The sequence below is a fragment of the Vicia villosa genome, linkage group LG5 (assembly GCF_029867415.1).
Source record: "Vicia villosa cultivar HV-30 ecotype Madison, WI linkage group LG5, Vvil1.0, whole genome shotgun sequence".
In the NCBI taxonomy this organism is placed as follows: Eukaryota; Viridiplantae; Streptophyta; class Magnoliopsida; order Fabales; family Fabaceae; genus Vicia; species Vicia villosa.
Genome location: NC_081184.1, coordinates 87,393,438 through 87,465,526, shown reverse-complemented (window position 1 = coordinate 87,465,526; position 72,089 = coordinate 87,393,438). Strand labels below are relative to the sequence as shown.

Genomic DNA, 72,089 nt, shown 5'->3' with positions numbered 1-72,089 from the left:
GATACTTAGTTTCGAGCATCCTCCATGAATAGTTCAAAGGACTTAGGTCTAATTCTGTCACTACGAACAGTGCTGACACGATCAATCTCCAATAAACTTTCTCTCAAGGCTTCGATGGCATCTTTAAGCCCATCTCCGACAAAAGTCCCTACTTCAGCTAGGGCAAATTTCTGGGTATTCTAGTGTTCAATCATCTTCCACCTTCAGATACCGACTGGTGCACAAACCACTCTACATCTTCAGGTTTAAGATAATTGAACAGGGGCAGCTGTCATACCCCAAAATTTGCCCGCATATATTTTCATATGTCATTTTATTTCAAATAATTGACATAGCCCGGTCGGTAAGGAAGTAAGGTTTGCAAGTGGAAGGTCCCGGGTTCAAATCTCGCGTCTGACATTTTCACTTTATTTGTGTTTTAAATTTTTTTTAAAAAAAAGTTAAATCACAAAATTGCCTTTTTATTTTTTTTATTTTATTTTTTATTTTCGTATTTATTAATTATGTTTTTTTAAAAAAAAACTATTTATTTTCCACTTTTATTTATTTTTATGCACTTTTAAGTAAAAAATCAATCAAAAAATATAATAGTAGTTTTTATTCTTTTAAAACCAAATCAATTAGCATCTAAATATTTGATTCGATTTCTTCTACTTTTAGAAAGAATCAAGAAAATATATTTATGTTAATTTTGAGTTTTCTATTACTATAATTTGATTTAAATTAATTTTCCTATTTTTATTTAACCTAACATTTTGTTATATATACTAACATTTTTTACACTCACAAAAAAAAAAAAGAAGGACTTTGCCGCAGCAAAAAAAAAACGAATTTCTTTTTACGTGAAATCAAGAAGGTGAGAAGACGAGATTCGAAGACGAGATTCGAAGACAAATTCGAGCCAAACAAAGTCTAGTAATTGATTCCTCAAAATTTTCTGGACGCAATTGCATCATCTCTTCCGATCCAGACGCGTCAAAATCTTCTCTGCATTCACGGTTTGCACGTATTTATTTCCATTTAATTCTGCTCATATACTCATCATAAATCACACATGAATATATGTTTGGAATCGTGATGATGTTTATAAGCGATTGGTATCGTTTGATTTGTGTTTAGCTTCGGATTGCAGAGTGTGCCATGGTTAGGTTCTTCGAGTTTGAAATTGGGAACTCGTAATATACACAAAATTGGCCGCAGCTAAGGGTTCTATCGGAATCGTGACGCATCAAATAAGTAATCGGGGCTATTATCTCGTGTTTCTTGTCTGATTGTTGCAGGTTTTCGTGGTGGAATTTCCATGGCCATGGGTTTTGCTTCGACGAAGAAGAAGGCTGGGAACGCTGAGTTTGCGTTTCAATTTTTTGTTGTTGTTTATTTGCTCTGTTTTTTTGTTATATACTAATGGAAAGATTTCATAAACAACATAAGCATGTGGCACAGATGGCAAGGCATTTTCTTGGCAACCAGGATCTTCTGGGTTCGAACCCTCTCAATGATAGTTTATTTTTACAAGGATTTTTCATTAGATTCAGCGTTGCAGCGCCCTGAATGACTACGATGAGTCGTCGCGCGAGAGCCATTGGATCTTCCCTATGCCGGATCCAACGCACCTGATCCTACAAGCACACCATGGACTCTCGGAATCCAGCAGCACTGAATCAAAAGCTGAGTTTTTTATAATTTCTTTTACTTTTAATCATATAACTTGTTTGTTTTATTTTTTTTTATTCATATATTGTTTATTTATTTGATTTTAATATAATTCTTTTTAATATCTTTTTAAAACAAAACTTTATCAAAAACATTAAAAATAAAAAAAACATTTATTTAATTTAATTATTAAATAATTTTATTTGATATAAATGTTTTAATTAATTTAAATTGTTTAATTACTTAATTAATTATAAACCAATAATTAATTACTCTAATTTTATTTATTCTATTAATCACGGTTAACTTGTGCCTAATCAGGGTTTACGAGATCATTCCTACACTGAAAAAATATTTCTTTGTGCATTTTTTCAGGGTTAGCAACAGGGTTTCCTCCGACTACGCGCCACGCCTTTCACAAAGCTAAGTCCCGATTAAATTTCCTCTATTATTTCTTTTTCTTTTCTTTTATATTTAATATAATGTTATTTTTCCTTTTATTCTTTTAATCATTTATTTTGCCTTGTTAATTTAAAAGAACTTCCATACACTCAATTCCTTCTTTTTATTTCCCTGTCAATTCTCAGATGATCAGAGTCAATGCTCAAGGCAACCTCCGACTGTCAACCTTCATCAATCGAAGCTAAGTTCTTTATACATTTTCCTTTTTCTTTATCACTGTTTTATCTTGATTAGGGTTAACCATACCTACTTTTGAACTGATAATGCACTCACCCCGTTGGTTTCCATTTTTCCCACCTTTTCAGGATTTGTTGATTGCCAAAGCTCAAATAGTCGGTAACCCTAAACTCTTTAATACTTTTCTGTTTAATTATCACTTATGTCAAACCCTATTAAGGGATCCGCTGGTTACAATTTCCCTCCCCCATATCTGTTTTGATTATATTATTTAAATGCGTGGTTAGTAATCCTAGGGAGTGTAACTTTTGAATGGAACATAGAATCACTAAATCTATAAGATAATATATTTGAATATAATCACATGATTGGTGCACACACGCACGCTTTTGGGTAACCCCTCTGTTGCCTTGTTGCCTGTTGCCTCGTTGCCTTGTATTTTGTGCAGAATAGCCAGTCCCTCGAATACGAGGATACCTCAGCCATGTTGCCTCGATTAAAGGTCATGGTCCCTAATGATGCTGCCTTCGATACACTAACATGACCTCGACCCTCGAAAGTTTCCTACGGAAAAGGCTGAGGTATCTTCTGGTTGCCTACGAAAGGCTATTCTGATCCTTCCTCTTAGACTACCTGCCTCTCTATGGCATGGGTCAGTCTTTGAGCGAATGATAATTCGATGACCCTTCTACCTCCAAACGAAAGGCTTCCTGCCCTCTTATGGCAAGGATAGACCCTTTCATTCTGAAAGTCTAAAAAGAGACATATCATCTGAGTTTAAGGTAATTGCCCCTAATTGCCTTGCCATGCTCTATTTTCTACATTCTTTCTCAAAATTCTTCAAAAACTGGCTACGCTCATTTTACGAGCTAAAGTCCATTTTTTTTCTCTTTCATCTACATTTTCTGAAAACGAGCAAGCAAAGCAATTAAGAGCCCATGGAAAATCATGGATGCAAAGGGTGCCTTACACCTTCCCTTTGCATAAATTACCCCCCGAACTTAGATTTCTTTTAAAGGTTTTTTTCCTGTTTCTTTTAGCCTTTCTGAATTTGTTTGGATAAAATAAAAGTCGGTGGCGACTCATGCTTAACTGCGACATTTCGATTATAAAAGTCAGTTCACCGTATTACAGAACTGGCGACTCTGCTGGGGACTTTTCGATTAAAAGAGGGGTTACCTTAAAAGTTTAGGATTCACTTAAATGTTTTCTACTGTTTGCTTTGTTTGTTTTATTTTTCAGGGGCGTTTTGGGAATTAACTGAAGGACGAATCCTATCCCCGGATTCAAGAACACTTAAGATTAGGAGTGGCATAGTCATGACGACCTCTTTCACATATGTGGGAGATGAGTCAATATGAAGTTCACACTTGAGTTAGGACTCCATAGCATATGCACACCTTTCTCAAATGAGGGAGGTCTATGTATGTGTCTATGGGTGCGCCGGAGCTCAAGGACCTTTAGTTACCTTTAACCCATCATGGCCTTTAGGAACGTAGTGGGGGGACTACTCTTGGCAAATGTTGAGAACTAGTCGCTACCCGATGCTACAATTCAGATAGGTCCTTTCTCAAAGTATCATTGCATGATGCAAATGTATCATGTCCGAGGGTGCTTTAGCAGGGCTGACAATTCTGGATAACTTTTAGAACCCGTTGCTGAAATCTCCTTATCCATAGAGATACCCTTGGGAAGGACACCTGATCAGACTCCATGCAAGCCTTAAACCAAAAATTGTGTGACTTGTGTGACTTGTTTGTGTTTGCCACTAACCCCCGTTTCCTTGCAGATTTTGTTAAAAAGGACTTGTTTGCCCCTACTATTTCACACTGTTCCCAATGAACTGCATTCGCATAACATTCATGACATCATAACATCATAAGCATAACATGATTTAACTAACCCTTTCAAGGATCTTAGGAATTTAGGGCGCACAATTTCAGGTGCTCTTATCCAGGACTGAATTCCTATCTAGGGGCAAGAGGATTTATTTTCCTCTGGCCACGTACCTTCCAATTCAGAGACTCAGTACCTAATCAAGGGGCAAGAGGATTTATTTTCCTCTAAGCATGTATCTTCAAACTCAGAAATATCCCGAATCAAAGGCGATGACCCACTGGATATGGTGAGCTCGATTCCCATCAAAGAATATCCAAGAATCAGAGTTCTTCGAACTAAGATGCGACGAAATCATTTTCTAATGTTGCTAACTAAATTCCTTAAAGATCCTTGAAAACGTTTCATTTGCATTCATGACATTGCATATTTCTAACTTTGTTTTCAGGTTCCGCCTCGACAATCATACCTCTCAGATATAATCGAGCTAGAGATTCGTTCTGACAAGCCTTTACATTCCAAAACTTCGTCAAATAACTCATCGATTCTAACGAACAAGCATTCTCAATCAGATATGGTATAATGTATGACCCGTTCCGACACCCTCCAACAGATATGGTCTAATGTACGACTCGTTCTGCTATTCCTCTTCAGATATGGTCTAACGTATGGCTCGTTCTGATATTCCTCCTCAGATATGGTCCAATGTATGACTCGTTCTGACACCCTCCAACAGATATGGTCTAATGTACGACTCGTTCTGCTATTCCTCTTCAGACATGGTCTAACGTATGGCTCGTTTTGATATTCCTCCTCAGATATGGTCCAATGTATGACTCGTTTCTCTAATCACGAACAATGTTGTGCACAATCTGAAAGGTCGCAATGGACACAACCAATCTGTGGGGACAATTCTGATCTCTACAATGGTTCCACAACAAAGACGCAAGTCAGATGCACCTAAGCGTCGATTCACCCAGATCAATATGTCACTGGCTCAAGCATTATAACACCTACTGAGGACGGAAAGTGTTGTTTTCAGCTTCTCATCAGAACTTCTATTTATAGGCGTTTGAGAAGATGATTGTTGGGAGCATTTAATGCGTTGCGTGATCCGTACAACATTTCATTTAAAGTTTCACTCTTTTGTCAACTACCTCGAGCCTTGCTTTTCCTGCTTTAACTGACTTTGCCTTTAATAGCTTCTAACGTTCCTTTTGTCAGTCAGCGTAGCCTGCCATCTTGTACTTGCTTCTGATCTGATCTTTGTAGATACAACGTTTGAATGTATCAGAGTTATAGAAGCTTGGTACAGAGCATCTTCTTGTCTTCTGACCTGGAAGAGCTTCTAGCGTGATACCATGAGAACTTCAGTGCTTCTGCTTCTGATCTCAAGTTCTTCTGATGCTTCAATAGACCATGTTCTAATTCTGCTTGACCATCTTCTGATGTCTTGCCAGAGCATGTTCTGATGTTGCATGCTGAACCTTCTGAGTCAGTGCTTCTTACGTTGATTTTGTGCATACTCTTTATATATTTCCTGAAATAGAAATTGCATAGGATTAGAGTACCACATTATCTCAAGCAAAATTCATATACATTGTTATCATCAAAACTAAGAATATTAATCAGAACAAATCTTGTTCTAACAATCTCCCCCTTTTTGATGATGACAAAAACATATATAAATGATATGAATTTGCAATCAGAATAACAGATGGCTAAAGACAATTACACAGTTATAGCATAAGCATATAAACATAGTGTGTGAATATGTCTCCCCCTGAGATTAACCATCTCCCCCTGAGATGAATAATCTCCCCCTGAAATAAATACTGGAAGATATTTATAAATAAAGGACTTCCCTGAGTATTTTCCATTTCAGTTGAGACGATCACATATGCTTAGAACTTCAGAACATTCAGAGCTTCTGCTTCTTGCTTCCATAGGACAGCTTCAGAGCTTTGAATTTCTTCTTGAATCATTGCATGCTAGATTGTATCAGAACATTGTTGAATGTACCAGAGCATCATCAGAGCATCTCTACATCCTGAAATGTTTCAGAACAAACTAAACGACAAAAGTCAGAGCATGAATGAATTAGAACATAATATATGTATCAGAGCATATAGTATGTATCAGAACACATAAAATGCATCAGAACATATAAGGGATAAGAATGTGTTAATCAAGTCATTTATCACATTTTCTCCCCCTTTTTGTCATAACATCAAAAAGCATAAAAGATTCAGATGAAAAACAAACAATATGAGAGAAGAAGATAATATTCATTGATTTTATCAGAAAATTATCAGAAGATACAGAAGGAGATGCAGAGAAAATAGATGCAAGAACAAAGAGACAACTAAGACCAAAGGACTACGACTAGCCTAGTTTGGAAACTATCTTGGCCAGAAGGTCATGATTCCCAGAGGTGCTTTCAGTCTGTTTCTTCATGAAGGTTCTGAACTCCTCATGTGCTTCATCATGCTTATCCAAGCGAGAAGCTAGAACATCTTGATTCTGTTGAAGAGCCTTGATAGCGTTCACCAGAACGGAGGGTTCAGCAGAAGAAGATGCAAAGCTATCATTCAGAGGGATAGCATTACCAGCAGCAGCATCCAATGTGAGAACATCATCTTGATTTTCCTGAACAGGACTTTTCTCAGAAGGATGATTCTCAACATCTTCCATCTCAATATCAGAGTCTGACTCAGAAGTATCTTCAGCATATTCTGGATCAGGGATCTCAGAATCTTCATTCTCCAGAGCTTGAAGAATCTCAGCCAGATTCTTTGGAGGAATGGGAGCAGCAACTTCTGAAGGGTAGACAACTTCAGGGATGACCATGTTAGGTGCCTTCTTAGAAGGATTCACCCTTAGCCAGTTGAATAACCATTGAAAATCTCCAGTCAAAACAGAATATTGAAGGGTATCAATATCAGTTGAAGGATATTTTGGCTTCCAAACGACCATGGTCAGGCATGGTTCATCTTCCAACTTATCCACAAACTTCTCCTCAAGAGATCTCCAATTTCGGATTGGATGATAGTACTTAACATCATTAAGATCCAAGCAGTAACCAGAAGATCCAGATGCTTCAGCAACACATCTCTTCTGGATGTTCAGTGCATCATTCTGAAAATCCTTTCTGAAGCGATTCCATAAGCCTCGAGTAGTAACATGATCCAGCTTGGTGTCATGAGCAGCTCTCAGAATTTCCATCCTATTTCTGAACTTTAAATGGAACAAAGCAAAGTCAATAGGAATGGTGGGTTCAGGAGGGTTAAAAGTGAAGCGATAGTCAGGGTATAGAAGGGAGTAAGGGTTGGATTTTCTAGATGGTAAAGAATTGGATAAAGAAGGTGGAGATTCTGTGGTGAGGGTAGATGAAAATGGAATATCAGAAGGTGTTGGGGGAATGGCATTTAGTGGTTCAGGGTTCAGAATAAGGGTAGAAGGAGGTGGTTGGAAACTATTTGGGATGGTGAGGGAATTTTGAGGTTCAGAAGGAGGAGGCTTTTTCTGAAAGGAACCAGCAGCTCTTAAAGCACGGAAAGATTCCCTGATGCGCTTCTTTTGAAATTGTTTGGAATTTACCTTATAAGGATCATAAGTGATCTTCTGCTTCTTAGCTTGCTTAGCTTCTTCTTCTGAAGCTTTTCTCTTCAATCTTACTCCTTTCTTCTTCTGTTCCTTCTTCTGCAACTCAGCCAGAGAAGGAAGAATTCTTCCTCGAATCCATGCAGGATCATCAGAAGATTGAGCTTTGACAGAGGCCTTCAAATAACGCTTAACAGCCTTGTCAAGCTCTTTGTTGAATAAAGGAGCAAAACCTTCAACAGGAACTCTTCTTGTCAGAATATCTGGAAATACTCTGGGAACAGAAGTTACCTTCTCAATCAAACACATCCTTTGTAGGTCAAAGGCATTCAGAATGTGTCCTTGAATGACACAAAAGAACTTTGGCGTACCAACAGTTCTTAGAAGTTCCAACATGTCACTTTCTATCAGAATGTCTGAAATCATTCTGGCAAGAGGAATGGCATTCTTCTTGAAATCTGGATGCTTCTTGCGTTCTTCATCTCGTGATTCTTCAATATTTGTTTTCAAATGTTGAAAAAGAATACTTGAGATATTAACTTCATTTCCTTTTCCAATGCAGAAAAGAGCAAGCTTCTGATCCTGATTTATATAAGTAGAGGTAAAGGATCGCTTTCTATGATAGAGAGATCCTAGAATAATCTCAGCCCAAACTCTGTAGAACGGCTTCAACGAACCAGTTTGATGAGATGCAAAACCAGAAGCAGTAGATATTTCTCTATCAACTGTTTCCCAATCAACTCTTCCAGGAAGAGTACTAGTGATTCCTTCTTCATCCTCTAGATTGTACAGCTTTCTGATCAACTTCTCAGTTATCATAACCTCATGCCCTAACACAAAAGAGATGATAGATGTTGGGGTAACCGTTGCATGAACCCAGAAATCCTTTACTAATGCAGGATATATTGGTCCAACCAATCTTTCAAGGTAGTTTGACAAAACCTTGTTCCATCATTTCAGCATTTGTATTAAAACCATGTATCCTTAGGTTTTCAAAATCTACCGATGATTCACAAAGAACTTCCAGTTCTGTTGATGGAATAGAACATGTCTTCAAAGGAGTGTAACTGTACTTGCATTGAACAAGATGAGCATATGACATTTTTCTACGATGAGTGCTTGATGAAGAAAGCATGAAGATTCTCTGAGGTTCGGTTAAGAACTAGGGTTTATGCAAACAATGAATGAATGAGAGAGAGATGAATGAAGAGAGAGAATGTAAAAAGATGAAATGAATGTGAAGATGAGTATATAAAGGGACGGATTTGAAGTGAAATGCAATGCAATATGTGTTTGAATGAATATGATTACAGAAAACATGTAATCAAATGCATTTAATGAGAGATGACGTTAGGAGAGATAATGTGAAATTTGAAATGATTTGCACAGTTACCTAGGGCGGCGTCTCCTCAACTGTACGCATGCTTGTCCAAAGAGTGAACACGTGTTCATCTTCTGGAACAACTGGTGACAGCTGTTTTACTTTAAAAGAGATTTTGAATCAACTTAGATAATGAAGCGTTAGTAATAACAGAATCAGAACTTCTAACTGATCACAATCAGAACTTCTGATAAAAAGACAATCCAAACACATTTCAGAACTTTTCCATACGTCAGAACTTCTCATCTTCTCATTCTGGGCATAAATCCATACTAATATTCTTCAGAATGAACTTAAACCTATCTTCAGCAAGGGGTTTTGTAAAGATATCATCCCATTGATGGTCTGTATCCATAAAGTTTAAAGAAAGAACACCCTTCTGAACATAGTCCCTAATGAAATGATGTTTAATCTCAATATGTTTAGCTTTGGAATGTAAGATTGGATTCTTAGATAAACATATAGCAGAAGTATTATCACAGAAGATAGGAATGTTACTCTCATAAATTTGATAATCTTCTAACTGACTCTTCATCCAAAGCATCTGTGTGCTACAACCAGCAGCAGCAACATATTATGCTTCTGTTGTTGAGAGGGAAATGGTAGCTTGCTTCTTGCTGTACCAGGAGATCAGGTGACTTCCAAGAAATTGACAACTTCCAGAAGTGCTTTTCCTTTCAACTCTATCTCCAGCATAGTCAGCATCACAAAATCCTACTAAGTTGTACTCTTTAGATCTTTTGTAGACTAAACCAACATTAGTAGTACCTTTCAGATACCTCAGAATTCTCTTAACAGCTGTTAAGTGAGATTCTCTATGATCTGATTGGAATCTTGCACACAAACAAACACTGAATAAAATGTCAGGTCTAGAAGCAGTCAGATATAGAAGAGATCCAATCATACCTCTATACAACTTCTGATCTACCTTCTTACTTACCTCATCCTTACGTAGGACACACGTTGGATGCATAGGAGTTTTGGCTTCTTTGCTTTCAGAAAGATTAAACTTCTTCAGAAGTTCTTTCACATACTTCGTTTGATGAACATATGTTCCATCAGAAGTTTGACTGATTTGAATCCCAAGGAAGTACTTGAGTTCTCCCATCATACTCATCTCGAACTCAACCTGCATAGACTTAGCAAACTCCTTTCCAAGTGTAGCATTAGATGTTCCAAAGATAATATCATCAACATAAATTTGACAAATTAAAATATCTTTCTTAAATGTTTTACAGAAGAGATTAGTATCCACTTGTCCTCTGGTGAAACCGTTGTTCAGAAGAAAAGAACTTAATCTTTCATACCAAGCTCTAGGAGCTTGCTTCAATCCATACAATGATTTCTTTAGTTTGAAAACATGTTCTGGAGACTTAGAGTCTTCAAAACTAGGAGGTTGGTGGACATAAACTTCTTCTTCTATATAACCATTTAAGAAGGCACTCTTAACATCCATCTGATATAGAGTGATGTTATGTTGAGTGGAAAAAGAAATCAATAAGCGAATAGATTCTAACCTGGCCACTGGTGCAAAGGTTTCTGTATAGTCAATCCCTTCTTGATGACTATAGCCCTGAGCAACCAGTCGGGCTTTGTTTCTTACAACTTCTCCTTTCTTGCTCAGCTTGTTTCTGAAGACCCACTTGGTTCCAATGATGTTGAATCCTTTTGGTCTAGGAACAAGATCCCATACATCATTACTTGTAAATTGATTTAGTTCTTCTTGCATGGAAATTATCCAGTCTGCATCTTCTAGAGCTTGATCAACAGAAGTTGGCTCGATCAAAGAAACAAGACCTAATTGACATTCTGCATTATTCTTGAGGAATGCTCTTGTTCTGATAGGATCATCCTTCTTTCCAAGAATGACATCTTCTGAGTGAGCAGATGTGAGTCTAGAAGATCTTCTGACTGTTGGCTCTTCAGAGATTCTCTAAAGATGCAGCAACTTGATCTTCTAATCCTTTGCTTCTGAAATCTTCAGCTTTTGATACTTTGCTTCTTGGTTCTTCAGCTTCTGATATATCAATATTTAAATCTGCAAAATTCTCAAACTGCTTTGGCTTTTCAAGACCAAGCTTATCATCAAATCTGATATTGATTGATTCTTCTACAACCAATGTTTCAGTATTGTATACTCTGTAGCCTTTAGAGCGTTCAGAATATCCAAGAAGGAAACACTTCTGTTCCTTAGAATCAAACTTACCAAGATGATCTTTAGTATTCAAAATGAAACAAACACATCCAAAAGGATGAAAATATGAAATGTTGGGCTTTCTGTTCTTCCACAATTCATAAGGAGTCTTATTTAGAATAGGTCTTATAGAGATTCTATTCTGAATATAACATGCAGTATTTATTGCTTCTGCCCAGAAATGCTTAGCCATATTGGTTTCATTGATCATGGTTCTGGCCATTTCTTGTAGAGTCCTATTCTTTCGCTCTACAACTCCATTTTGCTGTGGAGTTCTAGGGTAAGAGAAGTCATGGGCATTACCATTTTCTTTGAAGAACTCCTTAAAGAATCTGTTCTCAAATTCGCCACCATGATCACTTCTGACCTTTATGATTTTGCACTCCTTCTCAGATTGAATCTGAGTGCAGAATTCAAAGAACACTGAATGAGACTCTCCAGTGTTTTATTTTATCAACAATGCGATCCACTAGAGGCATATAGTGATGAATAGGAAGTTTCTTACCCGTCACCGGCACGGGCGGCACACCAAGATATCTGAATGGCAGCTGGCCTTCCTGGAAATTAGTAACTTGCATAAGTTTTTCTTTAGTTCCGTTATCCACTCCAGCACAGTAAATCCTACACTTTTGCGGGTTTACTCTTAGGCCTGTTGCCTGCGAAAACTTCGTGAACGTAGTCATCATCATCTTCACAAACCATTCATCACCACGAGAGAACATAAGAAGGTCATATGCGAAACACAAATTGGTTATCTTCAGTTTTTTGCATTTCGAATGATAGTTGAAGTTGCTGTCTTTTTGCATCTTGAAGAGATATCTATTCAAGCATTCCATTACAATTACAAAAAGAAATGGTGATATAGGGTCACCTTGCCGTAGACCTCTTTTTGCCTCCATCACTTCAGACAGATGCCCATTCACATAAATTCAATATCATTAATTAATTACCATTATAAGAGAAATAATTAAATTGAATTTTACTAATTAATATTCACTAATTATTAATACACATTGATTACAGAAAAAATATAATACATAATAAACTCTAAAATAAATTAGGAAAAAAATTATTTTCCATTTGATGGTAGATATGTTAAAAAGTAAATAAAATACAAATAATAATATGATTACCCATTTCCTTAAAAAAAAAACAATTTTTCACAATTACAGACCAATATCTAAGATAGGCTCATGATCTTCATCGTGAAAAATGTGGGAAAACAAAAATTTTAGGGACATCTAATTTTTAGTTTTGCAAGAGGCTTTCTCTAAAAAAATGCAAGAGACAAATACCAAACTTTAGAATTTTTTCCAGGCAAGTACCAATCTTTATTTTTACCACCAAGCTTTATTTTAAGTAGTCTTGGCCCGTAGAATCCAACTAAATTAAAATATATCATAAATATTAAGTTGTATTTTTGTTATAAATTAAAACTCGTTTTAATATGGTTCAATAAAGTTGATTGATATGCAAAACAAAATTAAATTGTTTATAATAATAATAATAATAATAATAATAATAAGTAATAATATTTGTTTTATGTAATAAAATTATAGGGTTAAATAAGTTTTTGGTCCCTATAAATATTACAATTTTTATTTGTAGTCCCTCCCTGCCTTTGCGCAATGGTTTTTACAAAAAAAACCGTTGCCAAAACCAGCTAAAACCGTTGTCAAAACTCAGGAGAGACTAAAAATGAAACTGCAATATTTATACGAACTAAAAACTTATTTAACCCAAAATTATATTATGTCATTCACTAAAACTAAAACTAAAACAAAAAGTTACATATTATTGTCAAACTACGTTAGCCTTTAAAATTATTTACAACCACAATTAATAAATAACTCCTATGATATTTGAAAATAAAAATTGAATGTTAATGAAATATATCAAATTAATTGGTTGATCTTTAAAAAAGACTATAAGTTATGTGTGACTCTTGAGGTTATATATGCATACATAGAAGGAAAATTGAGGTCATATGAATGCATGTTAGGATTTCTAATATGATCAAACCATCACAATCATTAACATGTTAACAACAATATATTCTAAAAAAGCAAAAAAAAAAAAAAGAATAGACAGTAAAAACCTGGAGACACTGACTTTAACAGGTATTATATGTGTTTATGATTTTAACACATAAACATATTCATTTTACATATACACTAACTATAGCAGTTTTAAGTTTGACACCAACCATATTTTATAGCACTCCCATATGCACATGTTTCAACGGGAACCATGATAGTCAAAAGAGTAAAATAGTCCGATGAGAAATAGTGTTAGATATTGGTATCTTGCTCCATCTTCAGATCTTTAAAAATTAAGACAACAATGACCCATCAAAATCAGAGAATCTAAAAGAGGAGAAATGAAAGATTGAAAATGAAAAAATAAACGAAGTCCAACCACCGTAGCAATAGCAGTAACAATAGCTGAATATGAAGACGACATTCCACCATATCCAATCAATTGTTTCGGATCCCATTTGCTTTCCTTATACCTAAAAAAACATTAAAATCAATAAGCAATATATATATATATATATATAGAGAGAGAGAGAGAGAGAGAATTTTTTGTTGTATAACTAAATATTTGATTGGGACATCTTTGCAAAAGTTGGGAGTGGAGCTTTTGGGAAGAAAATGAATGGAACTGAATGTTGATTTTACAAACTTTATGCATATATAATGTTTTGATAAATGGGATGCATAAAAACCTACAGATAGACAACCGAAATATTATAAATCAAATTTACATTACCCTAACTTCTTCACCTTGGTGCATATCTTCATGGGAGAAAACTTCATACTTATGCACAAAGCAATATAGATTAATAGCCTAAAAAACACCACAAATAATTTTTCAATGCCAGCTTCTTTGCAGCCACCTGCAATTCATATTTATAGTTCAAAATCACGAATTGTATGAGTTCATTTTTTAACTCGCTTGGAATAGAGTAATTATCAAATATTGGTTCTTTAGCTTAGAACTTTAACCCTGCATAGAGTTTTAAGTAATTAAATGAAGTATAAGTTTTGCATGGCAGTAACTAATTAACGATTCAAGTTAAATTCACAGTTATGTAAACCAACTACCACAAGACACAAAATAATGAGTATGTTATACCTAAAATTGAATATATCCATCGTCTTGAACTTCTTACTTGTCATTTGTGAAACTCTTGTCCGCAGCAACTTGAGGATCCTACAATCAACTACAAACAACCAAAGGTCAAGATTTCAGCAAATGTTGTTTTAGTTTCCTGCCTACCATATAAATATCCACTTGGGGTTGTATCATACTTCATGATATATACGTCAAACAACATACTAAACATCATTTGTTTCATTTTTATGTCATAGATCTTGTATATATGCATCGACTATTGAGTAAATGTTATGCTCCATAGAGGCAAGAAAGTTTAGACTCTGTACTCTACAAATGTTGACCCTTCCATGGTGTCGAGCGCTTCATACTTCTACAATACAAATAGTTTAACTATCTTTAGAATTGAGAATCTTTTCATAATTGTGAAAAACATTTGTCGAAGCATAAAGAAACATGAATTTATGCATTGAAATTTTTATAGTTGTTCAATCTCTAGTGGTTTTCTCAATTTTGAAGACATAATAAGCAAGATCGTCTTTCATTTACGCATTTAAATTCTTGTACCTGTACATTATAACTAAACAAATCTACCAACTATGAATTTGAGGTAACAATAACTAAACAAATTCCATAATAACTTGGTTTAAAATCATACTCAGAATTATGAAACTAACCAGCTTGGAAGTGCAACATCATCATAATATTTATGGGGATCCTCCAAAATCTACCATATAAGAAATTGCGAAAATGAGAATATTATAACGATATTAGTTTAAATTAGAAAATTAAGGAACTAACTCAAGCACAGTTCAACATAGTATCAATCATCTCAGAAAGCATGTAAAATCAATTTTAGAATTCTTAATTTTTCTCAGTCACAGCTTTGAAACGCCAAACTCTCAACTTGGTCGTCTTTGATTTCGTATCCAAGTTGAAACAACAGATAGTAACTCATAAAATTGAAGAGTTTAAGACCTTTATACGTAAAGACCTTCCAAAAAATCATCACATCATTCCAAAAACAAAAAGACCTTAAATTCAACAACAGTGAGAATGAATTTGATTAAAAAATTTCAATTTTGGGGATTATTAACAAATGATAAATTTTTATAAACCCTATTTTCAAACCACCTTTCCTCAGTAATTGATAGCATAGCATACTGACACATTCACCGTCAGATTTGTCACCACTCATTATGTTTTCAAACCACCTTCACTTGAATAAGACAAAGAACGAATCCTTCTCCCCTTTCCTTAAATCGCACTACATAAACCAAATCTTCAACGTCAACGAGAAATTTAAAAGCATGACACCACAACTACATATTATAACAACATCACAATTAATCGATAATGATAACTTGTTTTAGAAATCTACGGTGAAGTATGTCATTGAACCTAGTGAAAGATTTATTTTCATGATGCTTTGGATTTAATTCCCCTAAATCATTGAACAAATAGCACTTGTGTAGTGATCTTACCGAGCAGATCAGATGGCCAGCAACAATGAAGGCTTGAAGTTTCGAGCGGTTGAGAGGGGAAAAAGGTGTTGTACCTGCAAGGCACTCCGATGCCAAAGTAAGTATGTATTCCACAAGGTATAACGAAGTAAGAGAGTTTTTGGGGTAAGAAAAAGGTTACCTTGCCCTCTGTATGTAGAGGGCTATTTATGGGATGTTTTTGGAACGAATTGGACTCCTCCTTCTAGGGCGGATATTTACGAAACGCGTGGACTGGTTATTTACCGAGCACGAGGGGTCCTCATGGTCGGTTACTTGGCAAGTTTGCCCAGTCTGGTTGGATGGAAACCACCACGTGCGCTCTGAAGTGTATTGGGCCGAAGGCGGGAATGGCCCAATTGATTTGATTGGGTCGGTCCAGAACAGGAGCCCCCCAAGTCGTTGCTTCCGGTCAGAGGAGAGACGACTTATATGAAGTTGACCCAGGGGTTTTTCTAGGATCCGAGCCTAAGATATCCGAGGGAGGTAGGTCGTTCATTTCCGAGGATAGGAAGGGTCAGGTCGGGAGTGGGGAAGCGTGTCGTTTCAGAAAAGTTGGTGAGGGGGAACGTCGCATTTAATGCAAAATGATAGGTAAACAATTACCTAGGCTATAGGGTTAATAATGGCCATCCCTCTGCACAGTACGGCACGTGTGGCGCGTGTGGGGCCTTAGGTAGCCTATAAATATAGAAAAACCCTCATTTTTCCAAAATTTTCAAATCCATTTGCTTAGTTCTCTTTTCGTCGACTCTTCTCTCTCGCAGTGGTGTTTGTTACAGATTATTCAACTCTTCATCAAAATCGTACCTGTAAGTTTAACCTGTAATCCCTACTTTTTGCATTTTCATACTTCGATCCTTATTTAGAACTGATTGCATGTGGTTAGGGTAGGTTTTAGGAAGATTTTTTGATGAACAGAGATGATGAATGTGGTGGCGTATGGCGGAGATATGAGGTTTCTCCGTCGTCCATGATTCCGTTTTGTTGAATTTATCTCTGAATTCTAGCTTTCTGTACCGTTGATAGGCGTTTGATTATGCTTTTTAGTGTTTTTTCTTCGTGCTCTTGTGTCGTAGTTAGAGGTCCTGCGTTTTTGCCCTTTTCCTGGGCGCGAGTTTCTTCTGGCTCGGTATTTGCGGTTATGGGGGGAGGCAAGGATGCAGTTCTTCTGGTCTCTGGGCCGTAGGCGTTCCCTTTCACTCTGGACGATGGTGGAAGGGTGGATTTGATTTAATTGTCGAATTCACTGTTTTCCCTTATGTTTTAGGTGAAAAATGGCCGGAGAGACTCGCCCGACGGCATCGGGCTCGTCGTCTTCAACTCCTCCAGCCCGGCAGGAGGTGCCCCAATCGGCTTGGGTGCACCCAGAGGCGTTTGACGTCGAGAGTTTCTTCGTGGATGACGACTCAGACGTTTTTACGGAGGTCGGGGATGGATGTGTTAGAACAAGATTTGTTCTGATCAATATTCTTAGTTTTGATGATAACAAGCATATGAATTTTGTATGAGATAATGTGGTACTCTAATACTATGCAATGTCCATTTCAGGGATTATATAAAGAGTATGCACAAAATCAACACAAGAAGCACTGACTCAGAAGGTTCAGCATGCAACATCAGAACATGGTCTGGCAAGACATCAGAAGATGGTCAAGCAGAATCAGAACATGGGTCTATGGAAGCATCAGAAGAACTTGAGATCAGAAGCAGAAGCACTGAAGTTCTCATGGTATCACGCTCAGAAGCACTTCAAGGTCAGAAGACAAGAAGATGCTCTGCACCAAGCTGTTTGACTCTGATGACATTCAAACGTTGTTTACACAAACATCATATCAGAAGCAAGTACTAGACTTGCAGGCTACGCTGACTGACAAAAGGAACGTTGGAAGCTATTAAAGGCAACGTCAGTAGACACAGCGAAAACAAGGCTCGAGGTAGTTGACAAAAGAGTGAAACATTAAATGCAATGCTGTACGGATTACGCAAAGCATTAAATGCTCCCAACGGTCATCTTCTCAAGTGCCTATAAATATGAAGCTCTGATGAGAAGGAAGGTTACAACTTACGAATTACAAACTCTGAACCAACTTGCAGAAACGCTGTCAAATTCAAAAGCTCTCAAACTTCATCATCAAACTCACTACATTACTGTTGTAATATCTTAGTGAGATTTAAGCTTAAACTTAAGAGAAAATCACAGTTGTGATAATAGCTTTATAAGAAGCATTGTAACTCTTAGAATTTGTTTACATTAAGTTGTAAGAACTAGAGTGATCAGGTTGTTGATCAGTATACTCTAGAAAGTCTTAGAAGGTATCTAAGCAGATTGTTCCTAGAGTGATCAAGTTGTGATCTGGATACTCTAGAAGACTTAGCAGTTGGCTAAGTGGAAAACCATTGTAATCTCGTGTGATTAGTGGATTAAATCCTCAGGTGAGGTAAATCACTCCAAGGGGGTGGACTGGAGTAGTTTAGTTAACAACGAACCAGGATAAAAATCATTGTGCAAATTGTTTTTATCTTACAAGTTTTAAAGCTACACGTATTCAAACCCCCCTTTCTAAGTGTTTTTCTATCCTTCAGGATGGTCGGTACTTATCCCGGTCGAAGGAGATTGTATCTGCGACGTGTACACTCCTGATCTGCTTCCTATGTATGAGATCGTATTCCGAGAGATGGGATTTCGGGCCCCCTTTACTGAGTTCCAAATCGGCGTTCTTAACCACTTGGAGGTAGCCCCTTCTCAGCTTCATCCTAACTCGATTGCCTTCATCCGGGCGTTTGAGTTGGTATATGCTCATTTGAAGATAGGGGCGACTATCCCTCTGTTCTTTTACATATTATGTGTGCAGAGCACGGTGCGAGAAGGTCGTTTTGGTTGGGTATCTTTAAAGCAGTCCAATAAGATATTCAAATCTTACTCTGATTCTCTGAAGCACTTTAAACCTCGCTTCTTCTTCATCCGTCCTCAGTCTCAGGAGGCCCGAGATAGCGTCTTTGCTCGGGTACCGACCTTGGACGTCCATGGTCGTCCTGTGCTTAACGATATCAGGGAGCCAGTCACCTCGCGTCGGCATCGCTTTAGGTTCTTTTGGTCCCGTGATCATTTCGAGTACCCTACTGATCAGTACATTACCAAGCTCTTTGATTATGCTGTTCTCCAGAAGTTTGTGCAGGGTCTTCCTCCTGTGCTAAGGTGGATCGGTCCGGGGCACCTGTGGTTGGTGAAGAAGGGCAAATTATTCGGGAGCCAGGAGTGATCAGTATAAAGGAGCTGTTAGCTGAGGGCACTGATGAGGGGGCTTTTACCTATCTGTGTATTTGCCCCTTTGCTTGTTATGCCATATTTGTTTCGCTTTTTATTGTTTTTCATAGCTTTTTGATAGTGATTTTCTTGATGGGCTGGCCTCTTATGATTTTTTCTTTTTCTTTGCAGAGGCCATGGATCGGGCACGTCATGAACGAATGCTCAGGCAGGCGAGCAAGCTGAAGGGGATTGTAAAGAGGAGTGTTGGTCCTCGGCTGGTGGCTGTGCAAAGATCCCCGGTTGCGGGTTCAGGTGCTTCTTCCTCCTCTGTTGGCGTCCCTGGTTCCCCTTCCAGGACTCCGGATCAAGGTGAATCCTTGAGGCCAGTTACGGTGCTTCCTTCTCCTCTCCGCCCAGAGCCTGATCCGGACGCCTTGGTCTGCCGTAAGCGCCAGAGAACCGAAGCTGTGGATCTTACTCAGGATGAGGCTGCTGAAATTTTTACCCTTCCTTCGTGCTTTCTTCAGCCCAGATTCTTCGAGGGTGCTCCTTCCTTGACTATTCCGCATGCTGAATCTTTGCATATTGAGGGTTTGGATCCTTCTGTTCATCAAAGGTTCCTCGTGCAGGATGCTTCGGCCGTGGTCCGTCTTTTGGAAATGGCCACTCTATATGCTCGCTCGGCACCTTTGTCAGCGGAAGCAGCGAAGTTTCTTCAGGAGAAAGTCAATATGAGTGCCTCTGCCTCGGAGGAAAAGGACCGATTGCTGAAGGAGCAGGGCGAGGAACTGGACGCGGTGAAGGCTCGGTTGAACCAAAAGGAGGCTGCTCTGATGGACGTCCAAGGTCAATATACCCTTCTCTCCAGGACTTTGTATGGAACAATGCTGTCTTCTTCGGTTAGGGAGGCCTCTCTTCGCCGTTCTCAGGCTCCCGCTGAGGATGATTCGGAAGAGGAGAAGGCTCTTTTAACCAGGGCAGACTTGATTCAATATATCAGAGTCTTGGGGGATGACTGTGTGGTGGCTGCCGAGGATACCTATAACTCCACTGTGGCTCAACTTAAATTGAAGAATCTGGGGGTGGAGTTGGTGATCGAAGGTACCGGGCCTTACCACCGTGTGGAGGGCGACCAGATTGTTTCTCCAGCCTTCAGGGAGGAGCCCGTGACCCAGGGAGTCGAGGATGTCCAAGTCGAGGAAGGTGTTTGAAGATTTTCTTTGTCTAAGTGTGGGGCCTGCGTGCCCGTATTTTGTAATGTTGTTTTTCTGGGGGTATGCCCCCCGTTTTGATTCTGTATGCACATTTAACAGCTCGGCCTAGATGGCCGTAGTTGGGCACACTTTCGGGTTTTTTGCCCGTTTTTAATTAACGTACTTAGTTTTTAACGCTTATGTTATTTTCTTTGGAATTTGTGCGCATGCGTTATGTGTTTTTGGGAAACGTGTTATTGGTTCCCAACGTATTTTTTCATTAACGGCACATTCGTTTCCCAAGATTATTGTTCCCCTTCTTCCTTATAAAAGGAGGTCTCGTGGACCTCTTCTTTCGTCATTTCTTGCAGGAATGGGTGGAGCTACTGGGAAAAAGGTGTCTTCAACCTCGTGTTCTCGCGGGGTGAAGAAGGTGAACGAGAAGAAGAAGGCTTCGACTGGCTCTACTTCTCGCTCTCGTGGCTCTTTGAGTTCAGATGCTCGTGCTCTGGAGACTGGTGCGAGAGTCGTGTGTCATACCCCAAATTTGTCCTACCCTTCAACTTCTAACTGGCTTAGGCTTTGCATTCATGTACATACGTCACTTAGGTCATAATCCATACCCATGCATTCATATCATTGGTACCATTCAAAAGGCTAGCAAAGAAAGAGCTCTATTGCAAAGAAGTTTGATCAGAGAATGAGAAAACTGAGGTATAATCATGTGGCCCTATGTTCGTTGAAGTCCTCCTGGATTGGGGTGTCTCTCTGCTTCAAATCAGGGCATTGATTAGAGGGTACAAGCTCGCAAATCGTCTGGTTCTTTAAGTCAGGGTTTCTTTGACCAAAGTCGATCAGTTGACTTTCTGGTCAACATTTAATCAGAAGTGGCTCCTATGTGTGGAAAACTTCTCATACTGACTGTGTGGATGTGTTTGTTTGACTGGATGTGAGTGGAAGAGATTTAATCGGGAATTTCATCAATAGTCGGAAAAATCAGAACAGTTGACTTTTGGGTCAAAATCGGGAAAATTATTCAAATATTGACTTTTGGTGGAAAATTAATCAGGAAAAGTCGAAGAACGGATAAAATCGGGAGTTCGGCAAAAAGTTGGAAAAATAGAAAAAAAGACATTCCAACACTCAGAAAATTTTTGGGTGTTTTGAATCTTGTTGAGCAGTCCACTTCAGCACCAGATTACACGTGGCAAACGACGTTTTCCGGAAAAGTTTCCAACATCAAAGTTGTTCCTCTCATAGAGGAGAACAACTTTGTAGTTGGACAATTTTTCATTTGAAGCTTGCATAAAGAGTTAGAGTGGTGTGAAGTTGCTGGAAACTCATTTGAATCAAGTCACATTCCAGGTCACCAGTCAGGTCATGACCTGGCATTTTCACAAACACATGGCATGCCAAATCTCCAGTCATTTTTAGAGCTGTACAGAAGTGATATGAACGCAAACTTGGTATCAATCTCTTCTTTGCCATATCACCTATCCATAGAAACAAGAATTGGTACAATTGGACAAATATTGAGTGAGATACAAGTCTTCAAAGTGGTGCCCCAACCCTGACCAAATTCTGCGGGCAGCCATGACACAGAATTCTGGGCACGCAACGCATTTCAGCAAACACGTGGTGGACCAAATGTCAAAGCCTATTTCTTCCTCCACAAGTCTCTATCTTAAACAAGCCCAGTTCTAAGCTATTCCTTGCCATGTCCTCTATCCAATGAGACCAGTATCACTGATTTTGGACATGTATTGATCGAGATAGAGAGGCTCAAAGTACCACCCTCGCAGAGTCACGTTCTGGCCATACGCAGGTGACAGCAAGCTGCTGGGCGTGTGCAGTGGTATTTGCATGAATTCAAGGCCATTTTTCTCATACTTCCAAGCCTTATCTTGAGACATTTTCAACACCAATCTTGTTCTATCCCATGCCCTCTTTGATATGACCCCATTCTTGCATCATTTCACAGCCCATGGTTCGAGATATAAGTGTTCAAAGTAGGCACCACAGCATGAAGGAAAAAGAGTAAAACAACACACAATTGCACTACACACACACTAAAGTCCCACATTGGAAAAATGAGAAAAAGTGTGCTGCAAGCCCCACATTGGAAAAATGAGAAAGAGGCATTGCAAACTAACCCAAGTCCCACATCCAAGAATTGTGAATTACAAACCAATGGTTGCCCATATAAATAGAAACCTATGCACCAACCATTTCTCACTTCCACACTTCACTATATCACTATACTTTCTCCTCTCTCTCTCTCTCTCTACTCTCTTTCTCCTCTCTCTCTCTCTCTACTCTCTTTCTCCTCTCTCTCTCTCTCTCTCCTTCTCCTTTCTCCTTTCTCTCACTACTCTCTCTCCTCCCTCACCAAACTAGGTAATAAAAATAGTTTTTTTTTCTTTTCTTTTATTCTCTTTGATTGATTAATTGTTTTTTTTTTCTTTTAGATAAAAAAACAACAAAAATAATTTTCCTACCAACTAGTTTTTTTTTAAATTTCTTTTAAGTGACTTTTAATTAGTATTTTTGTAGAATTTTAATAAATAGTTTTTCATACAAAAAAAAACCATAAATAGATAATAGTCTTCTTTATTAATTCAAATTAGTTTTTTTTCCTTAAATAAAAATAAAATAGTTCATGAATATATTTTCACAAATAGTTTAGATTTACTTCTTTTTTCTTTGTGAATATTTTCCATATTGTGAAATGTCTAAAATACCCTTGGTCTTTAATATTGCTTTAATCCGTTTAATTGTTTTTCTTCCCTCATTTTCCTTTTAGAATATCTTACAACATAGAATTAGAAATAGGCTAGTCTCCCCCTTTCATTCTTTTTCTTTTACAACCATAAAACATTAATAAATACTTGAATAAAATCCCCTTAAAAAACACCAACCAAAAACACTTCAAAAAAACCTAATAAATGTTCAGACTTAAAACAAAGGTGAGGAAGTGATGCGAGACCTGGTGGTAGGTTCTCGTCATCATGGAATTACCCTAAAAAACACAAACCAATCATTTCTTTTTCTTTTGCCTGCTTGGCACCTAAGGGCACCGTTATCTCCGCTCCATTGCATCCTAGGTCGATCCCTTATGCAAGAGCGTGAGCGTTAATTCCGCCCAATTAAAAAACACAAAACAAACAGAAAATCGTTAGCCGAGCTACGGTAACTCTGATTCCTGAAAAGGATACGTAGGCAGCGGGGTAGGGCCCGTGCGAGTACAATTCTTTCTTTTCCCTACATTTTGCATTCATTCGCATTTAGACATAGACATAGTACACACCCTTTAGATAGAAACAAACATAGGTGGATACCATCGAGTACGATGGGCGCGAGGGGTGCTAATACCTTCCCCTTGCGTAACCGACTCCCGTACCTTGATTCTCTGGTCGCAAGACCCTGTTCCTTCCTTTGCCAGGTTGTCTGATATTCCTTTCCCTTATGGGATAAATATATTGGTGGCGACTCTGTTCATTTTTCGCGAGCGTGCGACAGCTGGCGACTCTGCTGGGGATGTTGCTAGACCTGTTGCTGGTCCATCCTTAGTGAGTCGATCCTAGCCTGCGTTTGTTTGTTTATTTACTGGGTGTTTATTTGTTTTATGTCTATATCTTGTATATATGTTTGCATGTTTATTTTCTGCTTGCATATCATGTTTATTTCTGTTTGCACATCATGCATATGGATTATATTCTGTGTTCCTTGGGGTCTTCTGTTCTGTTTTGCAGGTTGGGTGGGATGTTTTGAGGTAAAAGGCCCACTACCCAGGCCAAGTGACACCTAGGATTAGCGTGGATGCTCATGTTGGCTCCCGTAGCTCTTGCTACGATCGAGTTGATGTGGGGTACCACAACTGGGCGAGGTTCTTTCATGGAACACTGTGTCTGGCACTCTTGTTGCCTCAAACACTTTGTACCCCATGGGAACTATAGACCCCAGTGACCATTAGGGACCACCTGTCCGTGTCTAGAATTCATACCCGTGAGTTTTGGGGAGGGACAGGATACTAGCCTTCATCATACCCGGATTTCCATTTTGCAATCTGAAGTCAAAATTTTGAACCTGTTACAATCAGTATTACCCAGATGTTCAGAGTTGCGAGGGACATTCAGTCTCTCACCACATCATGCACATGACACATCATGCTATTGCATTCACCCCACTTCATTCGCGGAGAATCCTAAAATCTATTTCTAAAGAAAAAAGAAAAGAAAAGAAAAAGAATATGTACATACCTTTTTGCAAAAAAAATAGGAAAGAAAAAGAAAAAAGAAAAGGAATAATGAAAAGATTTTAGGATTCTCCCAATGAAATGCATTCCACCACATCATTTAACATGCATGTTCATTTATTTTCAGGAACTTTTTGGCTTTGTCTCCGACTAACACATGGCTCCACCACTGAAGACGGGCAAGCGCAATTACTCTTATTCTTTTGTGAATCCTAATCTGAAGTTTGTTGAGTGTTTGGCAAAGAAGATCACACCGGATGAGTCAACCAACTTCCGAGAAAAATATGGGTACATTCTGAGCCTCCTCAAGATGCCATTCACCAAGGATGAGCAAGAGGGAGTTCACACTTTGCTTCAATTCTATCATCCTTCCCTCCGTTGTTTCGCATTCACCGATTATCTTTTGGCTCCCACCTTGGAAGAGTATTCGTCATTCCTTGGCATTCCTGTTGGGAAAGAGGTACCTTATTATAGCGCCATGAAGGCCCCTGATTCCATTGAGATTGCTAAGGCTCTTTATTTGAGCAAGTCAGTCGTGGAGGCAAATCTCACCAAGAAAGGAGGTTGTCATGGTTTTCGTATGGAGTTCCTGGTTAAAAGAGGTTGTGATGCTGCTGAAGCCAAAGAGTGGGACACTTTTAGAGCTATCCTGGCTCTAAGTATCTATGGTATCGTGATGTTCGCAAATGTGCCTGACTTTGTCGATATGAATGCCATCCACATATTCATTCTGCAGAACCCCGTTCCTACACTTCTGGGGGATGTTTATCATTCCGTTCATCATCGTAATGAGCAGAAAGGAGGTTTGGTTAGATTCTGTGCTCCGCTGCTATACCGTTGGTTCAGATCACATTTGCCGGAACGTGGAGCTTTTGTTGATAGTAGGTATACATCCAGATGGGCTGATAGAATTATGGGGCTTAGAGCTAAGGACATTGTCTGGTACAACCGATCCTTGGACCATATGGAAGTTGTTATGAGTTGTGGGAAATTCAAGAATGTGCCTCTCATGGGCATCAGAGGTGGGATCAACTATAATCCTATCCTGGCTAGAAGAACATATGGATACGCTTTCATTAGTCCTCCTGAACAAGCAGAGATTGCTGAGAATATTTACTATCATTCAGCCACCAATGTTGGGCAAATGGCAGAAGCTGCGCAAGCCTGGAAGAATATTTGCTGGAGAGATAAGAAGTATTTTGGTCAAAGAGACTGTGCGACTTATAAAGACTATACTGAGTGGGTTGAAGTTGTGGCCAACACCCGAGGGATGCCCTTCCCTCCAAAAGATCCTTTGTATCCTCCTGCTGGTGTACAACCCGACATTGTCTCCATGCCTTGTTATAATCAGACTGTGGAGCAGAATCGGAAATTGACCGAACAAATGGAGACGATGCAAGTTAAGATGAATACTGATAGGCAAGAGAAGCTTTCTGCCCTTCATAAGTTGAAAATGAGAGAAATAGAGCTTGAAGAATTGTATGCAAGAGGAAGTACTTCTCAGAAAAGGTCAAGGGTGACCATAGACTCTAAATCTGCTAAATCTCAAGAGAGGGAGATCAAAGAGCATTATGAGGATCAGTTGGCGGAATTGACAAAGAGGCTCCAAATCCAAACTGATATAGCCAAATCAGAGAAAGCCCGTCGAAAGAAAGCAGACAAGCTCCTCCTGGAACGTCAGGCAAAGATTGAGGGGTGTTATGAAGAGATCCGCAAGTTGAAGGGTCGAGTAGAGGAAAAGGGGCAAAGTGATACTCAAGCTCAAGAGGAGGCCAGAGGTTGGAAATTGAGAAGCCGTTACTTGGAGACCATGCATTTCAGGAAGGACCTATTGATTCAAGAAGTTGTTAAAAGACCAACCCATGCTGAGACCAAAAAGCTGTTTGAAGAAATGAAGGCTTGGAGCTATAAGAACATTGGAGATAGCCCACTTCGTCATTTGGACATGGGAGATCCTGCTTAGTATTGGTTTTTGTTATAGAATCACCACCAGTCTTGTTGGATGGGGTTCTTATTTCCATTTTCTGTATTGTTGGCTCACGAGAGCAGAATATTTTGTACTTCAAACATGGTTGTGGAATTAATGGATTATGGTTGTTTATCTTGGTTGCGCTTCGTTATTTCTCTGTTATCTTGTGTTGTTGGTCTGAGACAAAGCTAAAAAGTCTTGGAAATAATAAAACATGCACACATGCACCCATGCACTCATATCATACTGCATTTTCAGGTTTTTATCAGATTCTAATTGGGGTCCCTTCCAACAACAGATTTCTTTTCCGACGACGAAGCTGACTTTCTTACATCCTTACCGCACCAGGAGCAACGAGAGAATTATGGATCAATTTGAACAGAGTCAAGCTGCCCTCCGTAGGGATATGGATGTTATGGGGGAAAGAATGACCCAACTTATGGAGACTCTTCATGTCGTTGTCCAAGGACAAGAAGAGCTCAGAAAGAGCGTTGCTGGGCTGATCAAAGATACTCCTACCAATTCTGCTGATGGAGGGGTGAAAACTAAAGAGATTCCTATTGAGGGGATAGCAAAAGTAGTGGATGACCACCACGAGGTTATTGACCTTGAACATGATCTTACTGCTGAGTTGACTGAGACTGCTAAGATGTACCAAGCTCTTGAAGAACGCCTTAAGGCCGTTGAGGTTGCTAAAACTTCGAGTTTCAACACCGCTGCTATGTGCTTGGTACCTGGGATTGTTATTCCCCCGAAGTTCAAAGTGCCAGATTTTGATAAGTACAAAGGAGTTACCTGCCCAGAGACTCACATTCGTTCTTACTGCCGTAAGATGGCCGCTCACGCTGAGAACGAACCTCTGCTTATGCATTTCTTCCAGGATAGTCTCACTGGAGCCCCATTAGAGTGGTATATGAAGCTCGAGAGGTCTAATGTTAGTACTTGGGGAGAACTTGTTGATGCCTTCTTGAAACAATACCACTACAATACTGCTATGGCTCCTAGCCGCGCACAGCTGCAAAATATGTCACAGAAATCTGAGGAGTCTTTTAAAGAATACGCCCAGAGGTGGCGTGAACTTGCTTCCCGTGTCCAACCTCCTCTCTTGGACCGCGAGTTGATTGATTTGTTTATGGGAACTCTGAAGGGGCCGTATCTTCAGCACATGGTTAGTAATACTTCTCCTTCCTTTTCGGATGTGGTCATCATTGGTGAGAGGGTTGAGAACTGTGTCAAAGCTGGTACCATTCAAGGTGTTACTAGTCCTAGCAACTCAAGTGGTAATGGTAAGAAGCTGTATTCTGGGTTTGTGAAGAAGAAGGAAGGTGAGACTAGCACCGCTTCTGTTGACCAAGGCCGAGCTCCTGCATATTCCGCTGTTCCACCTCCTTATTATCCGATGCCTTATGCTGTTCCTGGTCCGTATGTCCCTCAAGCATATGCTGCTGCCCTTCCACAACCATGGATGGCACCTCAACAGCCTTTCGTGCCGCAACAACCAGCTGCTGCTCCTCAGAATCGCCAACAGAATCCTAGGCCTCAAGGTCAGAGAGGTCCACAAAGGCAAAGATACCCTGACAGGCGTATAGATCCGGTTCCCATGCCGTATGCTCAGCTTCTCCCCCAGTTGCTTGCTGGTCAATTGGTACAACTCCGTGAACTTGGACCTCCACCTAGTCCTCTCCCTCCTGGATATGATGCTAATGCTCGATGTGAATTTCATTCAGGTGCCCCCGGCCATACTATTGAAAAATGTAGAGCATTAAAGTACAAAGTTCAGGATCTCCTTGATGACAAACTTATCTCATTCGCCCCTACTGGTCCTAATGTGCAGAATAATCCTATGCCTCCTCATGCTGGTGCGACCAATGCTATTGAGTTATGTGATGATCAGATCCTAGTAAATGATGTTAATGAGGTAAGGATGCCGCTAGCAGTTGTCAGAGAATATCTTATGCAACAAAAGGTTTTGTGTGAGCTACATGACTACTGTTTGCAGTGTTCTTCTAACCCTGAGGAATGCACTAGGTTGAAAGAAGAAATCCAGAAACTAATGGACGAAGGTGTTCTTAGGGTGGAAAGGGTCGTTCCTGTTGAAGATGTGGATACTCTAGAGATACCTTACTATCCTACTGAGGTGTCAAAGAATCAGGGTACTCCTTTGGTCATTCGTGCTCCGAGTACTCCCTTGGTCATTCAGGCTCCGAGGACTCCGTTGGTTATTCAGGTTCCAAGTGCTCCTTCGACTCCTCCAACCTCGTCTCTTGTTCCTTCTCCTGTGAATGATTCCAAGGCTGTCCCTTGGAGTTATAATGCCGTGTATATTCGAGGGAAGAAATATGATTGTCCTCCAGTGGGTAAGTCGAGCATCACTAATATTACTGGCACTAGTGGTATCACTCGTAGTGGTCGGATCTTTGCTGCCCCTCCTCCGCCTCCTAAAGAGACCAATAAAGAGGCTAGCACCCAAGCAAAAGGAAAGCAAGTTGCTGTTGATCCCCCTGTAACGCGTAATGCACAAGATGCCGAGCAACTCTTGAAGATCATTAAGAAGAGTGATTACAAAGTGATCGACCAACTTGATCAGACCCAAGCCAAGATCTCCATCTTGTCTCTCTTGGTGCATTCTGAAGCTCATCGTGATGCTCTGATGAAAGTCCTGGCCTCCGCTCATGTAACTCAAGATATTACCGTGCCTCAGTTTGAAGGGGTTGTGACCAACATTGCTGCTGGTAATTGTTTGGGTTTTTCTGATGATGAACTTCCACCTGAGGGTAGGGCACATAACAAAGCGTTGCATATCTCAGTCAAGTGTCTAGATGCTGTGTTGTCTCGAGTTCTAATTGATACAGGTTCTTCTCTTAATGTGATGCCCAAGACTACGTTGTTTAAGCTGAGTATGGATGGGGTTATGATGAGACCGTGTACAATGAGTGTCAGAGCGTTTGATGGTTCTAGAAGGTCCGTAGAAGGGGAAATTGATCTGCCTGTCTTGATTGGTCCTCACATGTTCTATATTGCCTTCTATGTTATGGATATACGTCCTTCATACACTTGCCTCTTGGGTCGTCCTTGGATCCATGCTGCTGGGGCTGTGACATCTACCCTCCATCAGTGTTTGAAATTTGTTGTGAATGACAAGATTGTTGTGATCACTGGTGAAGAGGATTTGATAGTCAATAATCTGGCGTCATACCGTTATGTTGAAGTGGAAGGAGAGATACAAGAGACACCTTTTCAGGCATTAGAGATTGTGTCGGTTGATAAACTCCCCGTGGTTGAGAATAAGAAGGAACTCGGAGCACCCCTCTCGTCTCTGAACGATGCTAAGGCCTTCTTAGAAGCTGGCACTCCCCATAGTGCCTGGGGCAAGCTGATTGATGTTCATGAGAAGCGAGACAAGTATGGCCTTGGGTATCAACCATCTTCTTCTACTCAGCTCAGCATAATTCCTGGAAAGAAGGTGATTCCCCCCATTTCTCAAGTGTTCGTCAGTGCAAGCACCAGTTCCGGAAGTCAGGTTCTCGCCGTGGATGATGATGATGAAGAAGATCTCTCCAGATTCATTTGCCATGCTGCGCCTGGACAGGAGCTCAACAATTGGACTATCTTGGACATCCCCAAAGTCACTTTTATGGAGATGTAATTTTCTTGTTTCGATAAGTCATATGCTTCGCCCTAAGCATTTTGACCGCTTGTATAAAGAAGGGCCCCCATGTTGTTTCAATTTGTTTAATATTGAATGAAAATCATATTTTCGCATGCAATTACTGTTCCATTTCTTTCATTTTTGTTTTTACTTTAAAAACTTTTTCAAAAATGGCAAAGCTGTTTCTTTTTTCTTTCTTTTATGTGTTGCATTCTAAGGCATAAATCATCCATCGTGCAGATCCGGCTCGGATTCCACCAAAAATGATAATGTTACAGTTCCACGTCTTAATATCCTTGAGAATCCAATTGACCAAGCTGATGGGGATAGTGGGGAAGATTGTGAAGTCCCTGAGGAATTGGCAAGACTTTTGAGACAAGAGGAGAAATCTATTCAACCACATCAGGAAGCCATAGAAATCATTAACCTCGGTTCAGAAGAAGCAAAGAGAGAAGTCAAGATAGGGGCCGCGTTGCAAAGTGATGTAAAGAGAAGGTTGATTGAGCTACTTCGAGAGTATGTTGACATCTTCGCCTGGTCATACGAGGACATGCCTGGTTTAGACACGGATATAGTTATGCACAGGTTACCGCTCAAACCAGAATGTCCGCCTGTAAAGCAGAAACCACGAAGAACTCGACCTGATATGGCTTTGAAAATCAAGGAAGAAGTTGAAAAACAGTTGAAGGCGGGTTTCTTATCTGTGTGTGAGTATCCTCCTTGGATTGCAAACATAGTACCTGTTCCTAAGAAGGACGGAAAAGTACGCATGTGTGTTGACTACCGAGATTTGAATAGGGCAAGTCCGAAGGATGATTTCCCTCTACCTCATATTGATGTGCTAGTCGACAACACTGCTCAGTATTCGGTATTCTCCTTCATGGATGGTTTTTCTGGCTATAATCAAATAAAAATGGCTCCTGAAGATATGACCAAGACTACCTTTACTACTCCGTGGGGTACGTATTGTTATAAGGTGATGCCTTTTGGTCTTAAGAATGCTGGTGCAACATATCAACGTGCGATGGTGACCCTTTTCCATGATATGATCCATAAAGAGATTGAGGTGTACGTCGATGATATGATTGCAAAATCCCAAACTGAGGAGGAACACTTGGTATATCTTGAGAAACTGTTTGCTCGTTTGCGTAAATTCAAGTTGAGGCTCAATCCAAACAAGTGCACTTTTGGAGTGCGATCTGGAAAGTTACTTGGATTCATTGTGAGCCAACGAGGGATTGAGGTCGACCCTGATAAAGTAAGAGCAATACAGAACATGCCAGCACCAAAGAATGAAAAAGAAGTTCGAGGGTTCCTTGGGAGATTGAATTACATAGCCAGGTTCATTTCTCACCTCACTGATACTTGTGAACCCATCTTTAAGCTGCTGCGCAAAAATCAAGATATCCGTTGGGATGATCATTGTCAGGAAGCCTTCGAAAAGATCAAGCAGTATCTCCAAGAGCCACCAATTCTCATGCCTCCGGTTCCTGGGAGGCCGCTTCTTATGTACTTAACTGTGCTTGAAGGATCTATGGGGTGTGTGCTGGGCCAACATGACGAGTCTGGTCGAAAAGAGTGCGCCATTTATTACCTGAGCAAAAAGTTTACCGATTGTGAATCCCGCTACTCACTACTCGAGAAAACTTGCTGTGCTTTGGTATGGGCTGCTCGCCGACTGAGGCAGTATATGTTGACTCACACCACTCTATTGATCTCCAAAATGGACCCGATAAAGTACATCTTTGAAAAACCGGCTCTTACAGGAAGACTAGCCCGATGGCAAATGCTTTTATCAGAATACGACATCCAGTATGTCACACAGAAGGCCATCAAAGGAAGTGTCCTTGCAGATCATCTTGCTCATCAGCCATTAGAAGAGTATCAGTCAATGAAGTTTGACTTTCCTGATGAAGATATAATGAAACTAGATGATAATGAAGGACCCGAACCAGGGGAGCGATGGACTCTCACGTTCGATGGTGCATCAAATGCTATGGGCCATGGTATTGGGGCAGTTTTGACTTCTCCTCGTCAAACTCACATCCCTTTCACCGCTAGAATATGCTTTGATTGCACGAACAATGTCGCGGAATACGAAGCTTGCATAATGGGTCTCGAAGCAGCCATTGATATGAGAATCAAGATCCTTGAGGTTTATGGGGATTCTGCCTTGGTTATACATCAAGTGAGAGGTGATTGGGAGACACGACACCCCAATTTAGTTCCTTATAAGGACTATATCTTGGAGTTGCTTCCCGCTTTCGAGGAAATCACTTTCAATCACATCCCCCGAGAGGAAAATCAATTGGCAGATGCTTTGGCTACTTTGGCGGCTATGTTCAGAGTTAGCTCCCCTAAAGAAATGCCGGACATAACGATCCTCCGTTATAAAGAGCCTGCCCATGCATTCCCTGCTCATTGTCTCACTACTGAAGATGTGTATGATGAAAAGCCATGGTACTACGACATCAAGAGGTATGTTGAGAAGCAAGAGTACCCCGAAGATGCTACGATCGGTGATAAGCGAACGCTTCGAAGGTTAGCATCCAAATTCTTCTTGTCAGGAGACGTCCTGTACAAAAGAAACTATGATTCAGTTTTGCTCAGATGCGTGGATAGACACGAAGCAGAATTGATCATGCGGGAAATTCATGAAGGATCTTTTGGAACTCATTCCAGTGGACATTCTATGGCCAAGAAGATCTTGCGAGCAGGATATTATTGGATGACGATTGAAAGTGATTGTTATGTGTATGTGAAGAAATGTCACAAATGTCAAGTGTATGCTGACAGAATTCATGTCCCCCCAACTCCTTTGAATGTTCTGACATCACCTTGGCCCTTTGCTATGTGGGGCATAGACATGATCGGACGGATAGAGCCGCAAGCTTCGAATGGACACAGATTTATTCTTGTTGCTATCGACTACTTCACCAAATGGGTTGAAGCTGCTTCTTACAAGAACGTGACCAAGCAAGTCGTTACTCGCTTCATCAAGAAAGAGATCATATGCCGATATGGGGTTCCAAACAAGATCATCACTGATAATGGGTCCAATCTTAATAACAAAATGATGGCAGAGTTGTGTGAAGAGTTCAAGATTGAACATCACAATTCATCACCCTATCGGCCAAAGATGAATGGCGCGGTCGAAGCTGCTAACAAGAATATAAAGAAGATTGTCCAGAAAATGGTTAGAACGTATAAAGATTGGCATGAGATGTTGCCATTTGCTTTGCATGGCTATAGGACTTCGGTTCGTACTTCAACTGGGGCAACTCCCTTTTCTCTTGTCTACGGCATGGAGGCTGTATTACCTGTCGAAGTGGAAATTCCTTCGTTGAGAATCTTGATGGACGCCAAACTCGATGAAACAGAATGGGTTCAAACGAGGCTTGATCATCTCAATCTAATTGAGGAGAAACGCTTATCTGCTATCTGCCATGGCCAGTTGTATCAAAAGAGGATCAAGAAAGCGTATGACAAGAAGATTCGGCCTCGAGAATTCCACACAGGTGACCTAGTCGTAAGGAAGATCTTGCCAATTCACACTGATCCAAGGGGCAAATGGACTCCCAACTATGAGGGACCATACATCGTGAAGAAAGCATTTTCAGGCGGTGCTTTAATTCTGACAAAGATGGATGGGGAAGACGTTCCGCTTCCAGTCAATTCAGACTCAGTCAAAAAATACTACGCATAAAAGACCCGCTAGGTCGACGTACCTAGGCAAAAATAAGGGCATCCCGGCAAACCAAAAGGGTTTGGGCAAAAATTAGGGATAAAACAAAAAAAAGAATAACCCGCTAAGTTGAAAACCCGAAAGGGCGACTTAGGCAAAAAGGGGTATCCCGCTGGATTGAAAACCCGAAAGGGCGATCCAGGCAAAAGTTAGGGATCAAAAGCGAGAGGCTGCAGTCTGAATATCCTTCACAAAGACCACTATACGCCCTTGGCAGAACAGACGGATCAATCCAACCATTACCCTTCTGAAGCAAAGCATTGAGGGGATCGAGGATATGGGAACTGTAGCAATATCAGTTTTAGTGGAAGTCCGAGCATTTCTCTTTGCCATTTTGCTCTTTGCATTTGTATTTTCTTTTTCGCAACTACCTCATTTAGGAGTTGCTTCCTTGTACAGAAGCCTATTCACAGGCGCTCCATCAATAAAATGATCTTTTGATGCAAAAGCTTTCTTTCTTTCTTTTTATTTTCACGCATGCGAGATGTGATTTAATTCGTTATTAAACATTGCACTGAAAGCATGGGGGCAATAATCACAAAATCAAAACGAAACATGATGTTACATAAACATAAAAGTGCTCTAAGGGGCGCCATCTGCATCCAAACGTTGTTTTCTGTGCAGGTTGCAGGTTCTAGCCATCATCTTGGCTCATGATATGTCACAAAGGTCATCATCATCCCACATGGAAGTTCCAGAGTATAATTCATCAGTACTGGTAAGCATGGAGCGCCCGAAAAAGTCCATATTCCCCTTCAATCCGGCAGACAAAGAATGGTCCCCCAAAAGAACTCATGATTCCCCAAGCAGTATAGGATGTAAGGAAAGTCGAGTAAAGTCACTTCCTCCCCAGCAGAGCTATGTTCTAACCCTCCACACAGCTGCCAATAATCTGTGGCACTATGAGGTTTCCAACGCCCATCCGCAACGGCGTTTCAAGACAACAAGCAGCGGACCCCAATGATCTCGCTCCCCTGTCACTAACGCCTTTATTTGGCACTTTGCATATAGAATTCATTGCATATAACATTGCATCTTCAAAAGCGTAGCATATCCGTCAAAGTGGAGCATTACGCCACAGAAAAATTCAAGCATGCATACAAAGCATAAGCCAGATAGTACAAATCATCACTCAATCAAGCCGATGGTGCATCCTCACAGAAGTCGTCATCCGTACAAACTTCACTTGATATCTGCTACTCCATCACAAATCTCTTCCAGCCATGGTGCCGATACCTGGTATCCCAATCCCCAGTAATTCAATCTACCAAACTCCTCAAACACTCGTCTGTGTCATTCCTTCGATACGCGTCTGTATTGATTCAAACACTCGTACGTGTCATTCTTTCGATACTCGTCTGTATCTTCTTTTGATGCTCGTCTGTGTCATTCTTTCGATACGCGTCCGTATCTCCTCAAACACTCGTCTGTGTCATTCCTTCGGTGCTTGTCTGTATCCCCATTTAACACTCGTCTGTGTCATCCTTTCGATACTCGTCTGTATCCCTTTTGATGCTCGTCCGTATCATTCCTTCGATACTCGTCTGTATCTCCTCAAACACTCGTCTGTGTCATTCTTTCGATACTCGTCTGTATCTCCTTTGATGCTCGTCTGTGTCATTCTTTCGATACTCGTCTGTATCTCCTTTTGATGCTCGTATGTGTCATTCTTTCGATACTCGTCTGTATCTCCTTTTGATGCTCGTATGTGTCACTCCCTCGATACTCGTCTGTATCTCCCTCAAAAACAATTGCCTATGTCACTTTACCTTTCTGTCAAACCTACTCCTCTCCCAATCATTTCCATGTAAATATCAATCCCTTTGAGAACCTTGTGTTGGCACCTTGGCTACGTTACAAGTTACTCACTGTAAATATTTCCATCAGAAGAATAAAAATTCTCTTTCCCCAGCAGATATCAAAACAAAAACAAGGATAACACTTACACCATCTTCTCTTCAGGACAAATTTCTGGTCTTGGTATTTAATCTTCTTCCACCTCGAATGTTCGAAAGGCTAACGCCAATCTCACCTTCCGGTTTAAGATGATTAAATAGGGGCAGCTGTCATACCCCAAATTTGTCCTACCCTTCAACTTCTAACTGGCTTAGGCTTTTCATTCATGTACATACGTCACTTAGGTCATAATCCATACCCATGCATTCATATCATTGGTACCATTCAAAAGGCTAGCAAAGAAAGAGCTCTATTGCAAAGAAGTTTGATCAGAGAATGAGAAAACTGAGGTATAATCATGTGGCCCTATGTTCGTTGAAGTCCTCCTGGATTGGGGTGTCTCTCTGCTTCAAATCAGGGCATTGATTAGAGGGTACAAGCTCGCAAATCGTCTGGTTCTTTAAGTCAGGGTTTCTTTGACCAAAGTCGATCAGTTGACTTTCTGGTCAACATTTAATCAGAAGTGGCTCCTATGTGTGGAAAACTTCTCATACTGACTGTGTGGATGTGTTTGTTTGACTGGATGTGAGTGGAAGAGATTTAATCGGGAATTTCATCAATAGTCGGAAAAATCAGAACAGTTGACTTTTGGGTCAAAATCGGGAAAATTATTCAAATATTGACTTTTGGTGGAAAATTAATCAGGAAAAGTCGAAGAACGGATAAAATCGGGAGTTCGGCAAAAAGTTGGAAAAATAGAAAAAAAGACATTCCAACACTTAGAAAATTTTTGGGTGTTTTGAATCTTGTTGAGCAGTCCACTTCAGCACCAGATTACACGTGGCAAACGACGTTTTTCGGAAAAGTTTCCAACATCAAAGTTGTTCCTCTCATAGAGGAGAACAACTTTGTAGTTGGACACTTTTTCATTTGAAGCTTGCATAAAGAGTTAGAGTGGTGTGAAGTTGCTGGAAACTCATTTGAATCAAGTCACATTCCAGGTCACCAGTCAGGTCATGACCTGGCATTTTCACAAACACATGGCATGCCAAATCTCCAGTCATTTTTAGAGCTGTACAGAAGTGATATGAACGCAAACTTGGTATCAATCTCTTCTTTGCCATATCACCTATCCATAGAAACAAGAATTGGTACAATTGGACAAATATTGAGTGAGATACAAGTCTTCAAAGTGGTGCCCCAACCCTGACCAAATTCTGCAGGCAGCCATGACACAGAATTCTGGGCACGCAACGCATTTCAGCAAACACGTGGTGGACCAAATGTCAAAGCCTATTTCTTCCTCCACAAGTCTCTATCTTAAACAAGCCCAGTTCTAAGCTATTCCTTGCCATGTCCTCTATCCAATGAGACCAGTATCACTGATTTTGGACATGTATTGATCGAGATAGAGAGGCTCAAAGTACCACCCTCGCAGAGTCACGTTCTGGCCATACGCAGGTGACAGCAAGCTGCTGGGCGTGTGCAGTGGTATTTGCATGAATTCAAGGCCATTTTTCTCATACTTCCAAGCCTTAGCTTGAGACATTTTCAACACCAATCTTGTTCTATCCCATGCCCTCTTTGATATGACCCCATTCTTGCATCATTTCACAGCCCATGGTTCGAGATATAAGTGTTCAAAGTAGGCACCACAGCATGAAGGAAAAAGAGTAAAACAACACACAATTGCACTACACACACACTAAAGTCCCACATTGGAAAAATGAGAAAAAGTGTGCTGCAAGCCCCACATTGGAAAAATGAGAAAGAGGCATTGCAAACTAACCCAAGTCCCACATCCAAGAATTGTGAATTACAAACCAATGGTTGCCCATATAAATAGAAACCTATGCACCAACCATTTCTCACTTCCACACTTCACTATATCACTATACTTTCTCCTCTCTCTCTCTCTCTCTCTCTACTCTCTTTCTCCTCTCTCTCTCTCTCTACTCTCTTTCTCCTCTCTCTCTCTCTCTCTCTCTCTCTCTCTCCTTCTCCTTTCTCCTTTCTCTCACTACTCTCTCTCCTCCCTCACCAAACTAGGTAATAAAAATAGTTTTTTTTTTCTTTTCTTTTATTCTCTTTGATTGATTAATTGTTTTTTTTTCTTTTAGATAAAAAAACAACAAAAATAATTTTCCTACCAACTAGTTTTTTTTTAAATTTCTTTTAAGTGACTTTTAATTAGTATTTTTGTAGAATTTTAATAAATAGTTTTTCATACAAAAAAAAAACCATAAATAGATAATAGTCTTCTTTATTAATTCAAATTAGTTTTTTTTCCTTAAATAAAAATAAAATAGTTCATGAATATATTTTCACAAATAGTTTAGATTTACTTCTTTTTTCTTTGTGAATATTTTCCATATTGTGAAATGTCTAAAATACCCTTGGTCTTTAATATTGCTTTAATCCGTTTAATTGTTTTTCTTCCCTCATTTTCCTTTTAGAATATCTTACAACATAGAATTAGAAATAGGCTAGTCTCCCCCTTTCATTCTTTTTCTTTTACAACCATAAAACATTAATAAATACTTGAATAAAATCCCCTTAAAAAACACCAACCAAAAACACTTCAAAAAAACCTAATAAATGTTCAGACTTAAAACAAAGGTGAGGAAGTGATGCGAGACCTGGTGGTAGGTTCTCGTCATCATGGAATTACCCTAAAAAACACAAACCAATCATTTCTTTTTCTTTTGCCTGCTTGGCACCTAAGGGCACCGTTATCTCCGCTCCATTGCATCCTAGGTCGATCCCTTATGCAAGAGCGTGAGCGTTAATTCCGCCCAATTAAAAAACACAAAACAAACAGAAAATCGTTAGCCGAGCTACGGTAACTCTGATTCCTGAAAAGGATACGTAGGCAGCGGGGTAGGGCCCGTGCGAGTACAATTCTTTCTTTTCCCTACATTTTGCATTCATTCGCATTTAGACATAGACATAGTACACACCCTTTAGATAGAAACAAACATAGGTGGATACCATCGAGTACGATGGGCGCGAGGGGTGCTAATACCTTCCCCTTGCGTAACCGACTCCCGTACCTTGATTCTCTGGTCGCAAGACCCTGTTCCTTCCTTTGCCAGTTTGTCTGATATTCCTTTCCCTTATGGGATAAATATATTGGTGGCGACTCTGTTCATTTTTCGCGAGCGTGCGACATCGTGACTGACGCGGATGGTTCCGAGACCGAGTGGGATGAAGATTGGTATCAGTATGTTCACTCAGAGGAATTTTCCAATCGGGAGGAATGAAGTGTTTTCTTTTCATTTGATGTTTGTTTTGTAATTTTCACAAATCAAGAATAAAGTATTGTTGCTGTCTTTAAGTGTTTATTTTGCTTTTTATGGAGATCTGATCGATTTAAAACGTAATGATCGCCTAGTGTGTGGAGCTGTGGTCGATTGCCGGGGATATGTGCCTGGCTAATGGTGAGTCTCGGATTTCGTTGTATTGATCTCCGGTGCTCATGGCGTGAACGGTCCCCTCGCGAGCGGGGCGTTCTGCCTTCGTGGTACATGATTACGATGGGGAAGCTCGGTGTTCGGGCCCCTCGAAGGACAAAGAGTCTGTTCGATTAATAGAGTAGGCTTCTGTCGTATTGTAATATTTATAGGTGCTCGGCGCGTACCATGCCGCACCTGTGTTTCTAACTGTAATACTGTTTAAGTTTTTCAGTGTTCCAAGGTCGAGCGAGTTCTTCTCCTTGAAAATTCTCTAAGTAGTATGCCCCATTTTTTGTCCTTGCCCGGACACGATAGGGGCCTTCCCAATTCGCGGCCAGTTTGCCTTCTCGGGAATCTTTGTGGTTTATTTTTAGTACTAGGCTGTCTATTTTATATTCCCGTTTTATGGCCTTAACGTCATGTCTTAGGGCGATTTTTTGCTTAAGTGAAGCTTCGCGTAGAGCGGCCCCAGTGCGAATTTCTTCGACCAGGTCGAGCTCTTCCCTGATTGCTTCGGTGTTACCCTCTGTCTCGAGTGGATCTTCGATGCGTCTCAAGGGCACATGGATTTCGACGGGGATCACGGCCTCCGTTCCGTACGTCAGTCGGAAGGGGGTCTCCCCGGTAGTGGAATGTGGGGTGGTGCGATAAGCCCATAGGACGCTGTGCAGCTCTTCTACCCATCCCCTTTTTATTTCGTCTAGTCTTCTCTTGAGGCCCCTCAAAATTACTCTGTTGGCGGCCTCTGCTTGCCCGTTCGTTTGTGGGTGCTCGACTGACGCAAAATGTTGCTTCATACCTAATTTCGTGACGAATTCTTGGAAGCGCCCGTCTGTGAACTGGGTGCCGTTGTCGGTGATGATAGCTAATGGTACCTCGAACCGGGCGAGGATGTTTCTTTTGTAGAAGCGGAGCACGTTCAAGGATGTGATTTTGGCCAGTGGCTCGGCCTCGATCCATTTGGTAAAATAGTCGACCGCAACTATGAGATACTTGTTCTGATTGCTTCCGGTCACGAACGGACCGAGGAGATCCATCCCCCACCACGCAAATGGCCAGGGAGACGATGAGGATTTGAGTTCGTTGGGGGGCGCGAGGTGCATGTCCCCGAAACGTTGGCATTTGTCGCATTTCTTAACGTATTCTTTGGCGTCGTCTTGCATCGTCGGCCAGTAGTAGCCTGCTCGGAGAGCCTTCCGAGCGAGTGATCTTCCTCCTAGATGTTGGGAATTGATTCCTTCATGTATCTCTCAGAGTATGTGGGAGACTGTGCCCTCGTCTATACATTTGAGGAGAGGTATGGAAAATCCTCGCCGGTAGAGGTGATTTTCGACTAAGACGTACGAGTAAGCTCGTCTTCGGATGGTGGAGGCCTCTTTCGGATCGGCGGGCAAGAGGTCACTCGTTAAGTAATTGTATACGGGGGTCATCCAGCAGGATGCGTCCCCAATTGCGCTTACGAGTGAGAGGGAAGATGAAGTCTTGGTACTGGGTTTTAGCAATATCTCCTGGAGTACGGATTTGTTACCTCCCTTCTTTCTTGTGCTCGCCAGTTTTGATAGGACGTCTGCCCGCGTGTTGTGTTCCCTTGGGATGTGTTTTACTTTGGCGCTCCTGAATCGGGCCAGCCTTTCTTTCACGAGGGTCAGGTATTCGGCGAGGGCTTCGCTTTTAACCTGATATTTGCCCGAGATGTGGGATGCAACCAGTTGAGAGTCGGTGAATACCTCAATGTCTTCGGCTTCTAAGTCGTTTGCGAGGCGCAGCCCGGCTAGCAGGGCCTCATATTCTGCTTGGTTGTTGGATGTCGGGAATGATAGTGAAAGGGATACCTCTATGAGGGTTCCTTCTCCATTTTCAAGAATGATCCCTGCTCCGCTGCCGGTTGAGCTTGAAGCACCGTCCACATACAAGGTCCATCTTCGGGTGTTGTTGTTTGTTGTTTCGGGGAAGGCCATTTCGGCCACGAAATCTGCCAAGACCTGGGCTTTAAGGGTTTTTCTTACTTCGTATTTAATGTCGAACTCTGCAAGTTCCAACGACCACCGGAGCATTCTTTCGGCCATGTCGGGGCGTGCAAGTAATTGTTTTACGGGTTGCTCGGTTCGCACGACTATGGTATGTGCTAGGAAATAATGTCTGAGTCTTTGGGTTGCGGTTATTAACGCGAGTCCGACCTTTTCAATCTGTTGATATCTAATCTCGGGGCCCTGGAGTGCTTTGCTAGTGAAGTAAATGAGCTTCTGGCCTTCCGGGATTTCTCGTATCAAGGCCGCGCTGACGGCCTCGGTGGATACGGCGAGATAGAGGTACAAGATTTCTCCAGCTTCCGGCCTAGATAAAACTGGCGGGCTAGATAGGGCCCGCTTGAGGTGGGTAAGGGCGCGTTCGCACTCTTCCGTCCATTCGAATGCAGGTTCTTTGCGTAGGAGTTTGAATAGTGGCAGGGCGTGCTGCGCAGATTTGGCCACGAACCTGGATAGTGACGTGAGCATGCCGTTCAAGGTTTAGATTGACTTCTTTGAATTTGGAGTGGGTAAATCTGAGAAATCCCTGCATTTGTCCGGGTTTGCTTCGATTCCTCTTTCTGTTAAGTAAAAACCGAGGAATTTTCCTGCGCGGACGCCGAATGTGCATTTTTCCGGATTGAATCTCATTTTACACTTTTGGGCTTGCTCGAAAAACTTTTTAAGGTGGGCGGCATGATCGGTTTCCCTTTGGCATTTGACGATCATATCGTCCATATAGACTTCGAGCATATCGCCTATCTATGCTCGAAATACTTTGTTCATCATGCGCTGGTAAGTCGCACCAGCGTTCTTTAGACCGAAGGGCATTACGTTGTAGTAATAATTGCCCGATTCGGTCATGAAGGGCGTATATTTCTTGTCTGTTTTGGCCATGGGTATTTGATTATACCTGGAATATGCGTCCATAAATGAAAGTAATTTAAAATCGGCGGAGTTATCGACTAGTTTATCTATGTTAGGGAGAGGATAAGCATCTTTTGGGCAAGCCCTATTAAGATCGGTGTAGTCAGTGCACATGCTCCATTTTCCATTTGATTTTTTAACAAGTACAACATTGGAGAGCCAAGTAGTGTACTTGGCCTCAGATATAAACTTGGCCTCTAGGAGGTCTTTTACAGCTAGTTCGACCGCAGCCGTTTTTTCTGGTGATTATTTTCTTCTCCTCTGAGCGACGGCCTTGCAGGCAGGGTCGATGGTCAGGTGATGACAAGCCACTTCTGGGTCGAGTCCGGGCATCTCTGCAGCGCTCCAAGCGAATAGGTCGGCATTTTCACGAAGGCAAGCTTTGAGTTGTCTTTTGGCCAGGTCTGGCAGGTCTGATCCGATCTTGACTCCTCTGGTCGGATCTTCTCCGAGGGCCACGAGTTCGAAGTCTCCGTCAGGGATCGGCCGGAGGATCCTTTCTGATGTGCTTGAGTTAATGTTCTGCTCATGTTCTCCCAGAAAACGACTGTCGAGGTCTACAGTGTCGATGCGGGGCATAGATTTGTTGGTTTCTGAGGTAGCGTTGGTCGCTGTCTTCTCTTGGGCTGGTGTCTTTATCGCACTCAGGCCCTTGGCGGAGACCTCAAAACATCTCATGGCCGCTTCGATGTCGCTGTTGAGCGTTGCTACTTGTCATTTGGTCGTATAGTATTTGAGCTTGAGGTGTACGGTTGAGGGGACCGCGATCAGTTCGGCCAGAGTGGGACGTCCGAGGATGCACTGGTATATTGATGGGCAGTCGATGACCAGAAATTGGATTTTCACTGCCCTTGTGGCCTCTGCCGATCCGATCGAGACTATGAGTTCCACGAACCCCCATGGCTTGGTTATCGTGCCATTTAATCCTTATAAATCTGACCCCATGTATAGGGTAAGGTGACTGTCATTCAGCTGTAATGTTTTGAATAGTTGGGCGTACATGATGTCCACTGAACTTCCCTGGTCGACCAATATGCGTCGCACGTCAAAATTAGCTATCCGGGCTCGGATGAGGAGAGGGATGGTCGTGTTAGGTGCTCCTCCGGGCAATTCTTCTTTGTAAAAAGTTATTGAGGAAGGACTGCCTTTGGCGTGGTCGAAGGTTGAGGCTATGCTCGCGTCGGACGAGATTAGTTCGTCAAATTTGCGTTTAACGGATCCGACGGTCAATTTGCCGAATCCTCCGCCGGATATAACCATTGTGGATGGGTAAATTTCCCAGGCGCTGTACGAGGAGTTGGTGGTTGCAGCGCTGGCCCAATCCGGGAGATAAAAATCTTCCGGCCTGGTCACGCTCATGGCCACTTGGATGGCGGGCGTGTCCTCTGCCGGTTTTTCTTCGGCGATTGGTTTAGCCTCTTTGGTAGCCTCCTGCTTTTTTGCGTATTGTTTCAAGTGCCCTTCCCTGATTAATATCTTTATGGCATCTTTAAGGTGGATGCAATCCTCGGTGTTGTGCCCGTGGCCTTTGTGGAATCGGCAGAATTTTGATTTATCCACGTTTGGCCGGGCGGGCATGCTCTTTGGGAACCGGACTTTTCCCGTCTGAAACTCGGCGTTTGCGCATTCGTTCAAGATGCGCTCCCTTGAAGCGTTCAGCGGGGTGTACTCTCGGAACTTCCCCGCAGGGGTTTTGTAATCCTTAGGGTCCCGAGTTTTATCATCTTTCTTTTTGTCAGTTCTCCAACGAGACTCATCTTGGCGTGCATTTTTACTGCTCTCTTCGTGCCTGGAATTGCGAACGGCGCGGGCGGCTTCTTTCTCCTCATATTGAATGTAGGCTTGGGCTTTGAGGAAGAATTCATCCAGAGTGGCCGGTGTTTCAATTCCGACGGCTTTAGCGAAGTCTGAGCGTGGCCGGAGGCCGCGCTCGAGCAAGAATTTCTTCATATGGGCAGTGGTGGATACCTGTACGGCTTCCTTATTGAATCTTTCTATGTACGCCCGTAGAGACTCGTCCTTTCCTTGGATAATGGCTTCCAAGGAGGCTTCTGGCTTGGGGTGTCTTCGGGAGGCCGTGAAATGTCTAGAAAAAAGTTTTCCAAGCACCCTCCATGATGTGATGGACTCGTCCGGCAAACTTTTATACCGGGTCATGGCTCCCTTTCGCAGGGTGGTAGGGAACAAACGGCATTTAATGGCACTGGGCACTCCTCTGTAGTCAAGAAGGGCGTCGATGTTCTCAATATGCTCGTCCGGATCAGTGGTCCTGTCGTAGGTCCCTAGCGCAGGGGGTTTTTCGAGACCGGTTGGCAGGGGAGCCTCAAAGATTGCCTGGGATAGAGGACCATGGCGCTCTTCTTCTTCGTCGCTGGCGGACGGAGAACAAGACCGGCTCTGGCTACGCCTGTGTCGCCTCCGGTTGTCGTGGTGTCTTGCTGGGGGTGATCCAGACTTCCTTTTTAGCCGAGGGGATGGTGAGCGGTGTCGGGAACGCTGCTTGCTCAACCCCTTCTTGGAAGATGGGCCTGTGTTTTCCCTGGGGGAGGGGGAACGAGGGCGTTTCTTGGGGACTACGTCGCGTCGAGAATAAGCTTTGCGATCGGGGAGAGTTTTTGAGCGGCGCCTCTGTTCGAGGGCCCCGATCCGGTCACCTTGCTGCTGTATGAGCGCATTGGTCTGGGCAAGAGCAACTAGAACAGCATTTATGGTCTGGTCTTGAGGAGTTTGTTCTTTGGAGAGGAAAGGGTTGCCCAGAATTTCTTCTTGATTGTCCTTCCCGCTTGTATCTTTGGAACGATGAAATGGATCACCTTGGAGATCTTTTGGAGAAGGGGACGTCGTGATTCCGTCTCGAGGGACGGTGTTTCTGGAAGGAGGAACGACGGAGATGTCATTTTTCTTGAGTATTGCAGCGTCTAAGGAAGAGGAATCTTCGTTATTGCCGGCCATGAGTAATGATTTGATTAAAGTTTTGGTTCCTGGGTTCTTGTGGGAGGCAAGAATGAATCAAGAAAGTGCAAGAAGAGGAACGGGGGAGCTAGGATTCCCACAGACGGCGCCACTGATCTTACCGAGCAGATCAGTTGGCCAACAACAATGAAGGCTTGAAGTTCCGAGCGGTTGAGAGGGGAAAAAGGTGTTGTACCTGCAAGGCACTCCAATGCCAAAGTAAGTATGTATTCCACAAGGTACAACGAAGTAAGAGAGTTTTTGGGGTAAGAAAAAGATTACCTTGCCCTCTGTATGTAGAGGGCTATTTATAGGATGTTTTTGGAACGGATTGGACTCCTCCTTCTAGGTCGGATATTTAGGAAACGCGTGGACTGGTTATTTACCGAGCACGAGGGGTCCTCGTGGTCGGTTACTTGGCAAGTTTGCCCAGTCTGGTCGGATGGAAACCACCACGTGCGCTCTGAAGTGTATTGGGCCGAAGGCGGGAATGGCCCAATTGATTGGATTGGGCCGGTCCAGAACATGTAGCAACTGACTTAAAATTTTAGAGAGTCGCCACCATTATTTTTATCCTAAGGAAAAGGAATTAAATGGATAACCCTAGATTTTCAAAGGTTCTAAACTCACGAGTTAATTAAATAAAGGGAAGGTGTTAAGCACCATTTATTTCCCTTTTACTCAAGGGGACCCCCTATAGGTTTAGGTTTGAGGCGTATTTATTGATTTCTATACAACATGCTTTTATTAGTTTATTTTTATTTATTAATCAAGGGACATTTTTTATACTTATTATGGTACTCTCTAGGGTTTCGAAACCCTATGCCTACGTATCTTCTAGTGCAATGAGGAAGTCAGAGTATCGTAGTTTGATATATTTGATTGGTTGTTTTTATGAGGTTGTGTAACTGCTTTCGAACGCTTCTTTAAAATTCAGCTGGTTTAGAAAATAACATAGTCATTGGCGTAGTGTGAAGATTAATTAGAAAGCAATTATACAATCCTCTTTTTTTAAAGTTTATTGATTTGGTATTAGTGAAAAAAAAGTTTTAGATATTTTGAGATTTTTAATTTATGATAAATAAATTAAAATTTAGTAATTAAATATATGAAAAAAAATATTCAGGGATTGATAAAAAAATAGTTTTAAGTTGCTAAAAAAATATAAATATCCCAAATATTGTTTTTTTTTATGAATTACAACAAATAAATAAATATTAATAATTATAAACATTAGATCAGAATTTTAAAATAAAATAAATTGTTTAGTTAAAAGGGTGTATGGGTGTCAATTTAGAAATATAGGTGTATTGGTAAATAATTAAGCCCAAATGTCAATTTGAACTCAATAAGCTAGGGGGTGTATTAGTTAAAATAAATGTGGATTGAGCCCAGTTGCAAGGGGGTGTAGATTGTATTGTTTTTATCAAAACAAGTACAAGGAGGGGTGTTATTAGAATGGGCATGGCCCAAATAACTCACCTTGATCCGTTTGGATCAGGTGAGACAGGGCATAGGCGTTAACATGCGTCCGCGACTCTTAGAGCGTACGATTGAGATCATAAGGCTCCCAGAGTCTAGCTTTGGGGCGCTAATCATGGTAAAGCTAATGGACAAACGAGATGAAACGTTGACCACGGGTACACGGTAGTGGAGAGACACAGGATTTCACAACAATGAAAAACGTGGGAGGAAGTATTTTATTTCGTTTCTTTTAATTTTAATTTCATTTTCTCACCATCTTTATCTCTCTTCCCTACAGATTTCTCTCTCACTCTTTCTTATCCTCTCAACCCGACGCTCTCCTCTCTGCCTTCTAACCACCACCAATCGCCCCCTAAACCCAGGTTTCTGGTTGAAGCATAACCGGAACCTTCAACCCTTCATACCCCTCAACCCAAAATCCCCAGATCGGATGAAGATCTTCAAGTGATCTTCATCCCGAACTCAGATTTGTTCCAAACCTTCAACCCAAGCCAATAACCCTAATCCTAAACATTCAACCAAACCCAAAACCTTCAATCATTTTCTAGAAACGATGAAGATGAACCTTAACCCTATGAATACATGAACCCTAACTTCAACCATTTTCCAGAAATGGTGAAATCGGCTACCCTCAAACACCATCCCAAGCAAAAATCATCACAATAAACATCAATCATTACAAACCATCCTAAAATCTAAGTAGATTTAGGCTTACTTGAATCTTATGGTGATTCCCTTCGTGAGTTCCTTTATGATTCTTTTCAATCCTTCTTCTAATTCTCTTTTCTCTCTCTGGTTTCCAGGTACAAATGGATGGGTCCAAGCTTAGGGAAATTAGGATTCTAATGATGAACCCTAATCCTCTTTTGATGACAAGCTTTACTGGAGGGGAATGGTTTGTGATTAGCTCAAGAGATTCGCCAAGGGTTCCAGAATCCCTTTTTTTTATATTTTTCCTTCTGATTTATAGTATTAGGTTTAGAAATGGATTAGGAAATTTTATGTTGATTTGTAGTTAAGAATCTGTAATTGATTCAATTTGATTAGGGATTTGATTTGATTCTATTGTTAGAAGTTAGAGATTGATCTAGATTTACAAACTAGGGTTTCTGTATCTGTTATGAATCTTGTAACGCCCGTTTTTATTTCAATTATCTACTTTATTGTATGTTGTGTGATTTATATGTTAATTATGTGATTAATTAGTTTTATGTTATTTTATTGGGAATTAGTAGTAATGGCATAGTTAGACTATTAGCTATTGGGCCTAATTTAGTGTTAGTGTTAGTAAGTGAGAGGTTCTAATTAGAGCCCATTAGTAATAATAAGTTAGTAAGTTCAACAAAACAAGGGAAATTGAGAAAATAGAAAATTAGAAGATCATTTGTTGAAAGAAGGGAAGAGGAGAGAAAGCTAGGTCAAATCCAAATTAGAATATAGAGTTGTCTTCAATCCAAATTCCAAGGTAAGGGTGATATTCTTTCATGATAAGGGATTGTATGATGATAGATTATGGTGGGGTTTTGATTATATGCTTAGTACCCATGGTTGTGACTTTGAAATTGTTAGGGTTTATGCTAGATTCTATGAGTTTATGTTCTAAATATATTTTTGATAATGATTGTTGTTAATGAATGTTCAATACTGGTTATATGTGCTTTTAATTGATGTTTGGAAGTGATTATGGCATAGTTGAATGGTTTTCACAGAACAGAGTTTGCTGTCATTTTCTGCAAAATTGCACGCCCGCCGAGCGACCCCTGGTCCGCTAAGCGAAGTCTGGGAAGAAATTTTTGAAAATCGCGAGTCCGCTAAGCGGGAATGGTCTGCTAAGCGAGATTGTGAAAGTGTGCGCTACTGTTTTTAGTTATGCAAAGCGCGCTTGAAGCCCGCTAAGCGAACTTTGCTGGCAAAAACTTTTTGAAACTTCTATTTGTTGTATCTTTTGATCCGTAACTCCTTTTTACCCACCGTTTGAAGCTCCGTAAAGCTGAAATTAATGTCTATCTAATGAAAATTATTTGAATGGATTTTGCAAACTTTTCTTGAATTTTATTCTCCCTATTTGGTGATGTATTGTGAAGTTGAATAATTATGTATGTTTGTATATCGTAAAGAGGTGATTGAGAAGTGTTGAATTACTCTAATAGAAATAATATTGTTGTTGCCATTGAAATCTTGGCATTGATTCGATGTTGATGAGAAGATGTTGTTGTGTATTGTGAATGTTGTATTTTATGGATGTGCATCATTGAGTTGCATCCATTGCATAGTTTGAGACGGCCTGAAAATGGAAACCATGACGATGGCCTAAAAACGGCAAAGTGACAATGGCCCAAATGGCAAATTTTTGAGACGGGAGTTTTACTCCAACTGGTACCACATGCATATGCATAATGTTGAGTCTCATATTAAGTTGCGTTTGATTGTTGTGGTGATTATGAAGTGAATGTTGTAACTGTTGATGACTTAGTTGTGAATTTGAATATGTTATTATGATTGATTAATAACATTGTCGTTGTGACACAAGCTGCTTTGAGATGAGAAGTGGTGAATAGTGTATGATCTTATTTTCTCTATAAGTATTATCATTAGTTTCTTTATACTGTTTGAAATCTCACCCCTTCTGTTTGAATGTTACCCTTTGTTGGTAACATGCAGGTAACGAAGATGAGTAGCCGTTTATCGTTAGTAGCTCGAGTTGGTGTCTTTTGCTCTGATACGTAGCACTCAGGGGGATTGACGTGTAGTTGCTTTGTTATGTTTTGAGTTTAACTCTTGTGTTGTTTTATGAAGACGATTTGTTTAGTTGTTGTCATGTTGACAAAGATGTTATTATATGAAGTTTATGAGTTTATGATTCCGCTGCATTGTTTTAAAGTTGATTTGGTTATAAGTTCTCCCTATTAATATATGTTATGTATCTGTTTAATGATCTGAGATATGTGATTGTTTAAAGTTGTAATGTGACACCTCATGATTGTTTGGAATTTTTCAATCTGATTTTGTTATTAAATCAATGGGTAGATTTGGGGTGTTACATTAGTGGTATCAGAGTATGTCGGTTCGTCCGACCAAGTTGTTAAGTCATAGTGTGGTCTAGAAATCAAGTATTGTTATTTATTTCTTATTGCTCTTTGTGTTGTAGTGACGAGTTGAGATGACCGAAAGGAATGATACTGCAATTGCTGCTGCTTTGAAAGTAATGGTTCAAGCTTTGCTGAATCAGCCGAATGCTAAAGAGAATGCTAGATCTCGTAGCTTTGCGACTTTCTAGAGGGAGAGTCTGCCTACCTTCAAGGGTACGTATAATCCGGATGGCGCTTTGACTTAGTTGAAGGAGATGGAAAAAAATATTTCGTGTGATGGATTGCACTCTAGCGTAGAAGGTTCGGTATGGGACTCATATGCTAGCAGTTGAGACTAATGACTGATGGCTAGAGACTCGTCAGATATTGGAGGCTGCAGGTGAGGAGATCACTTGGGTTGTGTTCCGTAGGGAGTTTTTGAGGAAGTACTATCCTGAAGATGTTCGGGATAAGAAGGAGATTGAATTCCTCGAGTTGAAGCAAGGAAATAAGTCGGTTGTTGAGTATGCTGCTAAGTTTGTTGAGTTAGCCAAGTTTTATCCGCATTATAATGAACCGACTGCTGAATTTTCTAAGTGCATTAAGTTTGAGAATAAATTGCGTTCTGAGATCAAGAAAGCGGTTGGCTACCATAAAATTCGTGTCTTTGCGGATTTGGTTGATTGTTGTCGCTTTTATGAGGAGGATAGTAATGGTCACTATAAGATGGTTTTTGAGAGGAAGGGCAAGAGCCAACAGAATCGTGGCAAGCCGTATGATGGTCCTGCTGGGAAAGGTAAGCAGAAAGCTACTGAGGGCAAGAGAACTACTGGGGGAGATGCTCCTGCTGGTATTGTGTGCTTCAAGTGTGGCAAAACTGGTCATAAGAGCACTGTGTGTACTGTTGAAGCGAAAAGGTGTTTCCATTGTGGGAAGTTTGGACATGCGGCATCTAAATGCCAGCATAAGGAGATGGTTTGTTTCAACTGCGGTGAAGAGGGGCACATTGGTAGCAAGTGCTTGAAACCAAAGAAGGAACAAGCTAGTGGAAAGGTGTTCGCCTTGTCGGGAATTCAGACCACTAGTGAGGATGCACTCGTCAGAGTTTCATTAATAGCACTCCTTTAATTACTATTATTGATACTGGTGCTACTCATTGCTTTATTGCTGCTGATTATGTTGAAAGATTGGGTCTTAAGTTGTCTTCTATCAATGGAGAGATGGTCGTCGATACTCCAGCTAAGGGATCAGTGACTACTTCTCTTGTGTGTTTAAAGTGTCCCATGTCAATTTTCGACAGAGACTTTGTTGTTGATTTTATTTGCTTGTCGTTAAGAGGATTGGATGTGATCTTAGGTATGAACTGGTTAGAGTATAACCATGTTCGTATTAATTGTTATGATAAGTCGGTGAGATTCTCTACTCCTGAAGAGGAAAGTGTTGAATTATTATCTGCTAGACAGTTGCGCATGTTAATGAAAGAAGAAGTGCAAGTGTTCGTGTTGGTGGCATCATTGTTTATTGAGAATCAAGCTATAATAGATGAGTTGCAGGTGGTGCGAGCATTTCCTAAAGTTTTCCCTGATGAAATTCCTAATGTACCGCCAGAGAGAGAAGTTGAATTTTCTATTTACCTTATACCTGGTACTAGACATGTGTTTATGGCACCGTACAAGATGTCTGCATTAGAATTGTTAGAATTGAAGAAGCAATTGGAGGAGCTACTTGAGAAGAAGTTTGCCAGACCCCGGTGTATCATTGTGGGGAGCTCCAGTGTTGTTAGTCAAGAAGAAATATGGGAGTATGAGACTTTATATTGATTGCAGGCAGTTGAATAAGGTAACTAACAAGAGCAAGTATCCACTTCCAAGAATAGATGAATTGATGGATCAATTGGTTGGTGCTTGTGTGTTTAGCAAGACTGATCTGAGGTCGGGTTACCATCAGATTAAAGTGAAAGATGAGGATATGCAGAAGACGGATTTCAGAACATGTTATGGACATTATGAATATTATGTGATGCCCTTCGGTCTTACTAATGCACCGGGATTATTTATGGAGTACATGAACCTTATTTTTCATGAGTATCTGGATCGGTTTGTGGTGGTGTTCATTAATGATATTTTGATTTACTCTAAGTTAGAAATAGAGAATGCTGAACATTAGAAACTAGTGTTGCAAGTTTTGAAAGAGAAGAAGTTGTATGCGAAGTTGTCCAAGTGTGAATTGTGGTTGAAAGAAGTCAGTTTTTTTGGTCATGTTATTTCAGGTGATGGCATTGCTGTAGATCCATCTAAAGTAGATGCTGTGTTGCGATGGAAAACTCCAAAGTCGGCTACCGAGATTAGAAGCTTTTTGAGATTAGCCGGTTATTATAGAAGGTTTATAGAAGGATTTTTTACGTTGGAACTTCCGTTGACTATGTTGACTTGTAAGGGTAAGGCTTTTATGTGGGACATTCAATGTGAAGAAAGTTTTACTAAGTTGAAGAAAAGATTGACGTCGGCTCTGATTTTAATATTGCCTAATCCAGAAGAATCTTTTGTGGTATATTGTGATGCTTCTAAGATGGGTTTAGGAGGTGTGCTTATGTACAATGATAAAGTTGTTTTTTATGCGTCAAGGAAGTTGAGAATTCATGAGAAGAACTATCCTACACATGATTTAGAACTTGCTGCAGTTGTGTTTGTACTGAAGTTTTGGAGGCATTATCTTTATGGTTCTAGATTTGAAGCATTTAGTGACCATAAGAGTTTGAAGTATTTTTTTGATCAGAAGGAACTAAATATGAGACAACGAAGGTGGTTAGAATTGTTGAAAGACTATTACTTCGGTTTGAATTATCATCCAGGAAAAGCTAATGTTATGGCCGATGCTTTAAGCCGAAAGACTTTGCATATGTCGGCAATGATGGTTAAGGAATTAGAATTGATTGAGCAATTCAGAGATATGAGTTTGGTCTGTGAGGTAACACAGAAGAGTGTTAGGTTGGGTATGCTAAAGATTAATAATGATTTTCTGGATAGTATCAGAGAAGCTTAGAAGTTAGATGTGAAGTTAGTAGATTCGATGTTTGGAACCGATCAACCTGAGAATAGTGACTTCAAGTTGGATGCGCAAGGTGTGTTAAAATTCCGTAATAGAATTTTCATTTCTGATGATGTGGATATGAAGAGAGCGATTCTTGAAGAAGATCGCAGAAGTAATTTGAGTATCCATCCAGGAGCTACTAAAATGTACCAAGATTTGAAGAATTTGTTTTGTTGGCCTGGAATGAAGAGTGATATAACATAGTTTGTGTATGCAAGTTTGACTTGTCATAAATCAAAAGTTGAGCATCAGAAGCCTGCAGGGTTAATGCAACCGTTAGAAGTTCCGGAATGGAAATGGGATAGTATTTCATGGATTTTGTGATGGGCTTACCTAATACTTCAAGAGGACATGATTCAATTTGGGTGATCGTTGATAGGCTTATGAAGTCGGCTCATTTTATTCCTATTAACATCACTTATCCAGTTTCGAATTTGGCAGATATTTATACTAATGTGATTGCAAGGCTGCATGGTGTTCCTTTTTGTATTGTTTCGGATAGAGTTCCGAGGTTTACTTATGATTTTTGGAAAAGTTTGCAAGGAACACTAGGTTCTAAGTTGAGGTTGAGTTCAGCGTATCATCCTCAAACAGATGGTCAGACAAAGAGGACTATTCAGTTATTGGAGGATTTGTTGAGATCTTGTGTTCTTGAGCAGGGAGGTTCGGGGGATACTTATCTTCCATTGATCGAGATCACTTACAACAATAGTTACCATTCTAGAATTGGAATGGCGCCTTTTGAAGCGTTGTATGGTCGGAGGTGTAGGACTCTATTGTGTTGGCATGAATATGGAGAGATTGTAGTACTTGGACCGGAGATGGTTCGAGAGACTACTGAGAAAGTGAAGTTGATTCGAGAGAAGATGAAGACTTCTCAAAGTAGACAGAAAAGTTACCATGATAAACGGAGGAAGGATTTGGAATTTGAGGCTGGTAATCATGTGTTTTTGAGAGTCACGCCGGTGACCGGTGTGGGGCGAGCCTTGAAGTCTAAGAAGCTTACTCCTTGTTTTATTGGTCTGATTTTGGAAAAGGTTGGAAATGTGGTGTATAGGGTGGCGTTACCGCCAAATACTTCGAATTTGCATGACGTGTTTACAAACAAAACGGGGAATTATTCAAACGGTATTAACAAAAAGTCTCGATAAGTGCCACAAAACATATATACAAAATAACGATATTTTGGAACTTATCAAACTCTCCCTAACTTAAACCTGTTTGTCTTAAAAAAGGCCAAACACTCAAAGAATCAAAAGTAAAAATCCAAAGAATCAAGAATCAACACAGTTTAGAAAAACGAAACAATTGCACGGTTTAAACCAAAAACACACAAACAAAGTAAAAACTTAAATTCAACCAACATTAATGTGTGAATACTTTCTACTTTCTAAGGCAAGGTAAAAACTCATACATCAACACAAAGTTAAGGGTTCAATAAAACAAATAATCAACATCCATGCAAAAAATGAGAACCAAACATTCATAGCAAGCATTAAGCAAAAACAACATGGACATTGACAAAAAGGCTCAACAGGGATAACAAAAGATCACTCACTAACAAGGTGAATTGACTATTTTGCTATGGTTGTTGTTCTCAAAATCAAACAAATGCCTTGATCACTTTCATGCTTTCGCAAAATCAATACAAACAACAGATTAAACATAATAAAATTCAGTTAAAATAAGAATTGTCGGTCTCCTGCATATATGAACAATGGAAAGCTTCCTCACAAATGGTGGAAAAAGGGAACTAAAGTGATTCATATCATGAACAAGTAATGCTAAAAGAATGAATGTCATGATTATTGTACAAATGACAAGTTTCCTAATCATGTTATGCTATAGAAAACGATAAACGAGTACCTTGCACGTACAACTTTGAACACTATCATTACCACACAATTGGCATGTTGAAACAATCAAAATCGTAGAAATACCAAATGCTAATTCAAGCGATCGGACCAAAATTTGAATCCAAACAACAACAAGAAGAATTAAACATAATACTATTAATTACTACTAAATGGCCTAGGTAAAAGTGGGAAAACGGAGGAGAGACAAATGAACAAATAAAAATAATTCACTGGCCAAAATCTACTGGGCGCGCGATGCGCCCTCAAGACCGCGCGACGTGTCCTATGTTCTACCAAACCAAGCACTTCATCTCCCAGGCTGCGCGACGCGTCCTCTTTGCGTGCGACGCGTGCTACACTAGATAAACAAAAACCAGTGCAGCAAAATAGAAACCCAGAGCAACCTCCACTTATCACCTACACTGCTCATTTACAGAAAAACAGAAAAATAAAACTGTTGGGGTGCCTCCTAACAAGCGCTTGTTTGACGTCGTAAGCTCGACGCCTTTATTGTACTCGGGTAGTAATTTCCTCCACGACACGTCAATGTTTTCGCCTCAACGCAACCTAAAGAAAATGTCCTAACTACACACAAACAAACATTACAAAACAAGATAATCTACAATAATATGTAAACAACATGTATTAACAAACACGTAACGATAAGTAAAACAACAATTTTTACAAAAGTTTGGTGAAATTAACTAAACAAGTTGAAAAGTGAAGATTGGAAATTAAGGAACTATCCGAGTTCAACTTGTTTTATAAGTCCACCAAACAAAATTAAAACATGTACCTATACAATCAACTATACAAAAGTATACAAGTATAAGGAAATTCACAAATATACGATATTCACAAAACTCAAAAACAAAGCAACTATCACAATGCGAATTCTATAGAAACACCAATCTCCGGCAACGGCGCCATTTTGTTGGAGCGGTAAAGCAGCAAGCAACAAAAGTTTTTGAAGTATTTATCCGGGAAATTATCGTGTCCAGAGAGATTAGTGCTACTGAATTGCCGTTCGACAGAGTCTTAGTTATGAGTTTGGATTAAATGGGTTTTAATTAAACAAGAAAAATATAACATATGAACTTAAAAAAAATTCCTTCTTGATAGAGAATAACTTATCTGGTTTGAATCTAAACTACTTCTCACAAACTTAGATTTATCACTCCGCCGCACTCATTCTACAATACTCATCAGAACCACCACATATCCCTCACATCAATGTCCATTTCTGCAACACCGACGAGAGTTCAACTATATTGCTCTTTCGACGATGTCTCAACCATCGAACAACACAGAGACATTAAACTTAGATATTATGTGGATGTTAACCCTAATCCTATCTCTAGAATCTAAGCTAACAGATATCCCCTAATCAAGATTTATGATGTCTATTTCTACAACAACACAAATCCAAAGCATTTAAGCAAAAAGATCAAGGAAACACCGATTAAGATCTGTAAAGCAAACTTTATACAACTAGTAGAAAGAGTAATAAACATCCATAAAGCTGAAATCAATGTCTAACTGATGAAAATGATTTGAATGGCTTTTGAAAAATTTTATTGAGTTGTATTCTCCCTATTTGGTGATATATTGTGAAGTTGAATAATTATGTATAATTGTATATCGTAAAGAAGTGATTGAGAAGTGTTGAATTACTCTAATAGTAATGATATTGTTGTTGCCATTGAAATCATGGCATTCAGTCAATGTTGATGAGACGATGTTGTTGTGTATTATGAATATTTTATTTTGTGGATGTGCATCATTGAGTCGCATCCATTGGATAGTTTGAGACGGTCTGAAAATGGCAACCACGACGATGGCCTAAAAACGGAAAAGTGACGATGGCCCAAATGGAAAAGAGTTCCTTTATACTGTTTGATATCTCACCCCTTCAGTTTGAATGTTACCCTTTGTTGGTAACGTGCAAGTAACGAAGATGAGTAGTCGTTTGCCGTTAGTAGCTCGAGTTGGTGTCTTTTTCTCTGATACGTAGCACTCGAGGGGATTGAAGCTTTGTTGCTTTGTTATGTTTTGAGTTTAATTTTTGTGTTGTTTTATGAAGACGATTTGTTTAGTTGTTGTCATGTTGACAAAGATGTTATTATATGAAGTTTATGAGTTTATGATTCCGCTGCATTGTTTTAAAGTTGATTTGGTTATGAGTTCTCCCTATTAATATATGCTATGTATCTGTTTAATGAGCTGAGATATGTGATTGTTTAAAGTTGTAATGTGACACCTCATGATTGTTTGGAATTTTGCACTCTGATTTTGTTATTAAACCGTTGGGTAGATTTGGGGTGTTACAAATGTGACCGAAAATACATTTGTATTCATAATTTAATCATTGAAAATATTTTAATTTTTGATTCAATAATGATTTTATTCCTTATTTGATTTTGTTTGAAGATTTGGAAATTAGGCCCTAAGGTTTGCTTGGTGAAGAAGAAGATGGGCGCCGCTATCATTAGGGTTACAAAACTCCCTTGTTGACTTTAGTCAAAACTCCCACAATAATAATAAAATAATATAATATAATAAAAAGTTAATAATATAGGAATAATAATAAATAATAATGGTAATACACATTTAGTTGACTTCGGTCAACTCTTCTAATAATGGGTAAAAAGTGAATATTGATATGGGTCAAACCTCAGATTATTCAGACCTAATTTTTACAACACAACCCCCATATAATTTGATTCAGCAAATTTCAAATGGGCTTCGTGTGGCCCAATGAGAAGTATCAATTTATATAAACCACACTCACTTTTAAATGAATTCTTAAAAAACTAAATGAGCTTTTAGTTTAAAGAAAAATGAGATGATAAAAAAAAAAGAATACAAATAAAAACCAAATTGATTTTGTTGCACCTAGGGTATTTAATTGAATATTAGCAAGTTTGAACATTCCATTTGACATACGTCAACCTAAACAATAATTAGAATAAAAAAACACCTGCTTAACCTAAATAGTTAATTTAGAATTAAGCTATAAATAAACAATAGATTAATATTTAAAACTAAATGTTAGTGAAAGACTTAAGAACAAAACCATGAAAATTAGTACGACTAAATAAGACAGGCAAATTTGGGGTATGAAAACTTGCAAGAAGCACTCTCACGAAAGAGGTCACAATGTAAAGCATCTGAATTTAAAAATAAAAACAAAACTCAAAATCATTGCACAATTTCTCGTGAATATGCATTTATAATAAGAGATTGAATCAACGATGAACCTTAAGATTCTTTTAGATCTTCTTTGAGCCCTAGAATCTCCTACTTCCTTTCCTTAGCCTGAGACACAAAGCACAAAATAACAAAGATCTTATGAAAAGTGATTTGAATTTCAGAAGATAAGAAAGGAGCGTAGGTTTGAACTATTCGTTTCCAACAGAGATGAGTTTCTGATTGAGAGGTAGAATCAGATGCTTCCTTTATGATTGAAGAGTTCTTTGTGGTTTGACAAATTTGAAGCAGAGAGAGAAGAGAACTAACAATGTTAAATGGCGATGGAGGTAGAATGAGAGATCTAGTTTTTTTGGAGGAGAGAGAGAGAGAGAGAGAGAGAGAGAGGAAATGAGAAAATAATGGTTGATGATTAGGAATTGGGAGAAGAGAAAATATAATTGAAGGGTTTGCATTGAGAATAGGAAAGGAGCATTGAGAATAGGGAGTGGAATTGCTGCGGACAGTGAAAAGTCGGAAGCGTGAAAGAAAACAATTATTTGGTAGATTTGGTTATTTGTATGAAAATTTCTTTACCCACCTCCCTCTTTTCTTGGTCACCTCTGGTGAAAAACCCAAAATATCCTCACTTCGGAAATGCATTTCCGAAACGCTTATTTTTTTTTCAAAATTTGTCTTATTTCGGAAATACACTTCCGAAAATACGAAAAAAAGGTGTTTTCGGAGATGCATTTCCGAAAACACCCCCTTTTTTGGGTTTTCGGAAATGCATTTCCGAAAACACCTTTTTTTTGGGATGGGGGTGTCTTCGGATATACACTTCCGATTTTTTTTGGGAGGGGGTGTCTTCGGATATACACTTCCGAAATATTCCAAGACCAAATTGGTCTTGAAATGTTTCGGATATACACTTCCGAAAGAATTCAATAATTATTAAAAAATTAAAATCAAGGTGAATCAATACAATTAATAGGTATAAAATCAAGGTGAATCAATACAATTAATAGGTATAAAATTTCCTAAACAATTTTGAAGTTAAAAATTATTTTACTAACTTATATAAATCAAAAACATCTTAATTTCATAAGTAAATTTTGAATTATTTAAAATTAAATATAATATATAAATATAAATATAATATATATATTATAAATTAAAACACTCATTGTTTTAATTTTTATAATTATTATATAAATGTATAAATATATTTATAATTAATATATGATAATTATTATATAAATATATAATATTTTTTATAAATATATAATAATTATTATAATTATTATATAAATATATAAATTAAAACACTCTTTTTTTTAATTATTTTTGTAAATATATAAATATATAATAATTATTATAAATATATAAATATATAAATAAAAAATTATAACTCATTTTGTAAGTGAAGTTATTTTAATTATTTTAATTAAAATTATTTTAAATTTTAAAATATGAATTAAAATAGAAATATATAATAATTATTATTCATAACTCATAAATTATATAAAAATATATAATTATTATTATTCATTACTCATAAATTATATCAAATTTATGATAATTGAATTAATTAATATCCTAAAATTAATTTTTGGGATTTTTTTAGATTTTTTTTTATTGTTTCGGAGATTCATCTCCGAATTAGTCAAAATCCCAATTTTTAGGATTTTTTCGGAAATGCACTTCCGAAATCTGGAAAAATTTAGAAAAAAAAAATATTTCGGAAATGCATTTCCGAAGCGGGGTAAAATGGAGTTTTCGCTGGGGGTGACCCCATAGGGAGGTGGGTAAAGAAAAAATCATTTGTATTTGTTCATGCTATTAAGTAATGAGAGAAAAGAAAATAATAAAAAAAAAAAATAAAATACAATTAAGGGGAGTTGTCATCTATAAGAGAGTTAAAAATAGAAGAAGAGATGCAGGCTGGCCAAATGGCAAAGTTACCAAAATATTTATTTTACTTTACTATATTATATGATGCGTGTAAAATTTGTGAGTTAATTGTCACTAATAAATATTTATTAAAATTTAATTTTTATTTTAATTATTTACTAAGTAATAAAGCTATATGTGTAAATGATTGTGATGCACACTGTATAGCAATCGATCTCTATCGTATATAGCTCATTTTTTATCCTTGGTTATGTGAGAAATAAAAATGTTAATAAAAAAATATTAAATATTTTTAGAATATGAAGTACTCACCACCTAGAATTCATTCATATAGAAAGTGAATATTACATAAATGCTTGTGCTGAACTTGCAATTTAAATAAATGAAAGGACACATTAATAAAATCTGCAAATAAACACAGCCATATCTATATTGTTGTCCATTTTAAATTCAAACACTGAACATGGACAAACTATATTTATTTTTTTACGTCTGTAATTTTCGTTGATAATTCAACCTTCATTCGAAAGATTTGGTAGCAATACTACAAACCTTATCAGGAAAAGCTTCATGACAGATTTCATTGAAGACTTTAGCAATCACACGATGATAACATGATTCATTGAGATGAAGAAAACACCGGAGAAGATCTTGAAGATCGTCTTCGGAATCGATCTCATTCTCAAAAATCATTTGAAGCATAGAGTGTTTGAAATCATGATAAGGATCTTCAGAGTCCTTCTCGACAGCCACAGTGTTCATTAACGGACTCTGCTTGGGTGCGGAGTAGTTGTTATTTGTATCGGCCTCTGAGAACGTGGTGGTTGAGAATTCTTCGCTGTCGTTGACGCTGCAAACGGCACCGTTTCGGTCGCCGGAGGTTGTAGTAGAAGAAGTTTTGCTACTTGGATTTGTGATCTTGATATGGTTGATGGAGGTTTTTGGTTTTAGGGTTGGTTCGTGGACTTGAATGGCTTTTGGTTTTACGCATGATCCACAACTTCCGTTTGTTGTGAAAATTGTTCTCATGATGTTTTTCTTGTTGGAAGACATTATAGAAGAAAAAAAACCATGTAAATCACACACAAAAATTTGTTGGTTATTTATATATAATAATAAGATATGGTGAAAACAAAAGATAGGTGACAATGATTTTTGAATTTTGGTTATGAGAATCGAAAGTACAAGAAAAAAGATGGATATGTTAAGGTAGAAGGTGGTGTTTGGTGGGATTCCTTTTCGAACTAACTATGTGATGATGAGGTGAGGTCTATATATACATAAATAAATGATGGTAGAAAACGGATAGGGAGGGATTAAATTAGTGTGAGTTGGATTGAAGATGTAAGAAAATTGGGATAACTATTGCATTTATCGCAATTACACATTTAATAAAATTGGGATCAAAAGCTTAAATATTAAGTTAAATATTATTTAAATAAAAATTGTTTATAATTATTTTTAGTAAAAGTTAAAAATTAAATTTAAATTTAGACTATTCAATTTTAATTCAATGATTAAAAATATACTGAATGTATGAACGCAATAAATGTGTGACAGTTGTAGTTCTGATTTTATAAAATTGATATTGATATCATGAAAAAGTTTTAAAAAATGTCATCAATATTCATTTATATAAAAATTTGTCTTAAAGCTAAATAAGTATTTTTAATTTTAAATGTGTAATTAATTTTCTTTTATAATTAGCATTTTTCTATTTGCATCATTTTTATGTTTATACCTTTTGTTATAATTGTGGATATATAAATATATGATGATAATAATAATAATAATAATAAATTAAAAATATTTTTCTCTTTTATATGAATAAAAAAATTATGAGTGTAATGGATTGGTTTAATTTGATTTTGCAGAAAAAAATTAAATTTGAACTTATAAACAATAGTTGATTTGATTTAATTCGGTGTTTGCTTTTTTGTTAGATGAATTTAATTAAAATACACCGACGGTGTAATGAAATTTTACACTGTCAGTAAATCACAACCGTTAATTTGTTGGAAGTGTTTGACTTTTATTTTAATTTAAAGTAATATAATTGTGTAATTGTAATGCATTGATAGTGTAAAAAATTTTACACTGACATTGCATAACAATTAAACTCTAGGAATATAAACTAAATTAATGTTTAACATGTTGATTTAGTTTAGTACAATCGAGTTTATAATGTTTAAAATTAAAAAATATATATTTATAATGTAAAATAATCAATTTTTATTTAAACATTATAATTTCATATATTATTAAAACAACTACATAAGTTAATGTAATAATAATAATAATAGCAATAATAATAATAGCAATAATAATAATTAAATAATATCTATATTAATTAAATACTACATGAGCTTGCCATATCAAAGATAACACAACTAACAAAATATATTCTTTATTTCATTTTAAATGTTATATTAGCAGAAAAATACTAATTTTTTTGAAAAATAAAGAAATAAATTTTACACATTATTAATATAAATTTTTAAATAATATTTATTACTATTTATAATAATCAAAATAGATAAGAGAAAATAATAAATAAATAATATATTAAAAGTAATAAAATTTAAGTAAACTTTTTGGTATGATAAATTTTAGTTGAGTATCAATTCCTTTATTATAAATTAATACTTGCTATCATATTAATCCTAATAAAATTTACAGATGTACAAATTAGATTTTAAAAAGTCATTTTCAAATATTGAATCTCACATAAAATCTATTAATATTGGATGGGTCTCTTTCGAAAACGTTTGGTGAAAAATTAGATCAAATGGGGTTTAGTTTTATGACTTGGCGTCGGTAGGAATATAAGGGATTAATCATTTGATTAATCTTTTGGATGAAATTAAATCAATCTTTAATAAAGTTTATTTTACTATTACTTCAATTAATGAATACTTATTCATACACCACCAATGATAAAATTAATTCCTTACCACGGTAACTCTTCAAAAGAACCTTAAACTACAATGCATAAAACTATACCAGTAACTTTTGTAGGTTGTCCTTACGTTATTTAATTTACAATAAACTTGTTACGTAATTATAATATGTAAATTACCTTAAATTACAAAAGAAGCTTTTAATAAAGTTGGCTTTCAAGGAAACAGGCCTTTTCTTTCGGTTTTTCCCGGCCCATGAAGTTTTGCCTCTTATATTGAGTATAATTTGGAGCATGAATTTAAAATATTCTAATTTTTTTTATAAGCAAGGAATTGATTAAACGCGAACACTAGGGGTACTCAAATCTGATTATAAAGAGACGAGAACAAAGCTCGAAGCAAGAGAAATTTCTATCCAACTGAAATTTAAGATAAATAAAGCAGGTTTTTGCAAAACTCGTAGAAATTATACTTGGCATTAGAAATATCTTCTTTTAACGACCACCTCCACGTCAGCAACTTAATATTCTGGATAAGATCGAACACGATGCACAAACTGCTATTGAAGATGATGTCATTTCCCATGTTCCAAATCCCACGCAAAACAACCATCCAAACAATTCCTTGGATGTTTGAAATTTCACCTCTTAAAAGTGTGTTCAACTAATAAACAAAGGACTGGATAACACAGTTCTAATTGTCTTGTGTTTGATTTAAAAGTAACTCAATGCACTCAATAAAAATTTTAATTTTTGTATCTCACAAAATTAGGGGACAACTACTGGACGTTAGTTGGTTCATTGGTGATTGGCGCTGAATTTGATAGAGAGGACTACAGTTCGATCCTCCGCAATTAGAATTGAGAGGGGAATATTGGTGGTGAAAAATAATAATAATAATAATAATAATAAGAAATAATTATGGAACGTTCTTAGTACAATTTATTTAGAATATCATTTTATTTTCTATTAAAAATATATTATCTATTATTTATTTATCTCTCTCTAGGTGTGTCTTTCTTCCATCTCTTCTCTCTTTTAATTTCTTAATTATAATATATTTCTAAAGAGTACCAACCTCATCATCCACCAAAGTTCCATTCGAGATCACCTTTTGCAGGTTAAGCTATGAGCGAGGAATCTGAACGCCGGGGCATAGTGCTTCCAACTGTTCGGACGTGTTGGACATACTGAAGCGGATAATCTTTAAACCAAATAGAGATTTTGCACAGGTTGATCTCAAACAAACATGGAGTTTTTAGTTGACTATCCACCAAACTAAATCGGGGTTTACAATGGCTAAGCACGGACCGAACCGAGAATTATACCGAGATAAACTCAAAAGTATTGAGTTTTTATACCGAACTGGACTCAAAAAAACCAAGTAAAATTTTACACCAAGATGATCTCGAAACGATAGAGCTTTTATATTGGGCTAAGTTCAAGAATCATTATGGAGATTTTACTAGATGATCTTCTTGAACCAAAAGAGATCTTTTTAAATGGTGGTGCTCACGAACCATAGAAAGACTAAACCTATACCCCCAAAATATAAATAAGAGTGTTTTAAATGGTTTAGCTCCCAACCAAAATAATAACCTCCTAAAGAAGGATTATTTAATCAATAAAAACTTTACTATTGGAAATTTTACAATTATGCCCTCACCCAAAACAATATTCTCACTGAGACTCAAGAACACTCTCAAAGCACTATGACTAAAATATGTGAGAAAAATAATAACGATTTAGAGAGCTGGTGAAACAAATGAAAAGTCGGGTTTTTCACGTTTTGTGGATATGAAAAACTTATAGAGAAGCTATCTATTTATATGCCAATACATGGTGTAAATTTAGAAACAACCAATGAGGAACCTGATGACCTAACTTATTAGGCTAATCGATTAGACAATGTAAATAATCGAGTTTTGTGGCCCGAAATGAAAGTTTAGATATGAAGTCGTTGCCACTCATTAAGATACTGTAATAATCCATTATAGACTTAATTAGACATCATCTAATCAGTTAGGCATATAATATAATCAATTAAATAGTTTTCTAAAACAATTTCCTAATCAAGCAGAATATCCCCTAATCAATTGGCAAGACGCGCCCCAAAAATATTTTTGATGATTTTAATTAAAAAATTATAGGCTTCTCAATGATTTTAGTATGTTTGTGTGTGCGTGTGTGTGTGATTTAGCCACAATCCTTTCAAAAATGACATTGTGTCTTTGTAAGACACTGATCACTCAAACGGGCACGATCAGGAAAATTTTCACCGCTGTTGATTACCACCATCTGAGAGTTAAAAGTTTGAACCACTGTTGATCATAAACGCTAAGTTTTCACTTGAGAGTCGTTGGACTATAGTGTTGACTTTAAACAAATGTCTAGCTTGATACACAAGGATGTATTGATAAACCATCGTGTGCATCTTTGACTTCTTGATCTATCTTAAGCAGTTGCTTGACTTCAAGTGTTGTCATCATCAAAACTAAGCAGCTAATGGTTGACTTGCAAAAGTTTTACCATCTTGGATCACTTCTTAACTATACATGCAAGCACATAGATCCAAAGGTTGCTAGATCGAAAGCGACGTACACATTTCTGTAGGTCAAGTCATTCATCAACATTCTTCCTCATGACAGTCAATTGTCTCTCGTTGATCTCTTTCTCCTTCTTCTGGGACTCCTTCGCCTTTTAAAGACCCTTCACATCCTCCTTAACGTGAGATGTCAGCGGTGGGAGCTTCTTTGCTAGATTTCTTTTCTACCTCTTAGGAGGATTAAAGCTCAGCGTTCCAAGCAATAAGAGAATAAAGGGTCTCATAAACTTTCACCTCCTCTTGAAGAGACATTAGTTTGTCCATTTCTTTCTGAAGAGCCAACATTTTTTCTTGAGTTGGGATTTCTCATTCTCGGCTGTCACATTTTCCCTTCCAAGTTATCCACATTCAAAACATCACATCGGTTAATAGCAGTCAGGAAAAACATACAAGACGTCTAATAAGCATAGAAATTCACTCAAAAAAGAGCACCATCTTCTCCGCTTCAAAGAGATTATAGAGACAGACAAGATCTTCCTTAGGTATAAAAACTAGCGCTTATTGAGATGTATGAGGAATCAGGGATGGAAGAAAGGAAGATAAGTTGAGCAAAGGAGAAGATGACCCTGCGATGGCAATAATAAACCTAACGGAGGCGTCCCTAGACAGCCAATCCTGTTTGTCTGAGCTTTCTTCTTAAAGAAGGGTGTGGTCCTCACCCCAATCAGTTTAATTATTAACAAAAGGAGATAAAAATTGATCTTCAACCCCTTTGGTGGCAATCTCGGCAAAATACAGATCATGACCATAGTAGACCGAGGGAGTTTGAGTAGTAGCAGGGACGCCAAATTCAATCGGATGAGGAGTAGGAATTTGATCCTCGTAGAAAGTGTCAATATCTTCCTTCATCATAATCTCTTCATAACTGAGATCATCATAGAAAGCATCAAGATATTCCTTCATCATAATCTCTTCTGATGTACGAGAATCCAAAGAGACATTATATTTATGAGGCCCTTGTTTAAAATGAACCAAGGCCTAACATCTCCGAATCCTATTTGTACATTTTCTCGGAGGTAAATCCTGGAAGCCGACAGGAAGAAGTAACTTATTAGGATGAAGCCTTATTCAAAGCAGCAATCTCCACCTCTGATGGGGTTCGATCATGGAGAAGAGTATTTCCAATGGCTATCGAGGGAACAGTCGCGGGGACAAGCGTATGATGACTTTCAACATATAACCTAAAGGCTGAGGTCTTAGATATTATGGGTTTCTGCCCTTACGAAGAAATCATTTACATGAGCCATGGTGAAAATAAAAACTGAAAACAGATAAATGAGTTCAAGATAAGAATGGTACCTGGAAAGGGTGAGAGCAAGCGAATAAAATAAAGGTTAAATGCAAGCTGAAGAATATCCTATTACAAAGAGAAAACAAACGCCCCAAGCAAATCTTTTTGAAGGGGAATGAAAAATTGCTCACGCTAAGATGAAGATGATGTTCAATTTGAAGAGATGGCGGAAAAGTCACCCAAAGAACCAGGAAAACTTTATATAGAGAAAATGAGCATTGTATTAGATCAAAAAGGGATGTAAGGTCAAAATCAACGACCCGATTTTACCTTGAAAATACAAGTGAACTCGAATACACTCAAAAGCCCTAGAGATGAACACTACATCCTATCCTATAAGTCTAAGGTCACGTGTCTAAAAAATCAGAGAAACATTTTAATGATGAAACTGCATTAAATATACTAATTCTCCACTACTTTTACAACTGCCTCACGGTCTTTCCACATCTTCGTATGGTCGACTTGAGCATGAGATGTCTGCTTTGACTTCAAAAAATTCCCCAATTGATTGAACAACCAAGAAGTCTTGGGAGCAACTGTTTGGACTGACCAATTGTCGAATGAAAGTAAGATCCAAATGACAAGTCTAATAAATTGACTTAATAGAACTACTATGATTAATTTAAAAATAGTTTAAGTCATATAATAAATTTTTTTTTTAAGAAGTTAATTCATATGATATATATTTGGGTTAAATAAGTTTTTGGTCCTCTAAAAATAGCGGTTTTCAACTTTAGTCCCTCTAAACATTTTCTTCAAAGAATGATCCTCCTAAATATTTTAATTTTAATTTTTGGTCCCTCTTACAATTTAGCGACAGTTTTTACAAATTAGCGACGATTTTAGCGACGATTTTTTATTTAGTGACGAAATTAGATACCTTTTTAGCTACGATTTTGTCATGAGGGACCAAAAGTTAAAATTAAAATTTTTAAGAGGACCATTCTTTAAAAAAATATTTAAAGGAACTAAAGTTAAAAACCACTATATTTAGAAGGACCAAAACATACTTAATCCTATATATTTTTGTAAAAGTTCTTAATCCTCCTTAATATAAAAATACATTTAATAGATAACCTGTAAATATTTTTGTAAAAGTTCTTAATTCTAATAAATCTTCGAAATTCAACTCACTTTAAAAACAATTAATATAATAAAATATTAACACAGTTTTTACAATCTCTACTTATTTTAAATTTTTGTTCGAGAATCTACCTTATCATAGTTTGCAGGTGATCACTTTTTTCACCATAAATTTTAAATTTAACATCTTGTTCAATCTGCCGCTTCATGTTTTTAAACAAAATCAAATTGATCCAATAGTCATTATTAGAGACTTTCATAACTAGACCACCAAGAAATTTAGTTCATTCAAAAATAAATGATTAGGTAATAGTTATAATCTGTCACATTGATGGAGGGTTAAAGCTTTACTTTTTGTCCAAATAACATGTTCTATGGTGCATAAGCATTATTTTTTAGCAGTTAAAACATAGTACAATTATATTTTTCTTTCATAAATTCACCAACTTGGCACTAGCTAGCTCAAATAATTGTAAGCATGCCACTTAAATTAAAAAGTAGTAGTATTATTTTTCGCCGGTTGAAAAATATAATTCAACCTACAGAAATAAGTAATGGGAGCTTCTAGGTATCTTCAAAATTAATTACAGTTTTTTATTGATAATTAAAGATTTTGGCTGCCACTTTTTTCTTAAAGGAGAAAATTTAAATACAAATTTTTAGTATGATTTTTATTATATTTCTATAAAATATGGTGTATAATTTTCGCTTACATATACAATTTTTTTATATTTCACTCTTAAATAATATTTAAATACATTTATTATATTTTTATTAAAAAATAATAAAAACCACCCTCAAAAAATTATATCTAAAATTTTTCATAAGTAAATCACAATTTATTTATAAACTCATGTTCTTAAAAGACACTATTTTGTTGTTTATAAGAATTATGCAACTTTCCTTTTTTTTTAAAGTTATATTATTAACATCCTCTATTAATATTTATATTAATTTCTGAGTTTGTTTAAAAGATTTACTTGATTGACACTTTTGGGTGAAAATCAAAAGCCTATATTTTATTATTTAACCTTTGGTTCACAACTAAACACGCCTATATTTAACTCTAGACTAGTCTCTCTACCACATGAACGACATACTACCTCCACAGTTAATTTCGGCACTAACCTACCAACCTTCCAAGTATTTTGCTACAAGTGTAACATTCCAAAATCCTAACATGTAATTTATAAAGTAATTAGAGTAATTTTTTTAAAAAGTGTATTACATTTTTTTCAAAAATATAATAAAACAGCGGAATTTAAAAAACAACTGAATTCTAAACCTATAGAAATTAGTCCAATAACTATTCGGAAACAAAACACAAAGTATAACCCGTCCCAATGTTACATTATCATAGTGACGCGCAAAAATCTAAATAACTCAAAGCGAAAAACAAAGAAGAAGGCATCTATGTCATACTCCAACATAACAGCAGCTAAGGCTCCTCGACTTGAGTATCAGCACCACAGGCGTAAAGAACAACATAAACAAATAAACGGAGGTGAGAATTTATTCATAAATGTTAATAGTGAATAAAACAATGAGGATAGCTCAATAAAATTATTCAACAATCACATGAATTAATTCACAACAACAAACAATCACAAATGCAGGTATGTAATGTAATGTTGATCAGTGCATTTTGATGCACGTTCTTCCATGTTTGTACTCAAGCATTTCTTCGGTTTGTTTTATTTATTTTTATGTTTTAATATGTTTTTATATTTTATTTTATTTTTGCACTTATTTAATTTTCGCACTTTATTTTCAGCTTTAATAGTCTGCACGAAAACGATCATAACTGGAGCTCCGGGAATCCGATCGACGCGTTCTAGTAATCTTCGGAAAGCTAAGAGAAAGAGCTACAATTCTTATGTTAGAGTCGAAGTCAGATTCATAACGCATATTTTCCAGAATTGCGTTTGAAGTTGCAGCAATAGTTTTTTATTTAGTTTGGGTCATTTGTATTGGGCTGGGTTATGTATTTGACCCAGTTGAGTTGCAAACCGTTTGATTCTCTCTAGTCTAGGTCTGGCCGTACAGCTACTATCACTTTTTACTTTTCACCAAATAATTTTGAAAGCTTGGTACGAATGATGAGGAACTGATCCCCGAAGGCAATTTTTGCTGGTTACGGTTTCCAATACTTTGAGGTTTTTAATCTTTAATCCAATTTCTTTTCTCTTTCGATATTAATCTATATGTCTTGTTTGCTTAATTCGAGTTATATAGAATATTATTGATTTATACCGATTGATTTATGTTCCTTGACTTTTATCGTACTTTATCGTTGCTTAATCGTTAAAGTGTGTATGTTAGAATCACGTTTGCTTAATTCGTGATTGTGCTTAATCCGTTTGCTTTATTCGGAAAATAGGAATGAAATCTTATAATGTCAATTTCGCTTGTTAACTGATGTTGTAATCGGTAGGGGAATAGAATCCGCTTAGGGGATTGAAGTTTATTGAACCAATGATAAGTCGGTAACCGAATCAGTAGAATTGTCGCTTTAACTTATTTTCAGAATCACTTTTGATAATCATTTTTTTCGACCAAACCAAACCCCCCTTAATTCGAATTTCAGTCGGTTAGTAATAACTAAGAATCCTTGTGAGACGATATCCGAGTTGTCGTTACCGCTAAACTATAGTTTTCAAAAATACTCGTTTTTGATCCGTGCGCGACAGTGGATCAAATTGGCGCCGTTGCCGGGGATTCTTGTGAATATTAACTGATTTTAGAGTCTTAGATTTAGTGTTCGTGCGTTTAGGCCGTAGTTTCCTCACGGTTTTGGTCAGTCCGCGTTTAGAGTCGAAAAAATCAGTTTTTGCAAAAATTGTATTCGATTGTAAAACATTTTTGCCTACTGGAAGTAGAAAAATCGTGCGATCAATACTCCCTTACTCTAGGAGAGTAAGGGAATTCGACCCAAAATTGTCAAATTCATCGTTTTTCTATTTTTAATGAATTTTTTACTGTTTTTATAGAGTCGAAAAAATCCAAAAAAATTCCTAAAATTCGTATTTTATCTAATTAGATTAAATTTCGTGTTTTTATATTTTTCTGAACTTATTTTAATCGTGTTCCTTCATTCTATTTGTTTATGGCTGTTATAAGACATTGTTGTCAGTTTCGCATTTGTTGCTGCATTGCTTAATTGATTTTGATTCTTAACTTGATTTTGATTCTGAACTTGATTTTGATAACATGGTTGATCAAAGAACACTAAGGAAGCTAGTTACGCTTGATGTTAATTCTAATGGTTTATATATTGAACATGCTGATGTTGTTGTTCCCTTTGAATTGAAATCTGGTTTAATACACTTGTTGCCAAGGTTTAGTGGTCTTGCAGGTGAGGATCCACATAAGCATCTAAAGGAATTCCATATTGTTTGTTCTACATTATTGAGACCTAAAGGAATAACAGAAGACCATATCAAGCTGAGAGTCTTCCCGTTCTCACTTCAAGGTGCTGCAAAAGATTGGTTATACTGCCTTGAGCCAAACTCTGTTACAATCTGGAATGATCTCAAAAAAGTGTTCTTAGAAAGATTCTTCCCTCCCCAAGTTACCACTTTTGCATCTTCCGGACCTTCACTAGAGGACCTTGTCAAGCAAATGGCTATGAATAATCTCCAGTATCAACAACAAATAGATTCTAGTCTTCAGACTTTGCAAACACAGATTGGACAACTTTCCACTTTGATGAATGTCATGCAGCAAGCTCAAGGATCAAACCAACAACCCTTGGAAGAGCACTCTATTTTTCAAATTGAGTCTCTTTCTGAAAATGTTGATGATACTCGTAATGATTTGCTTGCATATGATTTTCCATCACTGTCTGATTTTGATGATGTTTACTCATGTTCTGATTGTACTGACACTAACATTTGTGTTGTATGTGCTGAGATTGATGCTGCCTTACAGGGTAACATATTTACTACAGGTGAAGTTCTTATCGATGAAGCTGTTCATGCAGCTGATACTCTTGACATCCTGACAACCTCAAGCACTCATTCCATTGAGCAGCCACCTTTCCTCGAGCTGAAGCAACTTCCTGAAAATCTTAGATATGATTATTTAGAGATGAATGAAAAACCTCCGGTTAAAATTTCTTCTAAACTTTATTTTGATCAAGAAAGTAAGTTTTTGCAGGTTTTGAAGAAGCATAAGAAAGGAATTGGATGGATCTTGGATGACATTTATGATATTAGTTCGTCCATGTGTGTGCATAGGATCTCACTTGAAGATGAAGAAAAAGTAGTGAGGCAGCCCCACCTTTGGTTCCTTGATTTTGTGAAAGCTGAGAGCACCTTCACGTGCCCATTTGACACTTTTACTTTTAGAAGAACATTCTTTGATCCTGGAATAAAAGGTGAAGGAG

General features: G+C 38.3%; 3 protein-coding genes across 3 annotated transcripts; 1 reads left to right on the top strand and 2 right to left on the bottom strand.

Moving 5' to 3' along the window:
• Positions 1-40,587: 40,587 nt before the first annotated feature.
• On the bottom strand, positions 40,588-41,832 carry LOC131604962 (uncharacterized). The gene has a single exon (XM_058877370.1). The coding sequence runs from the start codon at positions 41,830-41,832 to the stop codon at positions 40,588-40,590; it is 1,245 nt and encodes a 414-aa protein (XP_058733353.1).
• An 8,035-nt stretch (positions 41,833-49,867) lies between these two features.
• LOC131604960 (uncharacterized) lies at positions 49,868-51,595 on the top strand. The gene is made up of 3 exons (XM_058877369.1): positions 49,868-49,964; positions 50,326-50,873; positions 50,975-51,595. Exons 1-3 carry the CDS (start codon positions 49,868-49,870, stop codon positions 51,593-51,595), a joined length of 1,266 nt encoding a protein of 421 aa, XP_058733352.1.
• Positions 51,596-60,136: 8,541 nt separating this feature from the next.
• Positions 60,137-61,115, bottom strand: LOC131606823 (transcription repressor OFP6-like). The gene has a single exon (XM_058878938.1). It carries the CDS (start codon positions 60,875-60,877, stop codon positions 60,344-60,346), a length of 534 nt encoding a protein of 177 aa, XP_058734921.1. The 5' UTR covers positions 60,878-61,115; the 3' UTR covers positions 60,137-60,343.
• Positions 61,116-72,089: the final 10,974 nt, after the last annotated feature.

What these genes read in the sequence shown, in the direction of transcription:
- LOC131604962 (XM_058877370.1), bottom strand. Translation starts at nt 41,832, where the DNA reads ATGCTCACGTCACTATCCAGGTTCGTGGCCAAATCTGCGCAGCACGCC.
- LOC131604960 (XM_058877369.1), top strand. Translation starts at nt 49,868, where the DNA reads ATGACCGAAAGGAATGATACTGCAATTGCTGCTGCTTTGAAAGTAATG. An exon ending in TAAAGAGAATGCTAGATCTC is followed by an intron (nt 49,965 to 50,325) that starts GTAGCTTTGCGA and finishes TTGTTGAGTTAG; the next exon opens with CCAAGTTTTATCCGCATTAT. An exon ending in CCACTAGTGAGGATGCACTC is followed by an intron (nt 50,874 to 50,974) that starts GTCAGAGTTTCA and finishes TTGGGTCTTAAG; the next exon opens with TTGTCTTCTATCAATGGAGA.
- LOC131606823 (XM_058878938.1), bottom strand. Translation starts at nt 60,877, where the DNA reads ATGTCTTCCAACAAGAAAAACATCATGAGAACAATTTTCACAACAAAC.